Source organism: Phyllobates terribilis, unplaced genomic scaffold, assembly GCF_046119375.1.
Source record: "Phyllobates terribilis strain yellow unplaced genomic scaffold, ASM4611937v1 Scaffold_10__3_contigs__length_209671492, whole genome shotgun sequence".
In the NCBI taxonomy this organism is placed as follows: domain Eukaryota; kingdom Metazoa; phylum Chordata; class Amphibia; order Anura; family Dendrobatidae; genus Phyllobates; species Phyllobates terribilis.
The window spans coordinates 180,822,523-180,894,611 of NW_027362770.1; the positions used below are offsets into that span (position 1 = coordinate 180,822,523).

The 72,089-nt window shown below is 39.8% G+C and overlaps 3 protein-coding genes across 3 annotated transcripts; 2 read left to right on the forward strand and 1 right to left on the reverse strand.

Moving 5' to 3' along the window:
- Nucleotides 1–18,779: 18,779 nt before the first annotated feature.
- Nucleotides 18,780–19,197, reverse strand: LOC141164226 (histone H2A.J). The gene has a single exon (XM_073649352.1). The coding sequence runs from the start codon at nt 19,182–19,184 to the stop codon at nt 18,780–18,782; it is 405 nt and encodes a 134-aa protein (XP_073505453.1). The 5' UTR covers nt 19,185–19,197.
- A 291-nt stretch (nt 19,198–19,488) lies between these two features.
- Nucleotides 19,489–19,895, forward strand: LOC141164227 (histone H2B 1.1-like). Its single transcript, XM_073649353.1, has one exon. It carries the CDS (start codon nt 19,515–19,517, stop codon nt 19,893–19,895), a length of 381 nt encoding a protein of 126 aa, XP_073505454.1. The 5' UTR covers nt 19,489–19,514.
- Nucleotides 19,896–21,655: 1,760 nt separating this feature from the next.
- Nucleotides 21,656–22,573, forward strand: LOC141164228 (histone H4). The gene has a single exon (XM_073649354.1). It carries the CDS (start codon nt 21,656–21,658, stop codon nt 21,965–21,967), a length of 312 nt encoding a protein of 103 aa, XP_073505455.1. The 3' UTR covers nt 21,968–22,573.
- Nucleotides 22,574–72,089: the final 49,516 nt, after the last annotated feature.

Here is a 72,089-nt window from a genome sequence, read left to right on the forward strand (position 1 = left end):
GGGGAAGGCTCCGAGGATATGGTGTTAGATAGAAGAAATCACGTTGAGAGTCTCTCCTGCGCCACACACGAGGGCCTGCACACCGTCCTGGCTCTTTTCACAGACCACAGGAGACTCTTCGCGCGCTTTTTCCTGCTTCCCACTTTGGACACGTGACTCTCTAGGGCGGGACACAGGAGGCTCATACTTTTTCTCTGTCATCACACCCTGCGCAGGTGCAACCTCTGGCCACAAGGTGGCAACATCATCCTGTGTAATCACTTCTGTAACAGGCTCTATATCAATTATCACAGAACAGCCAGAGCCGGCCAGCTCACTACACGCCCCCCCACTCAAAGGTTGGCAGTCCCTGCCAACAACCGGCTCCAGGGCGGCGATGGCTGTGGATGTGACAGGGGGCGGCTGGGAAGAGGGCCACACATATTGGTCTCTGTAGGACTGTCCTGGAGGTACCCCTGCAGTGGTCCTCATTGTCCGCCTAACGGGTTGGATCCCCTCTCTCCTATCAGTCACCCCACTCTCTTTCCCAGTCGACATGTCAGTAGAGGAGGTAATCGGTTCAAGTGAGTCAGTCGGACGGACAGGGGTAGGCATGCATTCAGTCTCTACATCCCCGGGGTCAGTGTCTCCGACAGTATTAGTGATATCCATCTCTCTAGGTATCACAGTAGGGGAGTCAGGCTGGGAACGGCAGGGGCGCAACATATTACGGTGCAAAGTTCGGATGCTGCCGCTGTCTTCGCCCTGCACTCGATAGACGGGGCCACCGGGGTACGGCTGTCCAATTACTCGATAGACTTCGGTCTCCCACTTGGGCCAGAGTTTCCCTTGCGGCTTCTTTATTCGGACTAGGACCAGTTGACCTACATTCAGTGGGTCTTCTTGTACCGGAAGTGGGTCAGCGTGCACTTGATCCTGAATTTGTCGGCCTACTAGCCGGTAGACAGTCTCCATTCTCTGGCGGTGTGTTTGTAGCCAGGAAGGATAGGTACCACAGGTATCTTCTTCGGAGCTAGACAGTTGCAACTCATGGATGTCTTTGCCTGGACGGCCAAAGAGAAGGGTGTATGGGGTGTATCCGGTGACGGAATGGACCTGATTATTATAGGCCCACAGCAGTTCCGGGAGGAATCGAGGCCAGTCGGGCTTTTTGTCTTCAGCCAAAGTCCGGATCAGTTGTAAGAGGGTCCGGTTAAAGCGTTCACACGCGCCATTCCCTTGTGGATGGTAAGGGGTGGTCCTGGACTTCTTGATTCCATACATCCGTTGGAGTTCTTCAATGACTCGCCCTTCGAAACAAGCCCCCTGATCACAGTGTAGCCGCTCCGGACACCCGTAGACCCGAACGAATTGCTGACAGATAGCCTGTGCAGCTGATTCAGCAGTCTGATCCTTGGTAGCAACAGCGACAGCGAATTTCGTGAAGTGGTCCACCATCACCAGACAGTACTGGTAGCCACTATTCGCCGTTCCGATCAACAGATAGTCCACCATCAACAGCTCGAGGGGCCTCGACGTCTTAATAGTCTGGACGGGGGCACGCTGCTCCGCGGACTTGTGGAATTCACAGGTACGGCATGCTTGACAGACGTTTTCAACCAACTTACGGAGCCCCGGACAAAAAATGAACTGCTGGGTCCACCGGAGGGTCTTGTCTATGCCGAAGTGGCCGTTCCTCCTGTGAGCTTCGCCCACCATCTCATGGGCCAACTGCACCGGGACGACAATCTGCAAACACTCCTCCAGCATATGGGATAAAAGGGCCCTGCGACACAGGACTCCATCTTTCACGATCAGCCGATCCCACTGGGCAAGCAGAGCGAAGGCTCCGGTCGATAGTCGGGCTCTCACTTCGGAGGGCGGTTTCTCTTGTTTATTCACATACTGTTCCAGTAAGACGTGCTCGGGATCTCGATCTTGAAGCTTGGCCCATTCTTGCTGGGACAGGGGAGATCCCACTACGGCTTCAATCCCTCCTACCGCATACTGGCGGCTATCTTCTATTTGCTTTGCGAGCCGGGCAAAGTCAGGCATCTCATCTTCCTCCAACTCTTCATCCCGGTCCCCCACTGGCGGGGATGATGTCACTCTAGACAGGCTGTCAGCATTCTGATTCTCGTTCCCCGCTCTGTATTTAATTTTGTACTGGAATCTAGAGAGCCTGGCCATCCAGCGCTGTTCCATTGCCCCTAGTTTAGCATTCTCTAGGTGGGCAAGAGGATTGTTGTCCGTCATGACCAGCACCTCCGCTCCTGTCAGATAGCTGGCAAATTTCTCCGTCATAGCCCAAGTCAGAGCCAAGAGTTCCAAGCGGAAGGAGCTGTAGTTGATGGGATTCTTTTCGGTGTCACGGAGAGACCTACTGGCATAGGCTATCACGCGTTCTTTATTATCTTGAACTTGAGAGAGGACCGCCCCTAGACCTTGAAGGCTGGCGTCGGTGTGCAACTGAAACGGTAATGTGTAGTCTGCATATGCCAGAACAGGGGGTGATGTTAGAGCAGCCTTAAGTGCCTGAAAGGATTTTTCTCGGTCAGGCCCCCAACTGATGCGTCGTCCTCTGGGGCTGTTCGCGGTCCCTCGGAGAACCTCATGCAGAGGTTCAGCAAGCCGAGCAAAATCCTTGACAAACCGACGGTAGTAGCCTGCAAGCCCCAGAAAGGCCCGGACTTCTTTGACGGTAGTTGGCTGCGGCCACTCTTGAACGACTGCTATCTTCTCCGGAGAGGGCTGGACGCCTTCGGCCGAGATCCGGTGACCCAAGTAGTCGATTTCCTGCTGGAACAGACGGCACTTGCTGGGCTTCAACTTCAAGCCGTGTCGCCTCAAGCGCTGGAACACTTGGCCAAGCTTGTGAAGATAATCTTCAAAGGTGGCAGAGTATACCACGATGTCGTCAAGGTATATCAGCGTAAACTCAAAGTTGAAGTCCCCCAGACAGCGTTCCATTAGTCTCTGAAAGGTCCCCGGTGCGTTATTCAAGCCGAACGGCATCCGGTCGAACTCATACAGGCCCATGGGAAGGATGAAGGCGGTCTTTTCCCTGTCCTTCTCACTCATTGGAACCTGCCAATAGCCACTGGCCAGGTCTAGGGACGAAAAATATTTGGCCTTCTTCAGGGCGGTCAGTGACTCTTCGATCCGAGGAAGTGGATATGAGTCCCGGATAGTGCAAGCGTTCAGCCTACGGTAGTCCACGCAAAACCTTAGGGAACCATCTTTCTTTTTGACTATCACCACGGGTGCAGCCCACGGGCTCTGGCTTTCACGTACCACTCCGGCGTGTAGCATAGATTCTAACAGGCTTTTCACCTCCTGGTATTGCTGAGGTGGTATCTGCCGGTACCTTTCGCGGATAGGGGGGGTATCGCCCGTGGATATCTCGTGCTGGATACTGGTGGTACACCCAAAGTCTGTGTCATGCTTTGCAAAGGAGTCTTGGTGTTCCCGCAGGAGTTCCTCCACTTGAGACACTTCTTGTTTGGTGTACTGAGACGTGTCTAGCTGCACTTTTTCCCGTAGTTTTCGCCCAATGTCTTCATCGTCTACTTGAGCGTTTATGGCTGAGACGGTTACCGTCCAGTCGCCTTCTGTAGACTGGGTGAATTCTAGGGGCCCAATGGGATTCACTTCCGTGGGTAGAGCATATACCCGGGCAAGTTGAGTGCCGGCTTCAAGGGCTAGGCCTACGTCTGCGGTGTTGTTTAGCCTGACAGGGACTCTCCCGTTCCTCACGACGGCTAGAGTACGAGCAACTAGTGGGTTTAGCTTACCCCCACTTGGGGTCCTCGGCTCGATCAACACTTCAACCCCCTCAAGTTGTCGGTGGGTGTTAAGGGGTAAGGAAATGACTGTCTCTTTTTCAGCGGGCAAAGTAATCCGGGTACGGCGTGGCACCGTAATGGCGGCTAGGGGTAGTTGTTCTTCTGCCATCTGTTGAAGTCCAACGGTCCGAATTACGCGCTGGAACGCCAGTCGAGTCGGCTTATGTTTGGTGACTTTCTGCCAGTATTTGGTTCCTTTTCTTGTCAACAGCATAAGATCCAGGTCTTTCAAGATGTTCATTCCCACTATCACTGGGGTCTCGGAGCCGAAACCTTCCTTGACGATGACGATCCCTCGTTTCCCTAAGTCCTGTCCGCAGGCCTTTGTGTCCATCCAAGCAACTCCGGTCACTGGAATTGGTAGATTATTAGCCGCAATAATCTTAATGGCGGTGTCTGGGTCACGAGCAGTTCTTGGTTTGAGGTAATTTTCGTAAAACTGTTCAGAGATCGTGGTCACTTGTGACCGGGTGTCCATTAGTCCCTGTACGGCAATTCCTTCCAGGAAAACTTCAAGTGTCGGGCTATTCGCGGCAAGAGCACTCCGCCTTCGGCTCTGTTTTTCCACACCCCTCTCCTTGGCCTCCCCTGCTGCGCGAGCCTCAGCTGCAGGGGTGTCTAGTTTAACGGCGGCCATTGTGGTGAGGCCCGGCGTGGTAGCTCTGCTTGTGGATATGGCTGGGGTTCCATTTGCTGGTCTGATCGAAATTCCCTTCGCTGGGGTGACTGAGGGTTTGTTCGTTGGTGCGACAGAGGTTGTTGTGGAGGGAAGTGTTGAGGACAACGATTTGCCCTATGGCGAGGATCATCGCATGACCAACACTGTCCCACGGGACGACTAGGCTGTCTTCGCTGGTCTCCCTGTCGGTCTAATGTTAACTGTAATATCTGTCTCTGTAAGTCTGCTATCATCTGTTTCAGGTCTTCCGTGTCACTGTTCGGATTTTTAATGTCAGATATGGATCTGCACGCAGCACCTTGAATCCCCACATCCATGACGGGTCCCCTTGAACGTTCTATGGCTTCCTGTTTGACTTCAGCAAAAGTAAGAGCCGGCATCATCCGGATCAAGTCCTGTAACGTGCGGTTAAGATACTGGTCTCTCAGTCCTATTACAAATTGGTCTCTCAGTACCAGGTCACGAGAAGCCATACCAGCTAGTTGCTCCCCTTTTCCACAGGTTTGTTCAAGGAGTACCTGAAGGGCGTTCGCATATTGGGGAATATCCTCCCATTCAAGCTGCGTCCGTCTAAAGAACATGAGTCGCAGTGTTCCCTGGTATGTGGTCGGCCCATAGGTGTTCTCCAGCACCCGCACTAAATCATCTACTGTACGCTGGCCCCTGACCGTCTCCAGTCTGACTGTCGTCCATGCCTCCCCCTCTAGCGTCAGTACCGCCATTTCTGCCAAGGTCTTAGGGTCAATATTATACATTTCCCCCAGTATCCGGACTTGTTCCGCCCACTCTGGTACAGGGTAGTTTCGTCCGCCAAATTTCCTGACCTGATTCACAATAGACACCGGCGGGGCTTTCTGACTGTACACATGGCCTGGGTGGGAATCCTGTTGGTCACAGATCCTGCCGACTACGCCAGATGAAGTGACCGTGGGCAAGGCCGCGCATTGGTATCTATGATCTGGCCCAGCAAGATCCCCACACACAAACTCTATCTTGATAACCGTATCTTTACTCGTATACATTTTTAACACAGCAAAGAAAGAAAACAATAAATGACAACCGTAAATATGCACAGTAATAACGTGTACTGATAAGCTGACCCTCACTGTCCCTACTCACACGTTACCAGTCCTTTACTCCAGAAGGATGTGTCCCCCGTCGCAGGCCTGTCTGTCTTTGCAGGAGGGCGTCCCAGCCGAAAAAAAAACAGGAACAGCAGAATTCGCGGAAAGAAAGGAAGGGATACTTCGGCCTCTCGCCAGAGGTCCCGCTTACAGTCTCTCTGATCCGGATAGAAGCTCTGGTGGGTCCCCTTATGTAGTCCACACTCCAGTAGCAGGGAGTGTAATAGCTGTATCCTTCAGCAGTGCAGAAGCTGGGGAAGGCTCCGAGGATATGGTGTTAGATAGAAGAAATCACGTTGAGAGTCTCTCCTGCGCCACACACGAGGGCCTGCACACCGTCCTGGCTCTTTTCACAGACCACAGGAGACTCTTCGCGCGCTTTTTCCTGCTTCCCACTTTGGTCACGTGACTCTCTAGGGCGGGACACAGGAGGCTCAGTCTTTTTCTCTGTCATCACACCCTGCACAAGTGCAACCTCTGGCCACAAGGTGGCAACATCATCCTGTGTAATCACTTCTGTAACAGGCTCTATATCAATTATCACAGAACAGCCAGAGCCGGCCAGCTCACTACACGCTGGTGACGGCGCCTAAATGATGAAGTCATCGCATAGCCGACGGCATGTACACGTGCCAGGCTACCAGTCCAAAAGTGGAGCTGCAAGGGATCGTATGAGAGGTAAGTATGGCATTTTTTTTTAAATGCAATTAACTAATTGTAATTGTAAGCAAATAATGATGCATTGTGGGTGAGGGACGGTGAACAGTAAATAATGATGTATTGAGGTGGGTGGCACAGATAATGATGAATTGGGGGTGGAGGAAAGCAAATGATGAATTGAGGGTGGGGGATGTGGACAGTAAATGATGAAATAAGGTTGGGGGACAGGGTAAAGCAAACGATGTATTGAAGTGGGGGACAGGTGACAGCAAATGAGGTATTGAAGGTAGGGGACGGGGGACAGAAAATGATGAATTAAGGGTGGAGGACGGGCAGGGCTGCCACCAGGAATTTCAGGGCCCAATACTGGCAACATTTTCGAGCACCCTTGAGCTCCACTCAGGCTAAACCGCCGCTCCGCCTCCAACCCAGGGGCGGCACCAGGTTTTTGTGGGCCCCTTTTAACACATACCACGATTCATGATGCACAGATACCGCAGAGAAATATATATATAGTAAAAGGCCAAAGATTTCACTTCTTACATTACATGAGCGATATCTATTGTAAATTCCACAATAGTTCAGAAACCGGAAAATCGCTCCACACAGAATACTGGCCCCCATAAAATGCTCCATACAGGATACTGGCCTGCTTATGACACTCCATACAGGATACTGGCCCCCATATAATGCTCCATGCAGGCTGTTCCTCCCAACATAATGCCTCATGCAGGCTGGCCCCCTCCCACACATAATGCTCCATGCAGGCTGTTTGGCCCCAAATAATGCTCCATGCATTCTGTTCCCCCCACGTAATGCCTCATGCAGGCTGTTCCCCCCACGTAATGCCCCACACAGGCTGTTCCCCTTATAATGCCCCACGCAGGCTGTTCCTGTCCCCCCTTATAATGCCCCATGCAGGATGTCACCCCCCCTTATAATGCCCCATGCAGGATGTCACCTACCTCCCTTATAATGCCCCATGAAGGATGTCACTCCCCACCCCCCTTTTAATGCCCCATACAGGATGTCACACCCCTCCCTTATAATGCCCCATGAAGGATGTCACCCCCCTCCCTTATCATGACCCATGCAGGATGTCACTTGCCCCCCCTATATAATGCCCCATGCAGGATGTCACCTACCTCCCTTATAATGCCCCATGAAGGATGTCATTCCCCCCCCTATTAATGCCCCATGCAGGATCAGGAAGTCACCCCTCCCTTATAATGCCTCAAGCAACCATACATAAAAAAAAAAAAAAATCAAATACTCACCTCACTTCTCATCTGCTGCTGCTCTGGACTCCAGCGTCGCCGACGTCTTCCCGCTCTGCTCTGTGACGACTCAGGAGAGGGCATGGTGGAAAGACGTCACCTCGCCCTCTGAGCTGAGACGTCAGTCAGAGGACACGGAAGACACCGGAGCTGCTGCGGAGGTACAGGGAGGGGTAAGTATTGTGCCGGCTGCCGGGGCCCTGAGCAAGCGGGGGGGAGCGGGCTCTGACACCGCTCTCCTCCGCTCACGGGTCCGAAAGCGTGGTGGGGAGCCCGACGGCGAGTGGGCCTCCCCGCCTGTTCAGGACCACGGCACTTGCCTGGGTGCTGGCGCCGGGCCTGCTCCAACCCTCGAACCTTTCACAGCCCCTCTGCCCACTCTTGGAAAAACTCCACTTCTGCACCACGTCCTCACCATTCACACATTAAGGCTGAGTGCCCACAATGCGCTTTTTAATCGTTTCCTCAGCGGCAAACACGCTGCAGAAACGCTTAAAAAACGCATGGTAGAAGGCCTGCCATGTTCCCCAATGATAATCCGCATGTGCTGTGCACATGCTGCGGAAATTTCCGCTGCGGATTATCATTGTGGAAAAAAACGCAGCACTACCAATTATTTTGCGGAAGCGCTGCGTTTTCACCGCCATTGACTTGTATTAGAACGCATGTATTCCGCTTCACTAGATAAGCACATGCAGAATACATGCGTTCAATGTGCGGATGGTACCCAGGTGTGGAGGAGAGGAGACTCTCCTCCGGACCCGGGTACCATAGAAAACTGTAAAAAAAAAAGAATAAAAAATAAATATTATACTGTACTTACCTTCTGATGGCCCGTGGTGCGCTCGTCCTCCCTTGCCGGCAGATCGCGATGGACTGGAGGACCTGCGCTGACGTCATAGTCATGTGACGGGTCACGCGATGCTGACGTCGGCAGTTCCTTCAGTGTACCGCGATCTGCCGGCAGCCAGGACGGAGGGAAGCAAGACTCCGGGGGCCATCGGAAGGTAAGTATAGATTTATTTTTTATTTTTAAACATTCTTTTGGTCACAGTATATAAATCCATGCCGGTTGCATGGATTTATATAGTGTGACCAAGTTGACAAGCACTTTCCAAGTGATGCTAAAAGCGCTTGGAAAGCGCTTGTCAACCTGCATGCGGAAATGCATGTGAAGAACGCTTCATATCCGCATGTCCCTGGCAGGAAAAACACATGTACAATCCGCAGGCGTTTTTTCTGCCAGGGAGATGCAGAAACTCTCAGGAAAAATCCGGAGCATTTCTGCATCGTGGGCACATAGCCTAACAGTTCCAATCAAACACCATATCACACACATAGCCATCAGCTTTTGTTTTGGCCAAAAGATTTTTTTAAGCCGCCACCACGACAAGGTAGACTCTTTTGACAGGGCCCTACTCTGCTCTAGCCTATTAAAAATTTGTTAAAATATTCAATACTCTTTTAGGTATATTTTTATTTATTTTTCTTTAAGGGAATGTGTCACATACATTTTTAAAAATGACCAATAATATCACATACAAGGAACAAATACCGCCACACCATGACCCAACCACATAGTGACAGAATAATACCACATACAAGAAAATACTGCCACACAATGACCAGATCACATATTTCCACCACATAGTGACCGAATAATACTAGATACAGGTGACAAATACCGCCACACCATGACCAGACCACATATTACAACCACATAGTGACCGAATAATACCACATACAAGAAAATACTGCCACACAATGACCAGATCACATATTTCCACCACATAATGACCGAACAATACCAGATACAGGTGACAAATACTGGCACACCATGACCAGACCACATATTATCACCACATAGTGACCGAATAATACCACATACAGGCAACAAATACCACCACACCATGCCATAACCACATATTACCACCACATAATGACTCACTACTACAATAGTGATTATTAATAAAAAAAACACAATATTAATATTACAATAAGTGCCATTATACACACAAGCTTTATATATAGTGTCAATGTACAGATAATACAGTGATCACTGGTGATATTATACACAGCAGCTCTGTATATAGTGTCAATGTAAAGGTAATACGGGGATCTCCAGTGACATTATATACAGGAGCTCTGTATATAGTGTCAGTGTACAGGTAATACAGGGATCAACAGTGACATTATACTCAGGAGCTCTGCATATAGTGTCAATGTACATGTAATACAGTGATCACCGGTGACATTATACACAGTATCTCTGTACATAGTGTAAGTGTACAGGTAATACAGTGATCACTGGTGACATTTTACACAGAAGCTCTATAAACTGTATACTATATACAGTGTAAGTGTACCTACTGTATCCTCACCCATCCCTTGAAGACTGTGAGGCGTCGTGGGCAGGGTCCTCTCTCTTCCTGTACCAGTCGATGACATGCATTGTTCAAGATTATTGTACTTGCTTTTTATTATGTATACCCCGTTTTCACATGTAAAGCACCATGGGATAAATGGCGCTAAAATAATAAATCATTATATAGTGTATAGTGTACAGGTAATACAGTGATGACCGGTGACATTATACACAGGAACTCTGTGTATAGTGTACAGGTAATAGTGATCACCAATGACAGTATACACCAGAGCTCTGTACATAGTATACAGTCTATAGTGTAAGTGTACAGGTAACACATTGACTCACCAGTGATGTCTCTAGTTGAAGTCCTTCATCTTCATTTTTCCTCTTCATCCAGCGCAGCCCGCCATCACTTCTTCCAGACAGGACTCATCTCTACAGAAAATAACACACAGTTATCTAGAGCACCGCTTCCAGAGAACATTCCCCACTCCCCCCCCAACTTCTACACTACGCAGCTGAGTACAGACATGCACCCACCATTAATATATAGTAACTTATTAGGCAGCCCACCATTCCAAATATAAATTGTAATCCATGACAGTGCCCCCACTAACTATAAACAGTCAATTTCCCCACCCAATAAATATATAAATTAATTAGCACCTGTACTCTTTCCCCCAATTCATTACCAGTCACACTCCTGCATCCTTAATGCCCCCACCCTTTACCTCCCTCTCCCTCGATTCATTATATTTACATGCCCCTCTCCGCCTAAGTTCATTATGTCATGTCCTCTCTCTCCCACCCCCACCCTCTACTCATTAGCAACTGCTCTCCCTCACCCTCAATTCATCATCATTTGTTCTCCCCGACCCTAAATACAGCATCATTTGCTCTCCCCCACACTCAATATATAATTTACTCTCCCATCCCCCAGTCTGAATACATAATCATTTATAACCATAATCCTACAACCCTCAATTCATCGTTATTTGGTCTCCCCCACCGTCAATTTATCATTCATTGCTGCCCCCACTCCCAATTCATCATCATTATCTCTCCCCCACCCTCAATTCATCAGTTGCTCCCCCCATTCCTTAGTCTCAATACATCATGATTTACTCTCCCCACCCTCAGTTCATTACCATTTGCTGTCCCCCATCCCCAAGTCTCAATTCATCATCATTTGCCATCCCCTATCTCCCACCCTCAATTCATCATTCATTGCTGCCCCCACTCCCAAATCATCATTTTCTGTCCCCCACCCTCAATTCAACAGTTGTTGTCCCCCACCTCAATACATCATCTTTCACTGTCCCCGTCCGCCACCCTCAATCCATCATTATTTGCTGTCCCCTGTCCCACACCCTCAATCCATCATCATTTGATCCTCCTCAAGCCCATGTAATGAATTTTATTAAAAAAAAAGAAAATGAAGTATTTCATACTTACCTCTGATACGATCCCCTACAGGTGCAGCTTCACTTCTGGTACCCTCCTGGTGAGTGTACATGCCAGTGCATGCGTGATGACGTCATTGCGTACGCGCCGTCACCAGCGAATCACAGAAGCGGAGGAGGGATTACCTTGGAGCTTCAAGGCTGTTCCGTGGAGCTCCAGGAGGGTTCGCTGCACCAAGTGTGCGCTCTCGATGCACACTGCACTTTTAAGTCCTGGGGCCCAGTGAGCACAAGCTCAAGAGGGGGCACCCGGACTGTGTCCAGCCTCTCCTCTTTACTTCTGATCACTGGGCCACATACAACAGTAAGGGCAGTAATGCCCTGATGGCAGCCCTGTCTATGAATAATATAGAGAGATGGACAGCACTAAGCATTGGAATATAGAGATCAGAGGTGCTGACATACGGACGATACTTTCTCTAGGGCTAATGGTCAAAACCGAAATAATGTAAGCAAACAAAAGACAAACTGATATGTATAATACTATTATGCAAGGCATGTGCCTAACTGGCAATTACATGATTTTGCAGGAAACAATAAATAAAAAAGCTCCACCAAAAAATGCAACAATCAGGACAGCAACAAAGTTTAATCAGAAGCCTGTGCTGCAGAAGAAAGTAACTCTAGATAATGGAATAATGTAATGCAATTGCAGGCAAACACCGGGGACAACAGATTGAGATGCTGCATAAGGCCTCTGAAAAGAAGAAATTGAGAAATGTTCTGCAGAAGCTGATCATTGTAATGAGGACTAAGGAAGGAGTCCAAAGTCTGAGTACAGGAGAAGTCAAGACGGTCACTGCTGCATCCTGAAAGTTGGATGTGTTGGGAAGGTTGGCAACAGCATGTCAGGACTGTTCTGTAGGAATATCTAAAAGCTCTAACAAAATACATTAGTAGCAGATGTAATACATAGGGCATATCGATTCCATTATTGCAGACTTGGAGGCATAGGTTAGGTTATGTACAGTGGGTATGGAAAGTATTCAGACCCCTTTAAATTTTTCACTCTTTGCTTCATGGCAGCAATTTGGTAAATTTTAAAAAGTTCTTTTTTTTTCTCATTAATGTACACTCTGCACCCCATCTTGACTGAAAAAAACTGAAATGTTGAAATTTTTGCAAATTAATTAAAAAAGAAAAACTGAAATTTCAAATGGTCATAAGTATTCAGACCCTTTGCTCAGTATTGAGTAGAAGCCCCCTTTTGAGCTAGTTCAGCCATGAGTCTTCTTTGGAATGATGCAACAAGTTTTTCACACCTGGATTTGGGGATCCTCTGCCATTCTTCCTTGCAGATCCTCTCCAGTTCCGTCAGGTTGGATGGTGAACTTTGGTGGACAGCCATTTTCAGGTCTCTCCAGAGATGCTCAATTGGGTTTAGGTCAGGGCTCTGGCTGAGCCAGTCAAGAATGGTCACAGCGTTGTTCTGAAGCCACTCCTTTTGTTATTTTAGCTGTGTGCTTCGGGTCATTGTCTTGTTGAAAGGTGAACCTTTGGCCAAGTCTGAGGTCCAGAGCACTGTGGAAGGTTTTCATCCAGGATATCTCTGTACTTGGCCGCATTCATGTTTCCTTGAATTGCAATCAGTCGTCCTGTCCCTGCAACTGAAAAACACCCCCATAGCATGATGCTGCCACCACGTTTCACTGTTGGGATTGTATTGGGCAGGTGATAAGCAGTGCCTGGTTTTCTCCACACATACCACTTAGAATTATCACCAAAAAGTTCTATCTTCGTCTCATCAGACCAGAGAATCTTATTTCTCATAGTCTGTGAGTCCTTCATGTGTTTTTGAGCAAACTCTATGCAGGCTTTCATATGTCTTGCACTGAGGAGAGGCTTCCGTCGGGCCACTCTACCATAAAGGCCTGACTGGTGGAGTGTTGCAGTGATAGTTGACTTTGTGGAACTTTCTCCCATCTCCGTACGGAATCTCTGGAGCTCAGCCACAGTGATCTTGGGGTTCTTCTTTACCTCTCTCACCAAGGCTCTTCTCCCATGGTTGCTCAGCTTGGCTGGATGGCCAGGTTTAGGAAGACTTCAGTGGTCTCAAACTTCTTCCATTTAAGGATTATGGAGGCCACTGTGCTCTTAGGAACCTTGAGTAATGCCGAAATTCTTTTGTAACCTTGGCCAGATCTGTGCCACAATTCTGTCTCTGAGCTCCTTGAGCAGTTCCTTTGAGCTCATGATTCTCATTTGGTCTGACATGCACTGTGAGCTGTGAGGTCTTATATAGACAGGTGTGTGCCTTTCCAAATCAAGTCCTATCAGTTTAATTAAACACAGCAGGACTCCAATGAAGGAGTAGAACCATCTCAAGGACGATCACAAGGAAATGGACAGCATGTGACTTAAATATGAGTGTCTGAACAAAGGATCTGCATAATTATTACCATGTGATATTTCAGTTTTTGTTTTTTAATAAATTTACAAAAATTTCTACATTTCTGTTTTTTTAGTCAAGATGGGGGCAGAGTGTACTTTAATGAGAAAAAAAAATGAACTTTTTAGAATTTACGAAATGGCTGCAATGAAACAAAGAGTGAAAAATTTAAAGGGGTCTGAATACTTTCCGTTCCCACTGTATAATTAAGTGTGTCATTAAGAGTGCCTTAAGTACTACTAAGATCGACTGCTTGCAGCTCTCTTTGCAATTGCTGACCAATGATCTCCTGGATGTGCTCAATGGGAGACAAGTCAGGAGACATTGCAGGCCATTGTAGTACACACATGGTCAAAATTGTTGGTACCCCTCATTTAATGAAATAAAAACCCACAATGGTCACAGAAATAACTTGAATCTGACAAAAGTAACAATAAATTACAATTCTATGAAAATGAACAAATGAAAGTCAGTCATTGCTTTTCTAAATTATTATTTATTATTATTGCGTCATTTATTCCATGGCGCTTTACATGTGAAAAAGGGGTATACATAACAAAAACAATTACAACAATCTTGAACAAAACGTGACGGCGACTGGTACAGGAGGAGCGAGGACCCTGCCCACGAGGGCTCACAATCTACAAGGGATGGGTGAGGATACAGTAGGTGAGGGTAGAGCTGGTCGTGCAGCGGTATGGTGGAGCGATGGTTACTGCAGGTTGTAGGCTTGTCGGAAGAGGTGGGTCTTCAGGTTCCTTTTGAAGGTTTCCACGGTCGGCGAGAGTCTGATATGTTGGGTGTAGAGAGTTCCAGAGTAGGGGGGATGCATGGGAGAAATCTTGTATGCGATTGTGGGAGGAGGAGATAAGACGGGAGTAGAGAAGGACATCTTGTGAGGATCGGAGGTTGCGTGCGGGTATGTACCGGGAGACTAGGTCACAGATGTATGGAGGAGACAGGTTGTGAATGGCTTTGTATGCCATTGTTAGGGTTTTGACAAGCAATGAAAAACAATTACAATAATGTCAGTTTTAATTTGCGTTATTAAAAAGTAATAAACATCACAAATCAGCAAATAACAGACATATTTGGTGTCTCTGTAATCCTAACGACCAACAACACAACACAGCGATCAGATTATTTACGGGGATTGGTAAATGGTTTAAAAAACTGGCGTGATTGATATTTTTTCTATATTAAACCCATAAAAAATGTAATAAAATGTAACGCTGAGGCCGTGTTCAAGCGCAGGGCTGCCATCAGCACATTACTGACCTTACTAGTGTATGGGGCCCAGTGAGCAGAAACAAAGAGGAGGTACTCGGACCACAGAGCTCCTGTGCATAATGTCACTAGTGATGACTGTATTACCTGTACACTATTTACAGAGCGCCTGTGCATAATGTCACTAGCGATCACCGTATTACCTGTACACTACATACAGAGCGCCTGTGTATAATACCACTGGTGATCCCTGTATTACCTCTACACTATATACAGAGCACCTGTGTATGTCACTAGTGATCACTCTATTACCTGTACACTATATACAGTGTGCCTGTGTATAATGTCACTAGTGATCACTCTATTACCTGTACACTATATACAGAGCGCCTGTGTATAATGCCACTGGTGATCCCTGTATTGCCTCAACACTATATACAGAGCACCTGTGTATAATGTCACTAGTGATCACTGTATTACCTGTACACTATTTACAGAGTGCCTGTGCATAATGTCACTAGTGATCACTGTACTACCTGTACACTGTATACAGAGCACCTGTGTATAATGCCACTGGTGATTCCTGTATTACCTGTACATTATATACAGAGCTCCTGGGTATATTGTCACTGGTGTTCCTTGAATTACAAGTAAACTGACACTATATACAGATAACCTGTGTATAATGTAACTGGTTATCCATGTACAATATATATAGTGCTCCTGTGTATAATGTCACCAGTGATCACTATATTACCTGTACATTATATACTATATATAGAGCTCGTGTATAATGTCACTGGTGATCACTGTATTACCTGTACAGTATACACTATATACAGAGTACCTGTGTATAATGTCACTGGTAATCCCTGTACACCAGGGGTAGGCAATTCATTTTCCAGAGGGGCAACATGAGAGACCGTGAGTGTTGTGGAGGGCCAAACCAGTAGGCTGAAATTAACTGCTCAATATTAATAACATATTAATTATAATTACTTTATATTAATTGTATCACTTAAAATTGAGCAGAATTAAGTATGCTGACATCCCCTATATACCATTTGAGCACACACACAGCCTCCTATATATACCGTAAGAACCTCCACACAGCCTCCCCATGTCCAGCAAGACACCCCCCATGGCCAACTCCCAATGTCAAGCAGGAGACCCCTATAGCAAACTCCCAATGTCCAGCAGGAGACCCCCATGGCCAACTCCCAATATCCAGCAGGAGACCCCCATGGCCAACTCTCAATGTCCAGTAGGAGATCCCCATGTCCAGCAACTGACCCCCCATGGCCTCTGCATGTCCTGCAACTGATCCCCCATGGCCTCCCCATGTCCAGCAACTCACCCCCATAGCCATGAAAAAAACACCAGCACCTCACCACGCTCCCGTTCCCCCGGCGCTGTGCCTCTCTCTGCTCCAGTCGGCAGTGCACTGCTCAACTGAGCTGACGCGATGACATGACGTCAACGCATCAGCTGTCTCACTCGGTGATTGGTGGAAGAAGGGGCTGGCGGCGCCATCTTCCACCAGTGCAGTCACGGCTGTCTGCATCCTGAGGATGCACATAGCGGTGACAAGAGGGCAACGGACAGGCAGGGGAGCGTGCAGTGCGACCAGCAGACCACGGCTGTCTCGGTCCGCGGGCTGGACGGGGACAGCCACAGGGACGGATGTGGCCCGCAGGCCGCACTTTGCCCAGGCCTGCTGTACACTATATACAGAGCTCCTGTGTATAATGTCACTGGAGATCCCTGTATTACCTGTACATTTACACTATATACAGAGCTCCTGAGTATAATGCCACTAGTGATCCCTGTATTACCTGTATACTGACACTATATACAGAGATCCTGTGTATAATGTCAGTGGTGATCTCTGTATTACTTGTACACTGACACTATACACTGTATACTATATACAGAGCTACTGTGTATAATTGCACTTATGGTAATATTATTTTTCGCTTATATTCCTCTGTTACACACCCTTCGCTCCCCAGACCGGTGGAGGCAGCTGATCGATGGTGAACTCCAAAGACTGATCTATTCCTAGGTCTGAATCTGTCATTAATGGAGAAGACAATCACTTGCTTATCACAGTGGGAACAGCTGCCAAGATAAATGAGCAAAGCACAATATGGAGGGAATACAGCACTATATGGATGAATACAGCGATATATTCAGGGTAAACAGTACTATGTATATGGGGGTATATAGCAGGAGATGGAGGATATATATCACTTTATAGGGGTATACACCAGGATGTAGAGGGTATATAGCACTATATAGGGGTATAAAGCAGGATATAGAGGGTATATGGCACTATATGGGAGTATACACCATTATATGGAGGGTATACATCAGGATGCGGAATGTACACGGCACTATGTGGAGGATATATAGCTGAATACGGAGGTATATAGCACTATGTGGGGGTATACAGCAGGATATGGAGGGTATATAGTACTACATGGGGGAATACAGCAGGATATGGAGGGTATATAGTACTACATGGGAGTATACAGCAGGATATGGAGGTATATAGCACTATATGGGGGTTGATTGGCTGAGCCCTGAATATGAAATCCCTGCACAACGGCTGATAGTTCCTCCCGCTCTTTGTTCTCCTCAGTGTCACACGTGGTGCAGAGCGCTATATGGAGGGTAATAACATCATGTGGCCGTATACAGCGCTATATGGAGGGTAATAACATCATGTGGCCGTATACAGCGCTATATGGAGGGTAATAACATCATGTGGCCGTATACAGCGCTATATGGAGGGTAATAACATCATGTGGCCGTATACAGCGCTATATGGAGGGTAATAACATCATGTGGCCGTATACAGCGCTATATGGAGGGTAATAACATCATGTGGCCGTTTACAGCGCTATATGGAGGTATTATAGAGCGCTATATGGAGGGTATGTGGTGCTATTTAGGCATAGACAGCATCACAAGGAGGAATACAGCACTATACTGAGTGTATGAGGCATTACATCATGGTATACAGCACTATAAGGAGGTATTACACTATATGGAGGAATACTGTGCTGCACGGAGGGTATAATCTTTTTATATAGCGCCAACATATTCCGCAGCGCTTTCCGTACATCTTCATCGCTGTCCCCATTGGAGCTCACAATCTGAATTCCCTATCAGTGTCTTGACCGCATCCTGTGCAGGAATACAGCCCTGTATGGTGGTATAAGGTTCCTATACAGCGCTATATAGAGGTACATAGCACATGGTGGAGTACAGCACAATATGGGGTGTGTATATATATGGATATCTCACCCCCATATAAACCACACTGTGCTGCCACATGGGAGGTGAGGACGGTGCAGTAACAGGGTCACACTGCAGAGCTCAGTGCTGCCATCAGGAGGGCATCTGCCCACATTACACGCCATCTCCTCTAGTGCACGGTGCCAGTCACAGATCATGGACCAGACAGCGGCTTTATTACTCAGCACCTCACACTACAAGACATGGCGGGTGAGGATGGAGCCGATATCGGAGCAGTCAGTGCCAGGTCATAGACCATTAGTGCCACTGTGCCAACCCAGTAGTGTCAGGATTATACCCACTGCCTGGTGCAGCTATATCCCCCGTATGCTCCGATGTTACACAGATCTGTACATACAGAACATCACCCCCGAGATCAGCGGCGCCAGCTCTTGTGGTGACGGTGTGGGTGGCTCTTAGAAGAGCCTTTGGGTTGTGTGGATGATACAGGATCGGCTGCAGCGCTCACTTGCTCTTGCCTGACTTGCTGCTCACCTTGCTGCTCTCGGTCTTCTTGGGCAGCAGCACGGCCTGGATGTTGGGCAGGACGCCCCCCTGGGCGATGGTCACCCCACCCAGCAGCCTGTTCAGCTCCTCGTCATTGCGCACGGCCAGCTGCAGGTGGCGGGGGATGATGCGGGTCTTCTTGTTGTCCCGGGCGGCATTGCCGGCCAATTCCAGGATCTCAGCGGTCAGATACTCCAGCACAGCAGCCAGATAGACCGGAGCGCCGGCGCCCACCCTCTCAGCATAGTTACCCTTGCGGAGAAGCCTGTGCACACGACCGACCGGGAACTGCAGTCCTGCCCGGGATGAGCGGGTCTTGGCTTTAGCACGGACCTTCCCTCCTTGTTTGCCGCGTCCAGACATCACTGCACTCACAGATATCAGCAGATAAGAGAAGTCTCTTGTGTGAGAAGTGTGATGACTCCTGCTCTTTTTATAAGCTGCTGCTGCCCCGCCCTCCTCTCCTGCCATTGGCTGGATCTGAAGTCACCTATAGAAACAAGACTTGTGGAAACACCAATGAGCTGCAGTGGGCGGAGATTATTAGTGAACATTGGTCACATGACTTTCTCACCCAATAGTACAGCGATCTGACAGCATTGCTCATTTGCATGGCCGTTCTATAAATATGGCCGCTCTGGGAGGAGCAGGATTATTCTCTTTCTTCAGTGAAGAGAACATTCTGCTATCATCATGCCTGAACCTGCCAAGTCTGCACCAGCAGCCAAGAAGGGCTCCAAGAAAGCTGTGACCAAGACTCAGAAGAAGGACGGCAAGAAGCGGAGGAAGAGCAGGAAGGAGAGCTATGCCATCTATGTGTACAAGGTGCTGAAGCAGGTCCACCCTGACACCGGCATCTCCTCCAAGGCCATGGGCATCATGAACTCCTTTGTCAATGACATCTTTGAGCGCATTGCAGGGGAAGCCTCCCGCCTGGCTCACTACAACAAGCGCTCCACCATCACCTCCCGGGAGATCCAGACCGCTGTGCGCCTGCTGCTGCCCGGAGAGCTGGCCAAGCACGCCGTGTCCGAGGGCACCAAGGCCGTCACCAAGTACACCAGCGCCAAGTGATCTGCTCCAAGCTCTGTACCCACAACCCAAAGGCTCTTCTAAGAGCCACCCACCCCGTCTACATCAGAGCTGTGGCTGCTTGTCCGTGTCTTGCTCCTCTCCCTGGGGAACATGAGGCTGCACTGACTGGTACCTCGTGTGTTAGCAGGAGGGCCATTTTGGGTCAATACTTCCAGCCATAGAGGGCAGGAAGGGATTAGAGGATGATAGATGGGGAGGATGAGTTATAGTGGGATGTGGAACATTAGGATAAGTCTGATAATAGAGGAGCAGGTGCCGGCAGCCATAGATACTCGCTCACCCTTCACTAGCAGCAGGGGTCTGATATAGAATTAAAAAGTCACTTTTAACAGATTATTTTAACACTGCAGCTAAACCAACAATAATCTAAACAGACACAAAACCTGCATATAAAGTGCAAAAGTCAATAATAAACCATATTACAGTCTCACCAGTTGTAGTCTTCTGAAGAGGCTGTCCATATAAACCCTGTCGTGTCCTGACAAGGACTTTACCCAAATGTGGTCTATCCTGCTTGTAATGTCTCCATACAAACCCGAGACATCACTAGCGGGATAGACCGCACTTTGGTTCTGTCCTTGTCCGGACGGGAGACCTGCTCGGGGCACTACAGGGAAATTAGGGAGCCCTCGTCTCCATGCCCCTCCTGATTATATGGACGGCCTCTTCACAACTCTACAAGTGGTGACAGTACCATTTTTATTATTGCACTGGTTGACTTTTGCACTATATGTTTTGTATCTGTTTAGATATCTATCTGTTGGTTTAGCTGCAGTTATAAAATTCTCTATTAAAAGTTACTTTTTATATATCGGATCCCTGGTGCTAGTGATTTACCTTGATGGGATCATTGTGCCCCTTGTGGGTTATTGCTGTTTCTATAGTTCACCCCTCACTCGTGGAATCCTGTTCTCTCCCAGAATACTGGGTCCTAGTGCCCTCTGTTTCCATTGTTCTGCTGCCAATAGATGGAGATGGGCTGTTAACTCTTTCAGTACGTTTCCAGCACTTTCTCGCTGATCCTCCTCTGATGTTACACACCTTTTGCTCCGCAGACTGGTGAAGGCACCTGGTCAATAAGCTCCTAAAGATTGATCGATTTCTAGATCTGAATCTGTCACTGAGAAGCCGATCACTTGTTTATTGCAGCAGAACCTGCCGCTGAGATAAATGAGCACAATATGGAGGGTATAAAGCGCTTCATGGAGGAATACAGCCGTATATTAAAGGTATACAGCACTATATGGAGGGTATATAGGGGTATACAGCAGGATATGGGGGATATATAGCAGTATATGGAGGGTATACAGCACTATATGGGGAAACTGTATATGGAGTTTATACAGCGCTCTATAGGGGTATACAGCAGGATATGGAGCTTATACATCACTGGATGGAGGAGAGTATATAACTCTATAGACCTCACAGTGAGTTATTTCCAGGTGTCACAGTGTAATTCCTCCGAGCAGGATGTCACCAGAGAGGAATCAGGGCTGTGACTATTTCCACCATCACAGTAGAAGCAGGAAAATACCAGGACAATGAGCGGGAAATTCAAAATCACTAACAGCTCTGTGCTCGGCCAATCAGAGGAAGGGGCGGAGCTGATAATGCAAATTCCTTTCCATCCCCGCCCTGGAAGCGCGTCACCTCTGCAGTCCTCTTTCTGGTCCCCTCACGCTCTATATAAAGGAGGACTGCGCACTGTCAGTCATAGCTTTCTGCTGACTGCTTGGAAGATGTCTGGTCGCGGCAAAGGAGGGAAAGGTTTGGGGAAGGGCGGTGCCAAGCGGCACAGGAAGGTTCTCCGTGATAACATCCAGGGCATCACCAAGCCTGCCATCCGCCGTCTCGCCCGCAGAGGAGGAGTCAAACGCATCTCCGGCCTCATCTATGAGGAGACTCGCGGCGTCCTGAAAGTCTTCCTGGAGAACGTGATCCGTGACGCCGTCACCTACACCGAGCACGCCAAGAGGAAGACCGTCACCGCCATGGACGTGGTGTACGCGCTCAAGCGCCAGGGCCGCACTCTCTACGGCTTCGGGGGTTAATAACAACACAAAGGCTCTTCTCAGAGCCGCCCACATCTTCTGAGGAGGAGCTCCTGCTGCTGGGGAGGGCGAGGGGCTGGAGACCCCCTGTGCTGGGGTGACTGCAGGCTGCTGCTCCAGGGGCGGCTGGAGACATCGCGGGCGCTAATGGGTTAACACTGAGGAGCTGCCTGTGGGCGGAGCCATAGCCCTGCTGAGCGCTGATTGGCTGAGCACTGAGTGTGTGATTCCTGCACTGAGGCTGATCTCTTCTGCTCTGTGTTCTCGGTGTAACATGTGGTGTCAGGATGGCGGCTCTTGTCGGGCTGGGAGCTGTGACTACATATCTGATGGATGTGATTTATTCAGCACTATGTGGTGGTATATGATACTTTTTGGGGTATACAGTAGTATTTTGAGGGTAAAGCCCATCATGTGGCCGTATACAGCAGTATGTGGAGGTGTCCTGCAGTGTTTGGGGCAGAGCAGCATATGAGGATTATACAGGCTCTACTGGAGGTATACAGTATGGGGGTGAGAAGCAGATGGGTATACAGCACTAGATGAGCGGCGTTACCAAGGAAACTTGTCTTTAAAATCTTCCATCTTGTTCCCTGAATTAACCATGTGCATAGATTATTCTCCATGTCTCCCCCAACCTTGAAGAACAAGTTCTGTCCTCTGCATGGCTGCAGGCCATCTCCATTGTGCTGTCAGGACCACCCTGAATACTTGCAATTCCTTTGTTTCCTGTCTATATAAACCTGTGTTAATAAGCAGAAATTTCCATTGCTATTTTGCAGATAACTGTATACACAGTGTGTTTAAAACAATTGTGAAAAAGCTGAATCCTCGTAGCATTTCTTTCCATATACAGAGGCATTGGGAGCTATACACTCAATTCCAAATGAAAACATGAACAAGATGTCAATTTTTAAACTGAAAATGATAATAATGCCTGCATTCTCATTTACAAACTCAAATATTTTACATTTGTTTCCAGACTTCACTTTTCTGTTAATAACTGATCTTCTATTTAGTTGTATAGCCTTTATTTCTGATAACGGCTTTACATCTGTGTGGCATGGAGTCACTAACATCTGACCCAGGCTGACTGCACTACATTCCACAGCTCTTTTGCATTCTTAGGTTTTGTATCAAAAACAGCATAACATGACATCAATCTTGTTGGTCTGGAACCAGGATGTTGCCCGCTTTCTGGTGTGCATGAGGTCGTTGTCCTGCTGAAACTCCCATTTCAAGGGCATTTCCCATTCAGCATAAAGCAACATGATCTCTTCCAGTATTTTGATATATTCAAACTGGTACATGGTGCCTGGTATGCGATAAATGGGCCCAACGCCACAGTATGAGAAACATCCCCAAACCAGTCTGCTTGCATCTCCATGTTTTACAGTCTTCACAGTGTACCGTGGCTTGAATTTAGGGTTTGTGTCATCTCTCAAACTGTCTACGGCCTTTAGACCCAGTACAAGACAATCTTGCTCTCATCTGTCCATAGAATGTTGCGCCACTTCTCTTTAGTCCAGTCAATGTGTTTTTTGGCAAACTGTAATCTATATGTGTACAATGTTCTGAAGCAGGTCCACCCCGACATCTCCAAGGCCATGGGCTTCATGAACTCCTTTGTCAATGACATCTTTGAGCGCATTGCAGGGGAATCCTCCCGCCTGGCTCACTACAACAAGCGCTCCACCATCACCTCCCGGGAGATCCAGACCGCTGTGCGCCTGCTGCTGCCCGGAGAGCTGGCCAAGCACGCCGTGTCCAAGGGCACAAAGAGCCACCAACCACATCTACCCCAGAGCTATGGCTGTTTGTGTCCCGCCGAGTAGCGTAGCTACTGGGGGGTGGCAGAGGGTGCGGCAGCCTCGGGCCCCCACACTCTGAAGGGCCCACCCGGAGCTACGTTATGTTTAACTCTATCAGCCTGCGCCGATACAGTTAAACTCTGCTGCAGAGCAAGGAGACATGATCTGCATTATATTGAATGGGGTGCATTATACTAAATGGGGGTGCATTACACTAAATGGGGGTGTATTGCACTATATGGGGATGCATTATACTGAATGGGCTGCATAATACTTAATGAATTAGACTACATAGGGTTGCATTATACTATATGGGCTATGGGGTGCATTATGCTGTATGGGCTATAGGATGCAATTATACAGTATGAAGGTTTGTGTGGGGTCCATCCTGCTGTATGGAGAGGTGGTGGGGGTCACAGTTGGCATCACTACACTTTTTCAGGGCAGTTGAGGGGTGGGGTACAGTAGGGCCATATATTTTACAAATGCAATGAAAGGAGAATCTAAGGCTCCAGCAGGAGCAAAATTAGAGGGCGCACAGTGCGTGTAGTAACGGGGACACATATGGCAGCAGCGGATCAGTATTGGGGTATCAGCAGGATAAGGCGTTTGTCCTGGTTGGGGATAATTGTGCCTGAAATGTGAGAAGTCATATGTGTCTTTGCTGTAATCTTTGCAGCCGAGTCTTGGCTGGAAGAAGTTGCCATGTCGGTCTGGGCCAGATGGAAAAGACGGGAAAAGTGAATGACTCCACCAGAAAGAAGGTCATCTGTAAGTCACCATCTATAACTGTACTGTAACCTCTTACATGTTCTACAGGCCTGGTATCTACCACTATATGGTCACTATATGGTGGTAATATCATTGTTGGTCTTTGAATAGAGATTTCTTTTAGTAACAGCGCTGTCATCTGCTGAGGTTCTCCTACATCCACTATTAGTATTTGGTCAGTATTCAGTCAGTATTTTTTCTCAGGAGTGGAAGACAAAACCAGATGAGGAACAATCAGATTAAAGATATAATAGAAACAAGTGCAACAATTCTGCATTTATCATCCACTCTTGGTTTTGGCTCCCACTCCTGAGAAAAAATACTGACCAAATACTGATAGTGGGGCCGTGGCCTTAGGGTGCGCCATCATAGCTGTAATCAGGATTACCTTGAGGGGCCCACTCGGAAGTTTCGCCCCTCCTGACCCAAACCCTTAGCTACGAGGACATTACTGGCCTTGCTGGTGTATGGGGCCTGGAGAGCAGAAGAAAAGAGTGGAGGCCAAGGACCCCGCTCTTTTGCTTCTGCTCACCGGGCCCCAGGGTATAATAATGCATTGTGCGCCGGTGGTGCACATCTCTGCTCTGGAAGCTTTCCTGGAGCTCTGCAGCCGTCAAAACAGATCGGGCGCACAGCTCCGGGGACGCTCCCTTTGCCACTTCTGTGATGCGCTGGTGACGGCGCCTAAATGATGAAGTCATCGCGTAGCCGACGGCATGTACACGTGCCAGGCTACCAGTCCAAAAGTGGTAAGAGAGGTAAGTATGGCATTTTTTTTAAATACAATTAACTAAATTGTAACAGCAAATAATGATGCATTGTGGGTGAGGGATGGGGAACAGTAAATAATGATGTATTGAGGTGGGGGGCACAAATAATGATGAATTGGGGGTGGAGGAAAGCAAATGTTGAATTGAGGGTGGGGGATGTGGACAGTAAATGATGAAATAAGGTTGGGGGACAGGTGACAGCAAATGACGTATTGAAGGTAGGGGACGGGGGACAGAAAATGATGAATTAAGGGTGGAGGACGGGCAGGGCTGCCACCAGGAATTTCAGAGCCCAATACTGGCAACATTTTCGAGCACCCTTGAGCTCCACTCAGGCTACACCACCGCTCCGCCTCCAACCCAGGGGCGGCTCCAGGTTCTTGTGGGCCCCTTTAACACATACCACGATTCATGATGCACAGATACCGCAGAGAAATATATATAGCTAACAGTCTATTCAGTAGGACTATCAGCTGTGTATCCACCTGACTTCTGCACAACACAACTGATGGTCCCAACCCCATTTATAAGGCAAGAAATCCCACTTATTAAACCTGACAGGGCACACCTGGGAAGTGAAGACCATTTCCGGTGACTACCTCTTGAAGCTCATCAAGAGAATGCCAAGAGTGTGCAAAGCAGTCATCAAAGCAAAAGGTGGCTACTTTGAAGATCCTAGAATATAAGACATATTTTCAGTTGTATCACACTTTTTTGTTAAGTATATAATTCCACATGTGTTAATTCATAGTTTTGATGCCTTCAGTGTGAATGTACAATTTTCATAGTCATGAAAATACAGAAAAATCTTTAAATGAGGTGTGTCCAAACTTTTGGTCTGTACTGTAGTAAAAGGCCAAAGATTTCACTTCTCACATTACATGAGCGATATCTATTGTAAATTCCACAATAGTTCAGAAACCGGCGAATCGCTCCACACAGAATACAGGCCCCCATAAAATGCTCCGCAATGCCTCATGCAGGCTGTTCCCCCCACATAATACCCATGCAGGCTTTTCCCCCACATAATGCCCCACGCAGGCTGTGCCCCCACTTATAATGCCCCATGAAAGATGTCACCCCCCTCCCTTATAATGCCCCATGCAGGATGTCACCCCCCTACCTTATAATGCCCCATGCAGGATGTCACTTGCCCCCCCCCCTTTATATAATGCCCCATGCAGAATCAGAAAGTCACCCCTCCCTTATAATGCCCCATGCCTCCATACATTAAAAAAAAAAATCAAATACCTCACTTCTTATCTTCTGCTGCTGCTCTGGACTTTAGCTTCACCGTCGTCTTCCCGCTCTGCGCTGTGAATGCTCAGGAGAGGGCACGGTGGAAAGACGTCACCTCGCCCTCTGACCTGAGACGTCACAGTCAGAGGACGCGGAAGACACCGGAGCTGCTGCGGAGGCACAGGGAGGGGTAAGTATTGTGCCGGCTGCCAGGGCCCTGAGCAAGCGGAGGGGAGCGGGCTCTGACACTGCTCTCCTCCGCTCACGGGTCCGAAAGCGTGGTGGGGTGCCCAAGGGCGAGTGGGCCCCTTTTTAGGTATATTTTTATTTTTCTTTAAGGGAATGTGTCACATACATTTTTAAAAATTACCAATAATACCATATACAAGGAACAAATACCACCACACCATGACCCAACCAAATATTACCACCACATAGTAACCGAATAATACCACATGCAAGAAAATACTGCCACACAATGACCAGATCACATATTTACACCACATAGTGACCGAATAATATCAAATACAGGTGACAAATACCACCACATCATGACCAGACCACATATTACAACCACATAGTGACCGAATAATACCACATTCAAGAAAATACTGCCACACAATGACCAGATCACATATTACCACGTCATAGTGACCGAATAATACTACATACAGGTAACAAAAACCACCACACCATGACAAAACCACATATTACCACCACATAATGACTGAATACTACAATAGTGAACATTAATAAAAAAAAACAATATTAATCTATATATATAATCGTCTTATCCCATCTGTCTGTCCAGGAAATCCCGCGTCACTCATTGGTCCGGCGGCGGCCAATCAGCGACGCGGTATTTCAGAAAAAAGATGGCGGCCGTTAGCGGCTCATCTGCTGGACGGAGGTCAGCAGTGATGCTGCAGGGAGATGAGCGACGCTAGCAGCAGAACTACCCCGACCGGCCCCGCTGACCTCCTTGTGGCTAACGTCGGAAATTCAGCGCCTTGGCCCGCTCATCTCCCGACAGCAAGTGTGAACGGAGTACCAGGTAGCGGTGCCGCCGGTCGGGATGCTTCTGCTGCGAGCAGCCGCTCATGTCCCGGCTTCTCGCAGCAGAAGGAGCCGCACAAGCAGCGCTGCTCCCGGGTCCACACTAAGACGATGCTGATTGGTCGCGGCCGGCCACCGCAACCAATCAGCAGAGCGGCGTTTAAATTTGCCGACTATATCGCTGATTGGTTGCGGTGGCCGGCCGCGACCAATCAGCAGAGCGGCGTTTAAATTTTCCACCCATCTCGCTGATTGGTCAGCGATATGGGCGGCAAATTTAAAAGCCGCTCTGCTGATCGGCTGCGACCAATCAGCAGAGCGGCTTTTAAATTTGCCGCCCATATCGCTGACCAATCAGCGAGATGGGTGGAAAATTTAAACGCCGCTCTGCTGATTGGTCGCGGTGGCGGGCCGCGACCAATCAGCGATATGGGCGGCAAATTTAAACGCCGCTCTGCTGATTGGTCACAGCCGGCCACCGCGACCAATCAAGGAGATGGGCTGCAAATTTAAACGCCGCTCTGCTGATTGGTCGCGGCTGCCGGCCGACCGCGACCAATCAGCGAGATTGGCGCCAAATTTAAACAACTTTCTGCTCATTGCGCCCGGTCGGCCGCATACATATTCTAGAATACCCAATGCGTTCTAATCGGGCCACCATCTAGTATTACAATAAGTGCCATTATACACACAAGCTCTATATATAGTGTCAATGTACAGATAATACAGTGATCACTGGTGATATTATACACAGCAGCTCTGTATATAGTGTCAGTGTACAGGTAATACAGGGATCAACAGTGACATTATACACAGGAGCTCTGTATATAGAGTATAGTGTACAGGTAATACAGGGATCACCAGTGACATTATACACAGGAGCTCTGTATATAGTGTACAGGTAATACAGTGATCATCAGTGACATTATACACAGTATCTCTGTACATAGTGTAAGTGTACAGGTAATAGTGATCACCAATGACAGTATACACCGGAGCTCTTTACATAGTATACAGTCTATAGTATAAGTGTACAGGTAACACATTGACTCACCAGTGATGTCTCTAGTTGAAGTCCTTCATCTTCATTTTTCCTCTTCATCCAGCGCAGCCCGCCATCACTTCTTCCAGACAGGACTCATCTCTACAGAAAATAACACACAGTTATCTAGAGCACCGCTTCCAGAGAACATTCCCCACTTCCCCCCAACTTCTACACTATGCAGCTGAGTACAGACATGCACCCACCATCTACTATATAATTGTCTTTTCCCGTCTGTCTGTCTGTCTGTCCAGGAAATCCCGCGTCGTTCATTGGTCCGGCAGCGGCCAATCAGCGCCGCGGGATTTCAGAAAAAAGATGGCGGCCGTTAGCGGCTCATCTGCGGGACGGAGCTCAGTGGCGTTGCAGCCGGGAGATGAGCGCCGCGAGGCGCTCATCTCCCAGCCGGTACCAGCAGAAGGACCCCGACCGCCGGAACCATCTGCGGGACGGAGATGCAGCCGGGAGATGAGCGGCACGAGGCGCTCATGTCCCGGCCGGCAGCAGCGGAAGGACCGCCGGCGTCGCTGACATCCATGCGGAAGGGAGGACCGGGGTTGCGGGTCGGGATACTTCTGCTGCGAGCGCCCGCTTATGTCCCGGGTTCTCGCAGCGGAAGTAGCCGCACAGGCAGCGCCGCTCCCCGGTCCTCACCAAGACGATTCGATGATTGGTCGCGGTCTTCGGACACGACCAATCACTGATCTTAGCGCAAAAGTTAAATACCGCTGTGCTGATCGCCGATTTGTGCGGCACATTTAAATAGCGGCCGCGACCAATTGGATGTCAGCGCCGCTCCCCGGTCCTCCCTTCACACCCTAGCCTCATGGATGTCAGCGGCGCTGCCTGTGCGGCTACTTCCGCTGCGAGAACCCGGGACATGAGCGGGCGCTCGCAGCAGAAGTATCCCGACCCGCAGCGCCGCTCCCCGGTCCTCCCTTCACACCCTAGCCGCTGATGTCCCCACAGTATCCGCATGGTGTTACAAAGATACGGACATTTGTGTTAAAAATCGCTGATTGGTCGATGGCGCTGCCCGCGACCAATCACCGATTTGGGCGCCAAATTTAAATATCGGCCGCGACCAATCACCGATCTTGGCTCCACATTTAAACACCGCTGTACTGATTGGTCGCGGCCGCTATTTAAATGTGGAGCCCAAATCGGTGATTGGTCGCGGGCAGCGGCCGCGACCTATCAGCAGAGCGGTGTTTAACTTTAGCGCCAAGATCACTGATTGGTCGCGTGCGGAGAGCGCGACCAATCAGCAAATCGTATTGGTGAGGAGCGGGGAGCGGAATCGTATTAGTGAGGACCGGGGAGCGCCGCTGCCTGTGTGGCTACTTCCGCTACGAGTAGCCTGGAGATGAGCGACTGCTCGCAGCAGAAGTATCCCGACCCGCAGCGCCGCTCCCCCGTCCTCCCTTCACACCCTAGCCGCTGATGTCCCCACAGTATCCGCATGGTGTTACAAAGGTCTGGACATTTGTGTTAAAAATCGCTGATTGGTCGCTGGCGCTGCCCGCGACCAATCACCGATTTGGGCGCCAAATTTAAATATCGCCCGCGACCAATCACCGATCTTGGCTCCACATTTAAACACCGCTGTACTGATTGGTCGCGGGGTCCCTCAGCCTGTCCAGTTGAGCTATGGCTCCTGAGGTGTACCGCTTCCCCCTTAGGGGGTTCTCGGTTCGCACTGCTCCGTCCCTGCGAGTCTCCTGTGCGCACTGAAGATTGAATGCAGGAGCACTTCCGGTTACAGAGGTGATGACGCTCAGACCTCCAGTACCCGGCTTGCGTTCCGCCGCACTTCGGTAATTTAAAAAAAAGGGCACCAAATCCTAATTAAAGGGGAAACACCTTTTGACGATTCAGATAGAAGACAGGTGAGATAATACCATTTAAGGTGTTTTCAGAGGGGAGCTGAGGTTACCAGTGCATCTAGACTGCCAGCTATGGAAGGACAAACCACTGCTAAAGAGAATGAATATTCACTCTTCTCCATGCCCATGGGAGTGGAGAAGACTGAAAATTTATTCTAATAGCGGGCACACAGGATCGGGGAGCTGCAGCACGAAGCTGGGGGCTGCGATTGACAGTGTGCGCTATTAACGAGAATGAATATTCACTCTTCTCTCTTATGGGTGTGGAAAGGAGTGAATATTCATTTTATTTAGCTGCGGGCACACATGGTAGCTGCAGCTGCCGACTACTACCTGTGCCCACTGCTCCACCGGCACAACCTGCCCCACCACCCTCCACAGCTGGGAGAACAGCTGAACCGTGACGAGATGCGGGACTGAGACCTAAAATATCAGAGGGAGTTATTCAAAAAGTAATTGCGCAGGAAAGAAAGCTTGTTGCATACAAACCGTGTATTCCAGAGTGCACAATTAAAAGAAGGATATGAAGGAGTACAACTGATGTCAATAAGGTTAGCAGAGTTACAATGTGAGGTGGGTGGTAAATGCTCCACACTGGAGCTGAAAATACCGAAGATTACATGAAGGGGGGAGAGATTTACTGTGGGGGTGTATATAATCTGGAGGGGGAAAGATTTACTGTGGGGGTGTATATGCTCTTGGGGGGACAGATTTACTGTGGGGGTGTAAATACTCTTGAGAGGGAGAGATTTACTGTGGGAGTGTATATACTCTGAGGAGGAGAGATTTACTGTGGGAGTGTATATACTCTGGGTGGGATAGATTTACTGAGGGGTGTATATACTCTGGGGAGGAGAGATTTACTGTGGGAGTGTATATACTCTGGGGAGGAGAGATTTACTGTGGGGGTGTATATACTCTGGGGAGGAGAGATTTACTGTGGGAGTGTATATACTCTGGGGAGGGGGACAGATTTACTGTGGGGGTGTATATACTCTTAGGGGGGAGAGATTTACTGTGGGAGTGTATATACTCTTAGGGGGGAGAGATTTACTGTGGGAGTGTATATACTCTAGGGGAAAGATTTAATGTGGGGGTGTATACAGTGGTGGCCAAAAGTATTGGCACCCCTGCAATTCTGTCAGATAATACTCAGTTTCTTCCTGAAAATGATTGCAATCACAAATTCTTTGGTCTTATTCTCTTCATTTAATTTGTCTTCAATGAAAAAAACACAAAAAGAATTGTCCTAAAGCCAAGAATTTGTGATTGCAATCATTTTCAGGAAGAAACTGAGTATTATCTGACAGAATTGCAGGGGTGCCAATACTTTTGGCCACCACTGTATATACCCCATATAGTGTTATATATACTCCATATACTGCTGTATACCTCCATATCGTGTTATATATACCCCATATACTGCTGTATACCTCCATATAGTGTTATATATACTCCATATACTGCTGTATACCCCATATAGTGTTATATATACTCCATATACTGCTGTATACCCCATATAGTGTTATATATACTCCATATACTGCTGTATACCCCATATAGTGTTATATATACCCCATATACTGCTGTATATCCCCCATATAGTGTTATATATACTCCATATACTGCTGTATATACCCCATATAGTGTTATATATACCCCATATACTGCTGTATATACCCCATATAGTGTTATATATACCCCATATACTGCTGTATACCCCATATAGTGTTATATATACCCCATATACTGCTGTATATACCCCATATAGTGTTATATATACCCCATATACTGCTGTATATACCCCATATAGTGTTATATATACTCCATATACTGCTGTATACCCCATATAGTGTTATATATACTCCATATACTGCTGTATACCCCATATAGTGTTATATATACCCCATATACTGCTGTATATCCCCCATATAGTGTTATATATACTCCATATACTGCTGTATATACCCCATATAGTGTTATATATACCCCATATACTGCTGTATATACCCCATATAGTGTTATATATACCCCATATACTGCTATATATACCCCATATAGTGTTATATATACCCCATATACTGCTGTATATACCCCATATAGTGTTATATATACTCCATATACTGCTGTATATACCCCATATAGTGTTATATATACCCCATATACTGCTATATATACCCCATATAGTGTTATATATACTCCATATACTGCTGTATATACCCCATATAGTGTTATATATACCCCATATACTGCTGTATATACCCCATATAGTGTTATATATACTCCATATACTGCTGTATACCCCATATAGTGTTATATATACCCCATATACTGCTGTATATCCCCCATATAGTGTTATATATACTCCATATACTGCTGTATATACCCCATATAGTGTTATATATACCCCATATACTGCTGTATATACCCCATATAGTGTTATATATACCCCATATACTGCTGTATATACCCCATATAGTGTTATATATACTCCATATACTGCTGTATATACCCCATATAGTGTTATATATACCCCATATACTGCTATATATACCCCATATAGTGTTATATATACCCCATATACTGCTATATATACCCCATATAGTGTTATATATACCCCATATACTGCTGTATATACCCCATATAGTGTTATATATACTCCATATACTGCTGTATATACCCCATATAGTGTTATATATACCCCATATACTGCTGTATACCCCATATAGTGTTATATATACTCCATATGCTGCTGTATATCCCCCATATAGTGTTATATATACTCCATATACTGCTGTATACCCCATATAGTGTTATATATACCCCATATACTGCTGTATACCTCCATATAGTGTTATATATACCCCATATACTGCTGTATACCCCATATAGTGTTATATATACTCCATATACTGCTGTATACCTCCATATAGTGTTATATATACCCCATATACTGCTGTATACCCCATATAGTGTTATATATACCCCATATACTGCTGTATACCCCATATAGTGTTATATATACTCCATATACTGCTGTATATCCCCATATAGTGTTATATATACCCCATATACTGCTGTATATCCCCCATATAGTGTTATATATACCCCATATACTGCTGTATATACCTCCATATAGTGTTATATATGCTCCATATACTGCTGTATATCCCCCATATAGTGTTATATATACCCCATATACTGCTGTATATACCTCCATATAGTGTTATATATACTCCATATACTGCTGTATATACCCCATATAGTGTTATATATACTCCACATACTGCTGTATATACCCCATATAGTGTTATATATACCCCATATACTGCTGTATATCCCCCATATAGTGTTATATATACTCCATATACTGCTGTATATCCCCCATATAGTGTTATATATACCCCATATACTGCTGTATATACCCAATATAGTGTTATATATACTCCATATACTGCTGTATACCTCCATATAGTGTTATATATACCCCATATACTGCTGTATACCCCATATAGTGTTATATATACTCCATATACTGCTGTATACCTCCATATAGTGTTATATATACCCCATATACTGCTGTATACCCCATATAGTGTTATATATACTCCATATACTGCTGTATACCCCATATAGTGTTATATATACCCCATATACTGCTGTATATCCCCCATATAGTGTTATATATACTCCATATACTGCTGTATATACCCCATATAGTGTTATATATACCCCATATACTGCTGTATATACCTCCATATAGTGTTATATATACTCCATATACTGCTGTATATCCCCCATATAGTGTTATATATACCCCATATACTGCTGTATATACCCAATATAGTGTTATATATACTCCATATACTGCTGTATACCTCCATATAGTGTTATATATACCCCATATACTGCTGTATACCCCATATAGTGTTATATATACTCCATATACTGCTGTATACCTCCATATAGTGTTATATATACCCCATATACTGCTGTATACCCCATATAGTGTTATATATACTCCATATACTGCTGTATACCCCATATAGTGTTATATATACTCCATATACTGCTGTATACCTCCATATAGTGTTATATATACTCCATATACTGCTGTATATTCCCCATATAGTGTTATATATACTCCATATACTGCTGTATATACCCCATATAGTGTTATATATACCCCATATACTGCTGTATATACCTCCATATAGTGTTATATATACTCCATATACTGCTGTATATACCCCATATAGTGTTATATATACTCCATATACTGCTGTATATCCCCCATATAGTGTTATATATACTCCATATAGTGCTGTATATCCCCCATATAGTGTTATATATACTCCATATACTGCTGTATATACCCCATATAGTGTTATATATACCCCATATACTGCTATATATACCCCATATAGTGTTATATATACCCCATATACTGCTGTATATACCCCATATAGTGTTATATATACTCCATATACTGCTGTATATACCCCATATAGTGTTATATATACCCCATATACTGCTGTATACCCCATATAGTGTTATATATACTCCATATGCTGCTGTATATCCCCCATATAGTGTTATATATACTCCATATACTGCTGTATACCCCATATAGTGTTATATATACTCCATATACTGCTGTATACCCCATATAGTGTTATATATACCCCATATACTGCTGTATACCTCCATATAGTGTTATATATACCCCATATACTGCTGTATATACCCCATATAGTGTTATATATACCCCATATACTGCTGTATATACTTCCATATAGTGTTATATATACTCCATATACTGCTATATATACCCCATATAGTGTTATATATACCCCATATACTGCTGTATATACCCCATATAGTGTTATATATACTCCATATACTGCTGTATACCCCATATAGTGTTATATATACTCCATATACTGCTGTATATACCCCATATAGTGTTATATATACCCCATATATTGCTGTATATACCCCATATAGTGTTATATATACCCCATATACTGCTGTATATACCCCATATAGTGTTATATATACTCCATATACTGCTGTATACCCCATATAGTGTTATATATACCCCATATACTGCTGTATACCGCATATAGTGTTATATATACTCCATATACTGCTGTATACCTCCATATAGTGTTATATATACTCCATATACTGCTGTATATTCCCCATATAGTGTTATATATACCCCATATACTGCTGTATGTACCCCATATAGTGTTATATATACTCCATATACTGATGTATACCTCCATATAGTGTTATATATACTCCATATACTCCTGTATACCTCCATATAGTGTTATATATACCCCATATACTGCTGTATACCCCATATAGTGTTATATATACTCCATATACTGCTGTATATACCCGATATAGTGTTATATATACACCATATACTGCTGTATATACCCTATATAGTGTTATATATACTCCATATACTGCTGTATATACCCCATATAGTGTTATATATACTCCATATACTGCTGTATATACATCCATATAGTGTTATATATACTCCATATACTGCTGTATATACCCCATATAGTGTTATATATACTCCATATACTGCTGTATATACCCTATATAGTGTTATATATACCCCATATATTGCTGTATACCCCATATAGTGTTATATATACTCCATATACTGCTGTATACCTCCATATAGTGTTATATATACTCCATATACTGCTGTATATTCCCCATATAGTGTTATATATACCCCATATAGTGCTGTATACCTCCATATAGTGTTATATATACTCCATATACTGCTGTATACCTCCATATAGTGTTATATACACCCGATATACTGCTGTATACCCCATATAGTGTTATATATACTCCATATACTGCTGTATATCCCCCATATAGTGTTATATATACCCCATATACTGCTGTATACCTCCATATAGTGTTATATATACTCCATATACTGCTGTATATTCCCCATATAGTGTTATATATACCCCATATACTGCTGTATATACCCCATATAGTGTTATATATACTCCATATACTGCTGTATACCTCCATATAGTGTTATATATACCCCATATACTGCTGTATACCTCCATATAGTGTTATATACACCCGATATACTGCTGTATACCCCATATAGTGTTATATATACTCCATCTACTGCTGTATATCCCCCATATAGTGTTATATATACCCCATATACTGCTGTATACCCCATATAGTGTTATATATACTCCATATACTGCTGTATACATCCATATAGTGTTATATAAGCTCCATATACTGCTGTATACCCCATATAGTGTTATATATAATCCATATACTGCTGTATACCCCATATAGTGTTATATATACTCCATATACTGCTGTATACCCCATATACTGTTATATATACTCCATATACTGCTGTATATCCCCCATATAGTGTTATATATACTCCATATACTGCTGTATATACCCCATATAGTGTGATATATACCCCATTTACTGCTTTATATCCCCCATATAGTGTTTTATATACTCCATATACTGCTGTATATCGCCCATATAGTGTTATATATACCCCATATACTGCTGTATATACCCCATATAGTGTTATATATACTCCATATACTGCTGTATATACCTCCATATAGTGTTATATATACCCCATATACTGCTGTATACCCCATATAGTGTTATATATACCCCATATACTGCTGTATACCCCATATAGTGTTATATATACTCCATATACTGCTGTATACCTCCATATAGTGTTATATATACTCCATATAGTGTTATATATACTCCATATACTGCTGTATATACCCCATATAGTGTTATATATACCCCATATACTGCTGTATATACCCCATATAGTGTTATATATACCCCATATACTGCTGTATATACCCCATATAGTGTTATATATACTCCATATACTGCTGTATATACCCCATATAGTGTTATATATACCCCATATATTGCTGTATACCCCATATAGTGTTATATATACTCCATATACTGCTGTATATCCCCCATATAGTGTTATATATACTCCATATACTGCTGTATACCTCCATATAGTATTATATATACCCCATATACTGCTGTATATACCCCATATAGTGTTATATATACTCCATATACTGCTGTATATACCCCATATAGTGTTATTTATACTCCATATACTGCTGTATACCTCCATATAGTATTATATATACCCCATATACTGCTGTATATACCCCATATAGTGTTATATATACCCCATATACTGCTGTATATACCTCCATATAGTGTTATATATACTCCATATACTGCTGTATATACCTCCATATAGTGTTATATATACTCCATATACTGCTGTATATACCCCATATAGTGTTATATATACCCCATATACTGCTGTATATACCTCCATATAGTGTTATATATACTCCATATACTGCTGTATATACCCCATATAGTGTTATATATACTCCATATACTGCTGTATATACCCCATATAGTATTATATATACCCTATATACTGCTGTATACCCCATATAGTGTTATATATATTCCATATACTGCTGTATACCTCCATATAGTGTTATATATACTCCATATACTGCTGTATATTCCCCATATAGTGTTATATATACCCCATATACTGCTGTATATACCCCATATAGTGTTATATATACTCCATATACTGCTGTATACCCCATATAGTGTTATTTATACTCCATATACTGCTGTATATACCCCATATAGTGTTATATATACTCCATATACTGCTGTATATACCCCATATAGTGTTATATATACTCCATATACTGCTGTATATACCCCATATAGTGTTATATATACTCCATATACTGCTGTATACCCCATATAGTGTTATTTATACTCCATATACTGCTGTATATACCCCATATAGTGTTATATATACTCCATATACTGCTGTATATACCCCATATAGTGTTATATATACCCCATATACTGCTGTATATACCCCATATAGTGTTATATATACTCCATATACTGCTGTATATCCTCCATATAGTGTTATATATACTCCATATACTGCTGTATACCTCCATATAGTGTTATATATACCCCATATACTGCTGTATACCCCATATAGTGTTATATATACTCCATATACTGCTGTATATACCCCATATAGTGTTATATATACCCCATATACTGCTGTATACCCCATATAGTGTTATATATACCCCATATACTGCTGTATATCCCCCATATAGTGTTATATATACCCCATATACTGCTGTATATACCCCATATAGTGTTATATATAAACCATATACTGCTGTATATACCCCATATAGTGTTATATATACTCCATATACTGCTGTATACCTCCATATAGTGTTATATATACTCCATATACTGCTGTATACCTCCATATAGTGTTATATATACCCCATGTACTGCTGTATACCTCCATATAGTGTTATATATACCCCATGTACTGCTGTATACCCCATATAGTGTTATATATACTCCATATACTGCTGTATATACCCCATATAGTGTTATATATACCCCATATACTGCTGTATATCCCCCATATAGTGTTATATATACCCCATATACTGCTGTATATACCCCATATAGTGTTATATATACTCCATATACTGCTGTATACCCCATATAGTGTTATATATACTCCATATACTGCTGTATACCCCATATAGTGTTATATATACTCCATATACTGCTGTATACCTCCATATAGTGTTATATATACCCCATATACTGCTGTATACCTCATATAGTGTTATATATACTCCATATACTGCTGTATATACCCCATATAGTGTTATATATACCCCATATACTGCTGTATACCCCATATAGTGTTTTATATACTCCATATACTGCTGTATATACCCCATATAGTGTTATATATACCCCATATACTGCTGTATATCCCCCATATAGTGTTATATATACTCCATATACTGCTGTATACCTCCATATAGTGTTATATATACCCCATATACTGCTGTATACCTCATATAGTGTTATATATACTCCATATACTGCTGTATATACCCCATATAGTGTTATATATACCCCATATACTGCTGTATACCCCATATAGTGTTTTATATACTCCATATACGGCTGTATATACCCCATATAGTGTTATATATACCCCATATACTGCTGTATATCCCCCATATAGTGTTATATATACCCCATAAACTGCTGTATATACCTCCATATAGTGTTATATATACCCCATATACTGCTGTATATACCCCATATAGTGTTATATATACCCCATATACTGCTGTATACCCCATATAGTGTTATATATACTCCATATACTGCTGTATATACTCCATATAGTGTTATATATACTCCATATACTGCTGTATATACCCCATATAGTGTTATATATACTCCATATACTGCTGTATACCCCATATAGTGTTCTATATACTCCATATACTGCTGTATACCCCATATAGTGTTATATATACTCCATATACTGCTGTATATACCCCATATAGTGTTATATATACCCCATATACTGCTGTATATACCCCATATAGTGTTATATATACTCCATATACTGCTGTATACCTCCATATAGTGTTATATATACTCCATATACTGCTGTATATACCTCCATATAGTGTTATATATACCCCATATACTGCTGTATACCCCATATAGTGTTATATATACTCCATATACTGCTGTATACCTCCATATAGTGTTATATATACCCCATATACTGCTGTATATCCCCCATATAGTGTTATATATACTCCATATACTGCTGTATATCCCCCATATAGTGTTATATATACCCCATATACTGCTGTATATACCTCCATATAGTGTTATATATACCCCATATACTGCTGTATACCCCATATAGTGTTATTTATACTCCATATACTGCTGTCTATACCCCATATAGTGTTATATATACTCCATATACTGCTGTATACCCCATATAGTGTTATATATACCCCATATACTGCTGTATATACCCCATATAGTGTTATATATACTCCATATACTTCTGTATACCCCATATAGTGTTCTATATACTCCATATACTGCTGTATACCCCATATAGTGTTATATATACTCCATATACTGCTGTATATACCCCATATAGTGTTATATATACCCCATATACTGCTGTATATACCCCATATAGTGTTATATATACTCCATATACTGCTGTATACCCCATACAGTGTTATATATACTCCATATACTGCTGTATATACCTCCATATAGTGTTATATATACTCCATATACTGCTGTATACCCCATATAGTGTTATATATACTCCATATACTGCTGTATATCCCCCATATAGTGTTATATATACTCCATAAACTGCTGTATACCCCATATAGTGTTATATATACCCCATATACTGCTGTATATACCCCATATAGTGTTATATATACCCCATATACTGCTGTATATACCTCCATATAGTGTTATATATACTCCATATACTGCTGTATATACCCCATATAGTGTTATATATACCCCATATACTGCTGTATATACCCCATATAGTGTTATATATACTCCATATACTGCTGTATACCTCCATATAGTGCTATATATACTCCATTTTCTGCTGTATATACCCCATATAGTGTTATATATACCCCATATACTGCTGTATACCCCATATAGTGTTATATATACTCCATATACTGCTGTATATACCCCATATAGTGTTATATATACCCCATATACTGCTGTATACCCCATATAGTGTTATATATACTCCATATACTGCTGTATACCTCCATATAGTGTTATATATACCCCATATACTGCTGTATACCCCATATAGTGTTATATATACTCCATATACTGCTGTATACCTCCATATAGTGTTATATATACCCCATATACTGCTGTATACCCCATATAGTGTTATATATACTCCATATACTGCTGTATACCTCCCCATATAGTGTTATATATACCCCATATACTGCTGTATACCCCATATAGTGTTATATATACCCCATATACTGCTGTATATACCCCATATAGTGTTATATATACCCCATATACTGCTGTATATACCTCCATATAGTGTTATATATGCTCCATATACTGCTGTATATCCCCCATATAGTGTTATATATACCCCATATACTGATGTATATACCCCATATAGTGTTATATATACTCCATATACTGCTGTATACCTCCATATAGTGTTATATATACTCCATATACTGCTGTATACCCCATATAGTGTTATATATACTCCATATACTGCTGTATATAACCCATATAGTGTTATATATACCCCATATACTGCTGTATACCCCATATAGTGTTATATATACTCCATATACTGCTGTATATACCCCATATAGTGTTATATATACCCCATATACTGCTGTATATCCCCCATATAGTGTTATATATACTCCCTATACTGCTGTATATCCCTCATATAGTGTTATATATACCCCATATACTGCTGTATATACCTCCATATAGTGTTATATATACCCCATATACTGCTGTATACCCCATATAGTGTTATATATTCTCCATATACTGCTGTATATACCCCATATAGTGTTATATATACTCCATATACTGCTGTATATCCCCCATATAGTGTTATATATACCCCATATACTGCTGTATATACCCCATATACTGTTATATATACCCCATATACTGCTGTATATACCTCCATATAGTGTTATATATACTCCATATACTGCTGTATACCTCCATATCGTGTTATATATACCCCATATACTGCTGTATATACCCCATATAGTGTTATATATACTCCATATACTGCTGTATACCCCATATAGTGTTATATATACTCCATATACTGCTGTATATACCCCATATAGTGTTATATATACTCCATATACTGCTGTATATACCCCATATAGTGTTATATATACTCCATATACTGCTGTATACCTCCATATAGTGTTATATATACTCCATATACTGCTGTATACCTCCATATAGTGTTATATATACTCCATATACTGCTGTATACCCCATATAGTGTTATATATACTCCATATACTGCTGTATATAACCCATATAGTGTTATATATACTCCATATACTGCTGTATACCTCCATATAGTGTTATATATACTCCATATACTGCTGTATATACCCCATATAGTGTTATATATACCCCATATACTGCTGTATATCCCCCATATAGTGTTATATATACTCCATATCCTGCTGTATACCCCATATAGTGTTATATATACCCCATATACTGCTGTATATCCCCCATATAGTGTTATATATACTCCATATACTGCTGTATATACCTCCATATAGTGTTATATATACTCCATATACTGCTGTATATCCCCCATATAGTGTTATATATACTCCATATACTGCTGTATACCCCATATTGTGTTATATATACCCCATATACTGCTGTATATACCCCATATAGTGTTATATATACCCAATATACTGCTGTATATACCTCCATATAGTGTTATATATACTCATATACTGCTGTATATACCCCATATAGTGTTATATATACCCCATATACTGCTGTATATACCCCATATAGTGTTATATATACTCCATATACTGCTGTATACCTCCATATAGTGTTATATATACTCCATTTACTGCTGTATATACCCCATATAGTGTTATATATACCCCATATACTGCTGTATACCCCATATAGTGTTATATATACTCCATATACTGCTGTATATACCCCATGTAGTGTTATATATACCCCATATACTGCTGTATATCCCCCATATAGTGTTATATATACCCCATATACTGCTGTATATACCCTTATCGTGTTATATATACCCCATATACTGTTGTATACCCAAATAGTGTTACATTTACTCCATATACTGCTGTATATACCCCATATAATGTTATATATACCCAATATACTGCTGTATATACCCCATATAGTGTTATATATACCCCATATACTGCTGTATATCCCCATATAGTGTTATATATACTCCATATACTGCTGTATATCCCCATATAGTGTTATATATACTCCATATACTGCTGTATATCCCCCATATAGTGTTATATATACCCCATATACTTCTGTATATACCCCATATAGTGTTATATATACCCAATATACTGCTGTATATACCCCATATAATGTTATATATACCCAATATACTGCTGTATATACCCCATATAATGTTATATATACCCAATATACTGCTGTATATACCCCATATAGTGTTATATATACCCCATATACTGCTGTATATCCCCATGTAGTGTTATATATACCCCATATACTGCTGTATACCCAGTATAGTGTTATATATACCCCATATACTGCTGTATATACCCCATATAGTGTTATATATACTCCATATACTGCTGTATACCTCCATATAGTGTTATATATACTCCATATACTGCTGTATATACCTCCATATAGTGTTATATATACCCCATATACTGCTGTATACCCCATATAGTGTTATATATACTCCATATACTGCTGTATACCTCCATATAGTGTTATATATACCCCATATACTGCTGTATATACCCCATATAGTGTTATATATACCCCATATACTGCTGTATTTCCCCCATATAGTGTTATATATACCCCATATACTGCTGTATATCCCCATATAGTGTTATATATACCCCATATACTGCTGTATATACCTCCATATAGTGTTATATATACCCCATATACTGCTGTATACCCCATATAGTGTTATTTATACTCCATATACTGCTGTATATACCCCATATAGTGTTATATATACTCCATATACTGCTGTATACCCCATATAGTGTTATATATACCCCATATACTGCTGTATATACCCCATATAGTGTTATATATACTCCATATACTGCTGTATACCCCATATAGTGTGATATATACTCCATATACTGCTGTATATCCCCCATATAGTGTTATATATACTCCATATACTGCTGTATACCCCATATAGTGTTATATATACCCCATATACTGCTGTATATACCCCATATAGTGTTATATATACCCCATATACTGCTGTATATACCTCCATATAGTGTTATATATACTCCATATACTGCTGTATATACCCCATATAGTGTTATATATACTCCATATACTGCTGTATATACCCCATATAGTGTTATATATACTCCATATACTGCTGTATATACCTCCATATAGTGTTATATATACCCCATATACTGCTGTATATACATCCATATAGTGTTATATATACCCCTTATACTGCTGTATACCCCATATAGTGTTATATATACCCCATATACTGCTGTATACCCCATATAGTGTTATATATACTCCATATACTGCTGTATATCCCCCATATAGTGTTATATATACTCCATATACTGCTGTATATCCCCCATATAGTGTTATATATACCCCATATACTGCTGTATATACCTCCATATAGTGTTATATATACCCCTTATACTGCTGTATACCCCATATAGTGTTATTTATACTCCATATACTGCTGTATATACCCCATATAGTGTTATATATACTCCATATACTGCTGTATACCCCATATAGTGTTATATATACCCCATATACTGCTGTATATACCCCATATAGTGTTATATATAATCCATATACTGCTGTATACCCCATATAGTGTTCTATATACTCCATATACTGCTGTATACCCCATATAGTGTTATATATACTCCATATACTGCTGTATATACCCCATATAGTGTTATATATACCCCATATACTGCTGTATATACCCCATATAGTGTTATATATACTCCATATACTGCTGTATACCCCATATAGTGTTATATATACTCCATATACTGCTGTATATACCTCCATATAGTGTTATATATACTCCATATACTGCTGTATACCCCATATAGTGTTATATATACTCCATATACTGCTGTATATCCCCCATATAGTGTTATATATACTCCATAAACTGCTGTATACCCCATATAGTGTTATATATACCCCATATACTGCTGTATATACCCCATATAGTGTTATATATACCCCATATACTGCTGTATATACCTCCATATAGTGTTATATATACTCCATATACTGCTGTATATACCCCATATAGTGTTATATATACCCCATATACTGCTGTATATACCCCATATAGTGTTATATATACTCCATATACTGCTGTATACCTCCATATAGTGTTATATATACTCCATTTACTGCTGTATATACCCCATATAGTGTTATATATACCCCATATACTGCTGTATACCCCATATAGTGTTATATATACTCCATATACTGCTGTATATACCCCATAAAGTGTTATATATACCCCATATACTGCTGTATATCCCCCATATAGTGTTATATATACTCCCTATACTGCTGTATATCCCTCATATAGTGTTATATATACCCCATATACTGCTGTATATACCTCCATATAGTGTTATATATACCCCATATACTGCTGTATACTCCATATAGTGTTATATATTCTCCATATACTGCTGTATATACCCCATATAGTGTTACATATACTCCATATATTGCTTTATATCCCCCATATAGTGTTATATATACTCCATATACTGCTGTATACCCCATATAGTGTTATATATACCCCATATACTGCTGTATATACCCCATATACTGTTATATATACCCCATATACTGCTGTATATACCTCCATATAGTGTTATATATACTCCATATACTGCTGTATATACCCCATATAGTGTTATATATACCCCATATATTGCTGTATATACCCCATATAGTGTTATATATACTCCATATACTGCTGTATATCTCCATATAGTGTTATATATACTCCATATACTGCTGTATATACCTCCATATAGTGTTATATATACTCCATATACTGCTGTATACCCCATATAGTGTTATATATACTCCATATACTGCTGTATATCCCCCATATAGTGTTATATATACTCCATATACTGCTGTATACGCCATATAGTGTTATATATACCCCATATACTGCTGTATATACCCCATATAGTGTTATATATACCCCATATACTGCTGTATATACCTCCATATAGTGTTATATATACTCATATACTGCTGTATATACCCCATATAGTGTTATATATACCCCATATACTGCTGTATATACCCCATATAGTGTTATATATACTCCATATACTGCTGTATACCTCCATATAGTGTTATATATACTCCATTTACTGCTGTATATACCCCATATAGTGTTATATATACCCCATATAGTGTTATATATACTCCATACACTGCTGTATATACCCCATGTAGTGTTATATATACCCCATATACTGCTGTATATTCCCCATATAGTGTTATATATACTCCATATACTGCTGTATATCCCCCATATAGTGTTATATATACCCCATATACTGCTGTATATACCTCCATATAGTGTTATATATACCCCATATAGTGTTATATATACTCCATATACTGCTGTATATACCCTATATAGTGTTATATATACCCCATATACTGTTGTATACCCAAATAGTGTTTCATTTACTCCATATACTGCTGTATATACCCCATATAATGTTATATATACCCAATATACTGCTGTATATACCCCATATAGTGTTATATATACCCCATATACTGCTGTATATCCCCCATATAGTGTTATATATACTCCATATACTGCTGTATATCCCCCATATAGTGTTATATATTCCCCATATACTTCTGTATATACCTCCATATAGTGTTATATATACCCCATATACTGCTGTATACCCCATATAGTGTTATATATACTCCATATACTGCTGTATATACCCCATATAGTGTTATATATACTCCATATACTGCTGTATACCCAGTATAGTGTTATATATACCCCATATACTGCTGTATATACCCCATATAGTGTTATATATACTCCATATACTGCTGTATATCCCCCATATAGTGTTATATATACCCCATATACTTCTGTATATACCTCCATATAGTGTTATATATACCCCATATACTGCTGTATACCCCATATAGTGTTATATATACTCCATATACTGCTGTATATACCCCATATAGTGTTATATATACTCCATATACTGCTGTATACCCAGTATAGTGTTATATATACTCCATATACTGCTGTATATACCCCATATAGTGTTATATATACCCCATATACTGCTGTATATACCCCATATAGTGTTATATATACTCCATATACTGCTGTATACCTCCATATAGTGTTATATATACTCCATATACTGCTGTATATACCTCCATATAGTGTTATATATACCCCATATACTGCTGTATACCCCATATCGTGTTATATATACTCCATATACTGCTGTATACCTCCATATAGTGTTATATATACCCCATATACTGCTGTATATACCCCATATAGTGTTATATATACCCCATATACTGCTGTATATCCCCCATATAGTGTTATATATACCCCATATACTGCTGTATATCCCCCATATAGTGTTATATATTCCCCATATACTGCTGTATATACCTCCATATAGTGTTATATATACCCCATATACTGCTGTATACCCCATATAGTGTTATTTATACTCCATATACTGCTGTATATACCCTATATAGTGTTATATATACTCCATATACTGCTGTATACCCCATATAGTGTTATATATACTCCATATACTGCTGTATATCCCCCATATAGTGTTATATATACTCCATATACTGCTGTATACCCCATATAGTGTTATATATACCCCATATACTGTTATAAATACCCCATATACTGCTGTATATACCTCCATATAGTGTTATATATACTCATATACTGCTGTATATACCCCATATAGTGTTATATATACCCCATATACTGCTGTATATACCCCATATAGTGTTATATATACTCCATATACTGCTGTATACCTCCATATAGTGTTATATATACTCCATTTACTGCTGTATATACCCCATATAGTGTTATATATACCCCATATACTGCTGTATACCCCATATAGTGTTATATATACTCCATATACTGCTGTATATACCCCATGTAGTGTTATATATACCCCATATACTGCTGTATATCCCCCATATAGTGTTATATATACTCCATATACTGCTGTATATCCCCCATATAGTGTTATATATACCCCATATACTGCTGTATATACCTCCATATAGTGTTATATATACCCCATATAGTGTTATATATACTCCATATACTGCTGTATATACCCTATATAGTGTTATATATACCCCATATACTGTTGTATACCCAAATAGTGTTACATTTACTCCATATACTGCTGTATATACCCCATATAATGTTATATATACCCAATATACTGCTGTATATACCCCATATAGTGTTATATATACCCCATATACTGCTGTATATCCCCCATATAGTGTTATATATACTCCATATACTGCTGTATATCCCCCATATAGTGTTATATATACCCCATATACTTCTGTATATACCTCCATATAGTGTTATATATACCCCATATACTGCTGTATACCCCATATAGTGTTATATATACTCCATATACTGCTGTATATACCCCATATAGTGTTATATATACTCCATATACTGCTGTATACCCAGTATAGTGTTATATATACCCCATATGCTGCTGTATATACCCCATATAGTGTTATATATACTCCATATACTGCTGTATATCCCCCATATAGTGTTATATATACCCCATATACTTCTGTATATACCTCCATATAGTGTTATATATACCCCATATACTGCTGTATACCCAGTATAGTGTTATATATACTCCATATACTGCTGTATATACCCCATATAGTGTTATATATACCCCATATACTGCTGTATATCCCATATAGTGTTATATATACCCCATATACTGCTGTATATACCTCCATATAGTGTTATATATACCCCATATACTGCTGTATATACCTCCATATAGTGCTATATATACTCCATATACTGCTGTATACCTCCATATAGTGTTATATATACCCCATATACTGCTGTATATACCCCATATAGTGTTATATATACCCTATATACTGCTGTATATCCCCCATATAGTGTTATATATACCCCATATACTGCTGTATATCCCCCATATAGTGTTATATATACCCCATATACTGCTGTATATACCTCCATATAGTGTTATATATACCCCATATACTGCTGTATACCCCATATAGTGTTATTTATACTCCATATACTGCTGTATATACCCTATATAGTGTTATATATACTCCATATACTGCTGTATACCCCATATAGTGTTATATATACCCCATATACTGCTGTATATACCCCATACAGTGTTATATATACTCCATATACTGCTGTATACCCCATATAGTGTTCTATATACTCCATATACTGCTGTATACCCCATATAGTGTTATATATACTCCATATACTGCTGTATATACCCAATATAGTGTTATATATACCCCATATACTGCTGTATATACCCCATATAGTGTTATATATACTCCATATACTGCTGTATACCTCCATATAGTGTTATATATACTCCATATACTGCTGTATATACCTCCATATAGTGTTATATATACTCCATATACTGTTGTATACCCCATATAGTGTTATATATACTCCATATACTGCTGTATATCCCCCATATAGTGTTATATATACTCCATATACTGCTGTATACCCCATATAGTGTTATATATACCCCATATACTGCTGTATATACCCCATATAGTGTTATATATACCCCATATACTGCTGTATATACCTCCATATAGTGTTATATATACTCCATATACTGCTGTATATACCCCATATAGTGTTATTTATACCCCATATACTGCTGTATATCCCATATAGTGTTATATATACTCCATATACTGCTGTATACCTCCATATAGTGTTATATATACTCCATATACTGCTGTATATACCCCATATAGTGTTATATATACCCCATATACTGCTGTATATACCCCATATAGTGTTATATATACTCCATATACTGCTGTATACCTCCATATAGTGTTATATATACTCCATATACTGCTGTATACCTCCATATAGTGTTATATATACCCCATATACTGCTGTATACCCCATATAGTGTTATATATACTCCATATACTGCTGTATATACCCCATATAGTGTTATATATACCCCATATACTGCTGTATATCCCCCATATAGTGTTATATATACCCCATATACTGCTGTATATACCCCATATAGTGTTATATAAACTCCATATACTGCTGTATACCCCATATAGTGTTATATATACTCCATATACTGCTGTATACCTCCATATAGTGTTATATATACCCCATATACTGCTGTATACCCCATATAGTGTTATATATACTCCATATACTGCTGTATATACCCCATATAGTGTTATATATACCCCATATATTGCTGTATATACCCCATGTAGTGTTATATATACTCCATATACTGCTGTATATCTCCATATAGTGTTATATATACGCCATATACTGCTGTATATACCTCCATATAGTGTTATATATACTCCATATACTGCTGTATACCCCATATAGTGTTATATATACTCCATATACTGCTGTATATCCCCCATATAGTGTTATATATACTCCATATACTGCTGTATACCCCATATAGTGTTATATATACCCCATATACTGCTGTATATACCCCATATAGTGTTATATATACCCCATATACTGCTGTATATACCTCCATATAGTGTTATATATACTCATATACTGCTGTATATACCCCATATAGTGTTATATATACCCCATATACTGCTGTATATACCCCATATAGTGTTATATATACTCCATATACTGCTGTATACCTCCATATAGTGTTATATATACTCCATTTACTACTGTATATACCCCATATAGTGTTATATATACCCCATATACTGCTGTATACCCCATATAGTGTTATATATACTCCATATACTGCTGTATATACCCCATGTAGTGTTATATATACCCCATGTACTGCTGTATATCCCCCATATAGTGTTATATATACCCCATATACTGCTGTATATACCTCCATATAGTGTTATATATACCCCATATAGTGTTATATATACTCCATATACTGCTGTATATACCCTATATAGTGTTATATATACCCCATATACTGTTGTATACCCAAATAGTGTTACATTTACTCCATATACTGCTGAATATACCCCATATAATGTTATATATACCCAATATACTGCTGTATATACCCCATATAGTGTTATATATACCCCATATACTGCTGTATATCCCCCATATAGTGTTATATATACACCATATACTACTGTATATCCCCATATAGTGTTATATATACCCCATATACTTCTGTATATACCTCCATATAGTGTTATATATACCCCATATACTGCTGTATACCCCATATAGTGTTATATATACTCCATATACTGCTGTATATACCCCATATAGTGTTATATATACTCCATATACTGCTATATACCTAGTATAGTGTTATATATACCCCATATACTGCTGTATATACCCCATATAGTGTTATATATACTCCATATACTGCTGTATACCCCATATAGTGTTCTATATACTCCATATCCTGCTGTATACCCCATATAGTGTTATATATACTCCATATACTGCTGTATATACCCCATATAGTGTTATATATACCCCATATACTGCTGTATATACCCCATATAGTGTTATATATACTCCATATACTGCTGTATACCTCCATATAGTGTTATATATACTCCATATACTGCTGTATATACCTCCATATAGTGTTATATATACCCCATATACTGCTGTATACCCCATATAGTGTTATATATACTCCATATATTGCTGTATACCTCCATATAGTGTTATATATACCCCATATACTGCTGTATATACCCCATATAGTGTTATATATACCCCATATACTGCTGTATATCCCCCATATAGTGTTATATATACCCCATATACTGCTGTATATCCCCCATATAGTGTTATATATACCCCATATACTGCTGTATATACCTCCATATAGTGTTATATATACCCCATATACTGCTGTATACCCCATATAGTGTTATTTATACTCCATATACTGCTGTATATCCCCCATATAGTGTTATATATACCCCATATACTGCTGTATATACCTCCATATAGTGTTATATATACCCCATATACTGCTGTATACCCCATATAGTGTTATTTATACTCCATATACTGCTGTATATACCCCATATAGTGTTATATATACTCCATATACTGCTGTATACACCATATAGTGTTATATATACCCCATATACTGCTGTATATACCCCATATAGTGTTCTATATACTCCATATACTGCTGTATACCCCATATAGTGTTCTATATACTCCATATACTGCTGTATACCCCATATAGTGTTATTTATACTCCATATAATGCTGTATATACCCAATATAGTGTTATATATACCCCATATACTGCTGTATATACCCCATATAGTGTTATATATACTCCATATACTGCTGTATACCTCCATATAGTGTTATATATACTCCATATACTGCTGTATATACCCCATATAGTGTTATATATACCCCATATACTGCTGTATATACCCCATATAGTGTTATATATACTCCATATACTGCTGTATACCTCCATATAGTGTTATATATACTCCATATACTGCTGTATACCCCATATAGTGTTATATATACTCCATATACTGCTGTATATCCCCCATATAGTGTTATATATACTCCATATACTGCTGTATACCCCATATAGTGTTATATATACCCCATATACTGCTGTATATACCCCATATAGTGTTATATATACCCCATATACTGCTGTATATACCTCCATATAGTGTTATATATACCTCCATATAGTGTTATATATACTCCATATACTGCTGTATATACCCCATATAGTGTTATATATACTCCATATACTGCTGTATATACCCCATATAGTGTTATATGTACCCCATATACTGCTGTATACCCCATATAGTGTTATATATACTCCATATACTGCTGTATACCTCCATATAGTGTTATATATACTCCATATACTGCTGTATATACCCCATATAGTGTTATATATACCCCATATACTGCTGTATATACCCCATATAGTGTTATATATACTCCATATACTGCTGTATATCTCCATATAGTGTTATATATACTCCATATACTGCTGTATACCTCCATATAGTGTTATATATACTCCATATACTGCTGTATACCCCATATAGTGTTATATATACTCCATATACTGCTGTATATACCCCATATAGTGTTATATATACCCCATATACTGCTGTATATCCCCCATATAGTGTTATATATACCCCATATACTGCTGTATATACCCCATATAGTGTTATATATACTCCATATACTGCTGTATACCCCATATAGTGTTATATATACTCCATATACTGCTGTATACCTCCATATAGTGTTATATATACCCCATATACTGCTGTATACCCCATATAGTGTTATATAGATTCTCCATATACTGCTGTATATACCCCATATAGTGTTATATATACCCCATATACTGCTGTATACCCCATATAGTGTTATATATACTCCATATACTGCTGTATATACCCCATATAGTGTTATATATACCCCATATACTGCTGTATACCTCCATATAGTGTTATATATACTCCATATACTGCCGTATACCCCATATAGTGTTATATATACCCCATATACTGCTGTATACCTCCATATAGTGTTATATATACTCCATATACTGCTGTATATACCCCATATAGTGTTATATATACCCCATATACTGCTTTATACCCCATATAGTGTTATATATACTCCATATACTGCTGTATATACCCCATATAGTGTTATATATACCCCATATACTGCTGTATACCCCATATAGTGTTATATATACCCCATATACTGCTGTATACCTCCATATAGTGTTATATATACTCCATATACTGCTGTATATACCCCATATAGTGTTATATATACCCCATGTACTGCTGTATACCTCCATATAGTGTTATATATACTCCATATACTGCTGTATATACCCCATATATTGTTATATATACTCCATATACTGCTGTATATACCCCATATAGTGTTATATATACCCCATATACTGCTGTATACCTCCATATAGTGTTATATATACCCCATATACTGCTGTATATCCCCCATATAGTGTTATATATACTCCATATACTGCTGTATATACCCCATATAGTGTTATATATACCCCATATATTGCTGTATATACCCCATATAGTGTTATATATACTCCATATACTGCTGTATATCTCCATATAGTGTTATATATACTCCATATACTGCTGTATATACCTCCATATAGTGTTATATATACTCCATATACTGCTGTATACCCCATATAGTGTTATATATACTCCATATACTGCTGTATATCCCCCATATAGTGTTATATATACTCCATATACTGCTGTATACCCCATATAGTGTTATATATACCCCATATACTGCTGTATATACCCCATATAGTGTTATATATACTCATATACTGCTGTATATACCCCATATAGTGTTATATATACCCCATATACTGCTGTATATACCCCATATAGTGTTATATATACTCCATATACTGCTGTATACCTCCATATAGTGTTATATATACTCCATTTACTACTGTATATACCCCATATAGTGTTATATATACCCCATATACTGCTGTATACCCCATATAGTGTTATATATACTCCATATACTGCTGTATATACCCCATGTAGTGTTATATATACCCCATATACTGCTGTATATCCCCCATATAGTGTTATATATACCCCATATACTGCTGTATATACCTCCATATAGTGTTATATATACCCCATATAGTGTTATATATACTCCATATACTGCTGTATATACCCTATATAGTGTTATATATACCCCATATACTGTTGTATACCCAAATAGTGTTACATTTACTCCATATACTGCTGTATATACCCCATATAATGTTATATATACCCAATATACTGCTGTATATACCCCATATAGTGTTATATATACCCCATATACTGCTGTATATCCCCCATATAGTGTTATATATACACCATATACTACTGTATTTCCCCATATAGTGTTATATATACCCCATATACTTCTGTATATACCTCCATATAGTGTTATATATACCCCATATACTGCTGTATACCCCATATAGTGTTATATATACTCCATATACTGCTGTATATACCCCATATAGTGTTATATATACTCCATATACTGCTATATACCTAGTATAGTGTTATATATACCCCATATACTGCTGTATATACCCCATATAGTGTTATATATACTCCATATACTGCTGTATACCCCATATAGTGTTCTATATACTCCATATACTGCTGTATACCCCATATAGTGTTATATATACTCCATATACTGCTGTATATACCCCATATAGTGTTATATATACCCCATATACTGCTGTATATACCCCATATAGTGTTATATATACTCCATATACTGCTGTATACCTCCATATAGTGTTATATATACTCCATATACTGCTGTATATACCTCCATATAGTGTTATATATACCCCATATACTGCTGTATACCCCATATAGTGTTATATATACTCCATATATTGCTGTATACCTCCATATAGTGTTATATATACCCCATATACTGCTGTATATACCCCATATAGTGTTATATATACCCCATATACTGCTGTATATCCCCCATATAGTGTTATATATACCCCATATACTGCTGTATATCCCCCATATAGTGTTATATATACCCCATATACTGCTGTATATACCTCCATATAGTGTTATATATACCCCATATACTGCTGTATACCCCATATAGTGTTATTTATACTCCATATACTGCTGTATATCCCCCATATAGTGTTATATATACCCCATATACTGCTGTATATACCTCCATATAGTGTTATATATACCCCATATACTGCTGTATACCCCATATAGTGTTATTTATACTCCATATACTGCTGTATATACCCCATATAGTGTTATATATACTCCATATACTGCTGTATACACCATATAGTGTTATATATACCCCATATACTGCTGTATATACCCCATATAGTGTTCTATATACTCCATATACTGCTGTATACCCCATATAGTGTTCTATATACTCCATATACTGCTGTATACCCCATATAGTGTTATTTATACTCCATATACTGCTGTATATACCCAATATAGTGTTATATATACCCCATATACTGCTGTATATACCCCATATAGTGTTATATATACTCCATATACTGCTGTATACCTCCATATAGTGTTATATATACTCCATATACTGCTGTATATACCCCATATAGTGTTATATATACCCCATATACTGCTGTATATACCCCATATAGTGTTATATATACTCCATATACTGCTGTATACCTCCATATAGTGTTATATATACTCCATATACTGCTGTATACCCCATATAGTGTTATATATACTCCATATACTGCTGTATATCCCCCATATAGTGTTATATATACTCCATATACTGCTGTATACCCCATATAGTGTTATATATACCCCATATACTGCTGTATATACCCCATATAGTGTTATATATACCCCATATACTGCTGTATATACCTCCATATAGTGTTATATATACTCCATATACTGCTGTATATACCCCATATAGTGTTATATATACTCCATATACTGCTGTATATACCCCATATAGTGTTATATGTACCCCATATACTGCTGTATACCCCATATAGTGTTATATATACTCCATATACTGCTGTATACCTCCATATAGTGTTATATATACCCCATATACTGCTGTATATCCCCCATATAGTGTTATATATACCCCATATACTGCTGTATATACCCCATATAGTGTTATATAAACTCCATATACTGCTGTATACCCCATATAGTGTTATATATACTCCATATACTGCTGTATACCCCATATAGTGTTATATATACTCCATATACTGCTGTATACCTCCATATAGTGTTATATATACCCCATAACCCCATATACTGCTGTATACCCCATATAGTGTTATATAGATTCTCCATATACTGCTGTATATACCCCATATAGTGTTATATATACCCCATATACTGCTGTATACCCCATATAGTGTTATATATACTCCATATACTGCTGTATATACCCCATATAGTGTTATATATACCCCATATACTGCTGTATACCTCCATATAGTGTTATATATACTCCATATACTGCTGTATACCCCATATAGTGTTATATATACCCCATATACTGCTGTATACCTCCATATAGTGTTATATATACTCCATATACTGCTGTATATACCCCATATAGTGTTATATATACCCCATATACTGCTTTATACCCCATATAGTGTTATATATACTCCATATACTGCTGTATATCCCCCATATAGTGTTATATATACTCTATATACTGCTGTATATCCCCCATATAGTGTTATATATACCCCATATACTGCTGTATATACCTCCATATAGTGTTATATATACCCCATATACTGCTGTATACCCCATATAGTGTTATATATACTCCATATACTGCTGTATATACCCCATATAGTGTTATATATACTCCATATACTGCTGTATACCCCATATAGTGTTATATATACCCCATATACTGCTGTATATACCCCATATAGTGTTATATATACTCCATATACTGCTGTATACCCCATATAGTGTTCTATATACTCCATATACTGCTGTATACCCCATATAGTGTTATATATACTCCATATACTGCTGTATATACCCCTTATAGTGTTATATATACCCCATATACTGCTGTATACCTCCATATAGTGTTATATATACTCCATATACTGCTGTATATACTCCATATAGTGTTATATATACTCCATATACTGCTGTATATACCCCATATAGTGTTATATATACTCCATATACTGCTGTATACCTCCATATAGTGTTATATATACTCCATATACTGCTGTATACTCCATATAGTGTTATATATACCCCATATACTGCTGTATACCTCCATATAGTGTTATATATACTCCATATACTGCTGTATATACTCCATATAGTGTTATATATTCTCCATATACTGCTGTATACCCCATATAGTGTTATATATACCCCATATACTGCTGTATACCCCATATAGTGTTATATATACACCACATATACTGCTGTATATACCCCATATAGTGTTATATATACACCACATATACTGCTGTATATACCCCATATAGTGTTGTATATACTCCATATACTGCAGTATACCTCCATATAGTGTTATATATACCCCATATACTGCTGTATACCCCATATAGTGTTATATATACTCCATATACTGCTGCATACCTCCATATAGTGTTCTATATACTCCATATACTGCTGTATACCCCATATAGTGTTATATATACCCCATATATTGCTGTATACCCCATATAGTGTTCTATATACTCCATATACTGCTGTATACCCCATATAGTGTTATATATACCCCATATACTGCTGTATACCTCCATATAGTGTTATATATACTCCATATACTGCTGTATATAGCCCATATAGTGTTATATATACTCCATATACTGCTGTATACCTCCATATAGTGTTATATATACCCCATATACTGCTGTATACCCCATATAGTGTTATATATACTCCATATACTGCTGTATATACCACATATAGTGTTATATATACTCCATATACTGCTGTATACCCCATATATTGTTATATATACTCCATATACTGCTGTATATACCCCATATACTGTTATATATACTCCATATACTGCTGTATACCCCATATAGTGTTATATATACTCCATATACTGTTGTATATACCTCATATAGTGTTATACATACTCCATATACTGCTGTATATCCCCCATATAGTGTTATATATACTCCATATACTGCTGTATACCTCCATAAAGTGTTATATATACACCATATACTGCTGTATACCTCCATATAGTGTTATATATACCCCATATACTGCTGTATACCTCCATATAGTGTTATATATACTCCATATACTGCTGTATATACTCCATATAGTGTTATATATTCTCCATATACTGCTGTATACCCCATATAGTGTTATATATACCCCATATACTGCTGTATATACTCCATATAGTGTTATATATACTCCATATACTGCTGTATACCTCCATATAGTGTTATATATACCCCATATACTGCTGTATATGCCCCATATAGTGTTATATATACTCAATATACTGCTGTATATCCCCCATATAGTGTTATATATACCCCATATACTGCTGTATATACCTCCATATAGTGTTATATATACCCCATATACTGCTGTATACCCCATATAGTGTTATATATACCCCATATACTGCTGTATATCCCCCATATAGTGTTATATATACTCCATATACTGCTGTATATCCCCCATATAGTGTTATATATACCCCATATACTGCTGTATATACCTCCATATAGTGTTATATATACCCCATATACTGCTGTATACCCCATATAGTGTTATTTATACTCCATTTACTGCTGTATATACCCCATATAGTGTTATATATACTCCATATACTGCTGTATACCCCATATAGTGTTATATATACCCCATATACTGCTGTATATACCCCATATAGTGTTATATTTACTCCATATACTGCTGTATACCCCATATAGTGTTCTATATACTCCATATACTGCTGTATACCCCATATAGTGTTATATATACTCCATATACTGCTGTATATACCCCATATAGTGTTATATATACCCCATATACTGCTGTATATACCCCATATAGTGTTATATATACTCCATATACTGCTGTATACCCCATATAGTGTTATATATACTCCATATACTGCTGTATATACCTCCATATAGTGTTATATATACTCCATATACTGCTGTATACCCCATATAGTGTTATATATACTCCATATACTGCTGTATATCCCCCATATAGTGTTATATATACTCCATAAACTGCTGTATACCCCATATAGTGTTGTATATACCCCATATACTGCTGTATATACCCCATATAGTGTTATATATACCCCATATACTGCTGTATATACCTCCATATAGTGTTATATATACTCCATATACTGCTGTATATACCCCATATAGTGTTATATATACCCCATATACTGCTGTATATACCCCATATAGTGTTATATATACTCCATATACTGCTGTATACCTCCATATAGTGTTATATATACTCCATTTTCTGCTGTATATACCCCATATAGTGTTATATATACTCCATTTTCTGCTGTATATACCCCATATAGTGTTATATATACCCCATATACTGCTGTATACCCCATATAGTGTTATATATACTCCATATACTGCTGTATATACCCCATATAGTGTTATATTTACCCCATATACTGCTGTATATCCCCCATATAGTGTTATATATACTCCCTATACTGCTGTATATCCCTCATATAGTGTTATATATACCCCATATACTGCTGTATATACCTCCATATAGTGTTATATATACCCCATATACTGCTGTATACCCCATATAGTGTTATATATTCTCCATATACTGCTGTATATACCCCATATAGTGTTATATATACTCCATATACTGCTGTATATCCCCCATATAGTGTTATATACACTCCATATACTGCTGTATACCCCATATAGTGTTATATATACCCCATATACTGCTGTATATACCCCATATACTGTTATATATACCCCATATACTGCTGTATATACCTCCATATAGTGTTATATATACTCCATATACTGCTGTATATACCCCATATAGTGTTATATATACCCCATATACTGCTGTATATACCCCATATAGTGTTATATATACTCCATATACTGCTGTATACCTCCATATAGTGTTATATATACTCCATATACTGTTGTATATACCCCATATAGTGTTATATATACCCCATATATTGCTGTATATACCCCATATAGTGTTATATATACTCCATATACTGCTGTATATCTCCATATAGAGTTATATATACTCCATATACTGCTGTATATACCTCCATATAGTGTTATATATACTCCATATACTGCTGTATACCCCATATAGTGTTATATATACTCCATATACTGCTGTATATCCCCCATATAGTGTTATATATACTCCATATACTGCTGTATACCCCATATAGTGTTATATATACCCCATATACTGCTGTATATACCCCATATAGTGTTATATATACCCCATATACTGCTGTATATACCTCCATATAGTGTTATATATACTCATATACTGCTGTATATACCCCATATAGTGTTATATATACCCCATATACTGCTTTTTATACCCCATATAGTGTTATATATACTCCATATACTGCTGTATACCTCCATATAGTGTTATATATACTCCATTTACTGCTGTATATACCCCATATAGTGTTATATATACCCCATATACTGCTGTATACCCCATATAGTGTTATATATACTCCATATACTGCTGTATATACCCCATGTAGTGTTATATATACCCCATATACTGCTGTATATCCCCCATATAGTGTTATATATACTCCATATACTGCTGTATATCCCCCATATAGTGTTATATATACCCCATATACTGCTGTATATACCTCCATATAGTGTTATATATACCCCATATAGTGTTATATATACTCCATATACTGCTGTATATACCCTATATAGTGTTATATATACCCCATATACTGTTGTATACCCAAATAGTGTTACATTTACTCCATATACTGCTGTATATACCCCATATAATGTTATATATACCCAATATACTGCTGTATATACCCCATATAGTGTTATATATACCCCATATACTGCTGTATATCCCCCATATAGTGTTATGTATGCTCCATATACTGCTGTATATCCCCCATATAGTGTTATATATACCCCATATACTTCTGTATATACCTCCATATAGTGTTATATATACCCCATATACTGCTGTATACCCCATATAGTGTTATATATACTCCATATACTGCTCTATATACCCCATATAGTGTTATATATACTCCATATACTGCTGTATACCCAGTATAGTGTTTTATATACCCCATATACTGCTGTATATACCCCATATAGTGTTATATATACTCCATATACTGCTGTATACCCCATATAGTGTTCTATATACTCCATATACTGCTGTATACCCCATATAGTGTTATATATACTCCATATACTGCTGTATATACCCCATATAGTGTTATATATACCCCATATACTGCTGTATATACCCCATATAGTGTTATATATACTCCATATACTGCTGTATACCTCCATATAGTGTTATATATACTCCATATACTGCTGTATATACCTCCATATAGTGTTATATATACCCCATATACTGCTGTATACCCCATATAGTGTTATATATACTCCATATACTGCTGTATACCTCCATATAGTGTTATATATACCCCATATACTGCTGTATATACCCCATATAGTGTTATATATACCCCATATACTGCTGTATATCCCCCATATAGTGTTATATATACCCCATATACTGCTGTATATCCCCCATATAGTGTTATATATACCCCATATACTGCTGTATATACCTCCATATAGTGTTATATATACCCCATATACTGCTGTATACCCCATATAGTGTTATTTATACTCCATATACTGCTGTATATACCCCATATAGTGTTATATATACTCCATATACTGCTGTATACCCCATATAGTGTTATATATACCCCATATACTGCTGTATATACCACATATAGTGTTATATATACTCCATATACTGCTGTATACCCCATATAGTGTTATATATACTCCATATACTGCTGTATACCCCATATAGTGTTATATATACTCCATATACTGCTGTATATCCCCATATAGTGTTATATATACTCCATAAACTGCTGTATACCCCATATAGTGTTATATATACCCCATATACTGCTGTATATACCCCATATAGTGTTATATATACCCCATATACTGCTGTATATACCTCCATATAGTGTTATATATACTCCATATTCTGCTGTATATACCCCATATAGTGTTATATATACCCCATATAGTGTTATATATACTCCATATACTGCTGTATACCTCCATATAGTGTTATATATACTCCATATACTGCTGTATATACCCCATATAGTGTTATATATACTCCATATACTGCTGTATACCTCCATATAGTGTTATATATACTCCATATACTGCTGTATACCTCCATATAGTGTTATATATACCCCATATACTGCTGTATACCCCATATAGTGTTATATATACTCCATATACTGCTGTATATACCCCATATAGTGTTGTATATACCCCATATACTGCTGTATATCCCCCATATAGTGTTATATATACCCCATATACTGCTGTATATACCCCATATAGTGTTATATAAACTCCATATACTGCTGTATACCCCATATAGTGTTATATATACTCCATATACTGCTGTATACCCCATATAGTGTTATATATACTCCATATACTGCTGTATACCTCCATATAGTGTTATATATACCCCATATACTGCTGTATACCCCATATAGTGTTATATAGATTCTCCATATACTGCTGTATATACCCCATATAGTGTTATATATACCCCATATACTGCTGTATACCCCATATAGTGTTATATATACTCCATATACTGCTGTATATACCCCATATAGTGTTATATATACCCCATATACTGCTGTATACCCCATATAGTGTTATATATACTCCATATACTGCTGTATATACCCCATATAGTGTTGTATATACCACATATACTGCTGTATATCCCACATATAGTGTTATATATACCCCATATACTGCTGTATATACCCCATATAGTGTTATATAAACTCCATATACTGCTGTATACCCCATATAGTGTTATATATACTCCATATACTGCTGTATACCCCATATAGTGTTATATATACTCCATATACTGCTGTATACCTCCATATAGTGTTATATATACCCCATATACTGCTGTATACCCCATATAGTGTTATATAGATTCTCCATATACTGCTGTATATACCCCATATAGTGTTATATATACCCCATATACTGCTGTATACCCCATATAGTGTTATATATACTCCATATACTGCTGTATATACCCCATATAGTGTTATATATACCCCATATACTGCTGTATACCTCCATATAGTGTTATATATACTCCATATACTGCTGTATACCCCATATAGTGTTATATATACCCCATATACTGCTGTATACCTCCATATAGTGTTATATATACCCCATATACTGCTTTATACCCCATATAGTGTTATATATACTCCATATACTGCTGTATATACCCCATATAGTGTTATATATACCCCATATACTGCTGTATACCTCCATATAGTGTTATATATACCCCATATACTGCTGTATATCCCCCATATAGTGTTATACAGTCATATGAAAAAGTTTGGGCACCCCTATTAATCTTAAGCTTAATGTTCTATAAAAATTGGTGTTTTTGCAACAGCTATTTCAGTTTGATATATGTAATAACTGTTGGATACAGTAATGTTTCTGCCTTGAAATGAGGTTCATTGTACTAACAGAAAATGTGCAATCTGCATTCAAACAAAATTTGACAGGTGCATAAGTATGGGTACCTCACCAGAAAAGTGACATTAATAGTTAGTATATCCTCCTTTTGCAAAAATAACAGCCTCTAGTCGCTTCCTGTAGCTTTTAATGAGTTCCTGGATCCTGGATGAAGGTATTTTTGACCATTCCTCTTTACAAAACAATTCCAGTTCAGTTAAGTTTGATGGTCGTCGAGCATGGACAGCCCTCTTCAAATGATCCCACAGATGTTCAATGATATTCAGGTCTGGGGACTGGGATGGCCATTCCAGAACATTGTAATTGTTCCTCTGCATGAATGCCTGAGTAGATTTGGAGCGGTGTTTTGGATCATTGTCTTGCTGAAAGATCCATCCACTTTGTAACTTCATATTTATCACTGATTCTTGAACACTATTGTCAAGAATCTGCTGATACTGAGTGGAATCCATGCGTCCCTCAACTTTAACAAGATTCCCAGTGCCAGCATTGACCACACAGCCCCAAAGCATGATGGAACCTCCACCAAATTTTACTGTGGGTAGCAAGTGTTTTTCTTGGAATGCTGTGTTTTTTTGCCACCATGCATAACGCCTTTTTGTATGACCAAATAACTCAATCTTGATTTCATCAGTCCACAGGACCTTCTTCCAAAAAGAAATTGGCTTCTCCAAATGTGCTTTTGCATACCTCAGCCAACTCTGTTTGTGGCGTGCTTGCAGAAACGGCTTCTTTCGCATCACTCTCCCATACAGCTTCTCCTTGTGCAAAGTGCCTTGTATAGTTGACCGATGCACAGTGACACCATCTGCAGCAAGTTGATGCTGCAGCTCTCTGGAGGTGGTCTGAGGATTGTCCTTGACTAATCTCACCATTCTTCTTCTCTGCCTTTCTGATGTTTTTCTTGGCCTGCTACTTCTGGCCTTAACAAGAACTGTCCCTGTGTTCTTCCATTTCCTTACTATGTTCCTCACAGTGGAAACTGACAGGTTAAATCTCTGAGACAGCTTTTTGTATGCTTCCCCTGAACAACTATGTTGAATAATCTTTGTTTTCAGATCATTTGACAGTTGTTTTGAGGAGCACATGATGCCACTCTTCAGAGGAGATTCAAACAAGAGAACAACTTGCAAGTGGCCACTTTAAGTAGCTTTTCTCATGATTGCATACACCTGGCTATAAAGTTCAAAGCTCCATGAGGTTACAAAACCAAAAAAAGTGCTTTAGTAAGTCAGTAAAAAGTAGGTAGGAGTATTTAAAACAAGAAAATGATAAGGGTGCCCATACTTATGCACCTTTCAAATTTTGTTTGAATGCAGATTGCACATTTTCTGTTAGTACAATAAACCTCATTTCAAGGCAGAAACATTACTGTGTCCAACAGTTATTACATATATCAAACTGAAATAGCTGTTGCAAAAACACCAATTTTTATAAAACATTAAGCTTAAGATTAATAGGGGTGCCCAAACTTTTTCATATGACTGTATATACTCCATATACTGCTGTATATACCCCATATAGTGTTATATATACCCCATATATTGCTGTATATACCCCATATAGTGTTATATATACTCCATATACTGCTGTATATCTCCATATAGTGTTATATATACTCCATATACTGCTGTATATCTCCATATAGTGTTATATATACTCCATATACTGCTGTATATACCTCCATATAGTGTTATATATACTCCATATACTGCTGTATACCCCATATAGTGTTATATATACTCCATATACTGCTGTATATCCCCCATATAGTGTTATATATACTCCATATACTGCTGTATACCCCATATAGTGTTATATATACCCCATATACTGCTGTATATACCCCATATAGTGTTATATATACCCCATATACTGCTGTATATACCTCCATATAGTGTTATATATACTCCATATACTGCTGTATATACCACATATAGTGTTATATATACTCCATATACTGCTGTATATACCCCATATAGTGTTATTTATACCCCATATACTGCTGTATATCCCATATAGTGTTATATATACTCCATATACTGCTGTATACCTCCATATAGTGTTATATATACTCCATATACTGCTGTATATACCCCATATAGTGTTATATATACCCCATATACTGCTGTATATACCCCATATAGTGTTATATATACTCCATATACTGCTGTATACCTCCATATAGTGTTATATATACTCCATATACTGCTGTATACCTCCATATAGTGTTATATATACCCCATATACTGCTGTATACCCCATATAGTGTTATATATACTCCATATACTGCTGAATATACCCCATATAGTGTTATATATACCCCATATACTGCTGTATATCCCCCATATAGTGTTATATATACCCCATATACTGCTGTATATACCCCATATAGTGTTATATAAACTCCATATACTGCTGTATACCCCATATAGTGTTATATATACTCCATATACTGCTGTATACCTCCATATAGTGTTATATATACCCCATATACTGCTGTATACCCCATATAGTGTTATATAGATTCTCCATATACTGCTGTATATACCCCATATAGTGTTATATATACCCCATATACTGCTGTATACCCCATATAGTGTTATATATACTCCATATACTGCTGTATATAAACCATATAGTGTTATATATACCCCATATACTGCTGTATACCTCCATATAGTGTTATATATACTCCATATACTGCTGTATACCCCATATAGTGTTATATATACCCCATATACTGCTGTATACCTCCATATAGTGTTATATATACTCCATATACTGCTGTATATACCCCATATAGTGTTATATATACCCCATATACTGCTTTATACCCCATATAGTGTTATATATACTCCATATACTGCTGTATATACCCCATATATTGTTATATATACTCCATATACTGCTGTATATACCCCATATAGTGTTATATATACCCCATATACTGCTGTATACCTCCATATAGTGTTATATATACCCCATATACTGCTGTATATCCCCCATATAGTGTTATATATACTCCATATACTGCTGTATATACCCCATATAGTGTTATATATACCCCATATATTGCTGTATATACCCCATATAGTGTTATATATACTCCATATACTGCTGTATATCTCCATATAGTGTTATATATACTCCATATACTGCTGTATATACCTCCATATAGTGTTATATATACTCCATATACTGCTGTATACCCCATATAGTGTTATATATACTCCATATACTGCTGTATATCCCCCATATAGTGTTATATATACTCCATATACTGCTGTATACCCCATATAGTGTTATATATACCCCATATACTGCTGTATATACCCCATATAGTGTTATATATACCCCATATACTGCTGTATATACCTCCATATAGTGTTATATATACTCATATACTGCTGTATATACCCCATATAGTGTTATATATACCCCATATACTGCTGTATATATCCCATATAGTGTTATATATACTCCATATACTGCTGTATACCTCCATATAGTGTTATATATACTCCATATACTGCTGTATACCCCATATAGTGTTATATATACCCCATATACTGCTGTATACCCCATATAGTGTTATATATACTCCATATACTGCTGTATATACCCCATGTAGTGTTATATATACCCCATATACTGCTGTATATCCCCCATATAGTGTTATATATACCCCATATACTGCTGTATATACCTCCATATAGTGTTATATATACCCCATATAGTGTTATATATACTCCATATACTGCTGTATATACCCTATATAGTGTTATATATACCCCATATACTGTTGTATACCCAAATAGTGTTACATTTACTCCATATACTGCTGTATATACCCCATATAATGTTATATATACCCAATATACTGCTGTATCTACCCCATATAGTGTTATATATACCCCATATACTGCTGTATATCCCCCATATAGTGTTATATATACACCATATACTACTGTATATCCCCATATAGTGTTATATATACCCCATATACTTCTGTATATACCTCCATATAGTGTTATATATACCCCATATACTGCTGTATACCCCATATAGTGTTATATATACTCCATATACTGCTGTATATACCCCATATAGTGTTATATATACTCCATATACTGCTATATACCTAGTATAGTGTTATATATACCCCATATACTGCTGTATATACCCCATATAGTGTTATATATACTCCATATACTGCTGTATACCCCATATAGTGTTCTATATACTCCATATACTGCTGTATACCCCATATAGTGTTATATATACTCCATATACTGCTGTATATACCCCATATAGTGTTATATATACCCCATATACTGCTGTATATACCCCATATAGTGTTATATATACTCCATATACTGCTGTATACCTCCATATAGTGTTATATATACTCCATATACTGCTGTATATACCTCCATATAGTGTTATATATACCCCATATACTGCTGTATACCCCATATAGTGTTATATATACTCCATATATTGCTGTATACCTCCATATAGTGTTATATATACCCCATATACTGCTGTATATCCCCCATATAGTGTTATATATACCCCATATACTGCTGTATATCCCCCATATAGTGTTATATATACCCCATATACTGCTGTATATCCCCCATATAGTGTTATATATACCCCATATACTGCTGTATATACCTCCATATAGTGTTATATATACCCCATATACTGCTGTATACCCCATATAGTGTTATTTATACTCCATATACTGCTGTATATACCCCATATAGTGTTATATATACTCCATATACTGCTGTATACACCATATAGTGTTATATATACCCCATATACTGCTGTATATACCCCATATAGTGTTCTATATACTTCATATACTGCTGTATACCCCATATAGTGTTCTATATACTCCATATACTGCTGTATATACCCCATATAGTGTTCTATATACTCCATATACTGCTGTATACCCCATATAGTGTTATATATACTCCATATACTGCTGTATACCCCATATAGTGTTATTTATACTCCATATACTGCTGTATATACCCAATATAGTGTTATATATACCCCATATACTGCTGTATATACCCCATATAGTGTTATATATACTCCATATACTGCTGTATACCTCTATATAGTGTTATATATACTCCATATACTGCTGTATATACCCCATATAGTGTTATATATACCCCATATACTGCTGTATATACCCCATATAGTGTTATATATACTCCATATACTGCTGTATACCTCCATATAGTGTTATATATACTCCATATACTGCTGTATACCCCATATAGTGTTATATATACTCCATATACTGCTGTATATCCCCCATATAGTGTTATATATACTCCATATACTGCTGTATACCCCATATAGTGTTATATATACCCCATATACTGCTGTATATACCCCATATAGTGTTATATATACCCCATATACTGCTGTATATACCTCCATATAGTGTTATATATACTCCATATACTGCTGTATATACCCCATATAGTGTTATATATACTCCATATACTGCTGTATATACCCCATATAGTGTTATATGTACCCCATATACTGCTGTATACCCCATATAGTGTTATATATACTCCATATACTGCTGTATACCTCCATATAGTGTTATATATACTCCATATACTGCTGTATATACCCCATATAGTGTTATATATACCCCATATACTGCTGTATATACCCCATATAGTGTTATATATACTCCATATACTGCTGTATACCTCCATATAGTGTTATATATACTCCATATACTGCTGTATACCTCCATATAGTGTTATATATACCCCATATACTGCTGTATACCCCATATAGTGTTATATATACTCCATATACTGCTGTATATACCCCATATAGTGTTATATATACCCCATATACTGCTGTATATCCCCCATATAGTGTTATATATACCCCATATACTGCTGTATATACCCCATATAGTGTTATATAAACTCCATATACTGCTGTATACCCCATATAGTGTTATATATACTCCATATACTGCTGTATACCCCATATAGTGTTATATATACTCCATATACTGCTGTATACCTCCATATAGTGTTATATATACCCCATATACTGCTGTATACCCCATATAGTGTTATATAGATTCTCCATATACTGCTGTATATACCCCATATAGTGTTATATATACCCCATATACTGCTGTATACCCCATATAGTGTTATATATACTCCATATACTGCTGTATATACCCCATATAGTGTTATATATACCCCATATACTGCTGTATACCTCCATATAGTGTTATATATACTCCATATACTGCTGTATACCCCATATAGTGTTATATATACCCCATATACTGCTGTATACCTCCATATAGTGTTATATATACTCCATATACTGCTGTATATACCCCATATAGTGTTATATATACCCCATATACTGCTTTATACCCCATATAGTGTTATATATACTCCATATACTGCTGTATATACCCCATATAGTGTTATATATACCCCATATACTGCTGTATACCTCCATATAGTGTTATATTTACCCCAAATACTGCTGTATATCCCCCATATAGTGTTATATATACTCCATATACTGCTGTATATCCCCCATATAGTGTTATATATACCCCATATACTGCTGTATATACCTCCATATAGTGTTATATATACCCCATATACTGCTGTATACCCCATATAGTGTTATATATACTCCATATACTGCTGTATATACCCCATATAGTGTTATATATACTCCATATACTGCTGTATACCCCATATAGTGTTATATATACCCCATATACTGCTGTATATACCCCATATAGTGTTCTATATACTCCATATACTGCTGTATATACCCCATA

Excerpts from the sequence above, each read along its gene's own strand:
- LOC141164226 (XM_073649352.1), bottom strand. The coding sequence starts at position 19,184 with ATGTCTGGACGCGGCAAACAAGGAGGGAAGGTCCGTGCTAAAGCCAAG.
- LOC141164227 (XM_073649353.1), top strand. The coding sequence starts at position 19,515 with ATGCCTGAACCTGCCAAGTCTGCACCAGCAGCCAAGAAGGGCTCCAAG.
- LOC141164228 (XM_073649354.1), top strand. The coding sequence starts at position 21,656 with ATGTCTGGTCGCGGCAAAGGAGGGAAAGGTTTGGGGAAGGGCGGTGCC.